The 54,921-nt window shown below is 59.2% G+C and overlaps 1 protein-coding gene across 3 annotated transcripts; it reads right to left on the bottom strand.

Moving 5' to 3' along the window:
• Positions 1-17,733: 17,733 nt before the first annotated feature.
• On the bottom strand, positions 17,734-54,713 carry SH3TC1 (SH3 domain and tetratricopeptide repeats 1). Of its 3 annotated transcripts, XM_033419503.2 has the most exons (18): positions 54,434-54,713; positions 48,646-48,830; positions 45,090-45,161; positions 42,623-42,750; positions 41,206-41,311; positions 40,322-40,468; positions 39,529-39,709; positions 38,638-38,714; positions 37,650-37,845; positions 34,295-34,428; positions 32,594-32,632; positions 29,138-30,964; positions 26,391-26,571; positions 25,130-25,280; positions 23,761-23,883; positions 22,930-23,080; positions 21,864-22,060; positions 17,734-18,092 (listed from the first exon to the last, which is right to left on the bottom strand). In XM_033419503.2, the coding sequence occupies exons 2-18, from the start codon at positions 48,782-48,784 to the stop codon at positions 17,835-17,837; spliced, it is 4,107 nt and encodes a 1,368-aa protein (XP_033275394.1). In that variant the 5' UTR covers positions 48,785-48,830; positions 54,434-54,713; the 3' UTR covers positions 17,734-17,834. The 3 variants fall into 3 exon arrangements, with proteins under 3 accessions (XP_033275394.1, XP_033275396.1, XP_033275398.1); XM_033419505.2 differs by lacking the exon at positions 48,646-48,830; XM_033419507.2 differs by lacking the exons at positions 40,322-40,468; positions 41,206-41,311; positions 42,623-42,750; ... (1 more) ...; positions 48,646-48,830; positions 54,434-54,713 and having other exon boundaries at positions 39,525-39,651.
• Between the last annotated feature and the right edge of the window lie 208 nt (positions 54,714-54,921).

Below are 54,921 nucleotides of genomic sequence, written 5' to 3'. Positions count from 1 at the left end.
GGAACCCGTGTCCCCTGCATGGGCAGGCGGATTCTTAACCACTGTGCCACCAGGGCAGACAGTTTTTAAGGCTACCCCATCATAGTAGGTTGGATGGTGGCCCTGCAAAATGTATAGCCAAGTCTTAACCCCCAGACCGGTAGGAATAATTGAGTTTGGGATTGACATACACACACTACTATATATAAAGTAGATAACCAGCGAGGCCCTACTGTAGAGCACAGGGAACTCTGCTCAATATTCTGTAATAACCTAAATGGGAAAAGCATTTGAAAAAGAGTAGATACGTGTGTACGTATAACTGAATCACTTTGCTGTACACCTGAAACGAACACAACATTGTTAATCAACTCTACTCCAATATAAAATAAAAATTAAAAAGAAAAAAAACAACAGACCCTGTGACTGTGAACTTCCTTATTTGGAGATAGGCTCGGGACTTCCCTGGTGGTCCAGTGGTTAAGACTCTGCACTTCCAATGCAGGGGGCGCAGGTTTGACCCCTGGTCGGGGAACTAAGATCCCGCATGCCATTTGATACGGCCAAAAAATAAGTCAAAAAAAAAAAGGAAATAGTGTCTTCACAGATGTAATTGAGCTAAGGGTCTTGAGATGAGCTCACCCTGGGTTATCTGGGAGTGCCCTAAATCCAGTGACGAGTGTCTTTGTAAGAAACACACACACAGAGAAGGAGGAGGAGATGTCCACACAGAGGGAGGCAGAGATTGGAGTGATGGGGCCACAAGCCAGGAACACCTGGAACCCACAGAAGATGGAGGGAGCGGACTCCTTCCGAGAGCCTCTGGACGGAGCCCGGCCCTGTAGACTCCTTTATTTGGACTTCTGGCCTCTGGGGCAGTAAGAGAATCAATTTCTATCTTTTTAAGTCACCACATTTATGGTACTTTGTTATGACAGGTCCAGGAAATGAATACTGACTCCAACCCCAGCAGTCAGGGTGGACCCTGGCTGACAGGTGGGGTGTTGTCCTCTGGCCTTGAGTCTTGGGGCGTGTATGTGTGTGTGAGTTTGCTATGTAGTTTAGATCTTACTGACAGACTTTGTAGTATCTTCATTTTAAAAAACAGGGTTTCATGAAAAATTTCTCATTTTATCCAGTAATTTTCACAGAATGTACTTTTTTCTGATAACCAAATGTATATTACACAAGACGTGTGTATTTCATAAAATTTGGAAGATACAGAAATATACACATAAGGAGTAAACATTATACTTGACGATGGCAACCAGAGATAGCAATCGTTTGTGCTTTTCTCCGACGCGTGCACCTCGCTCAAAATCTTGTCAGGACATGTAAAGTGGTGCGGCCGCTCTGGAAAATAATCCGACAGTTTCTTAAAAATAAAAAAGAAACCTAAACTAAACCTATACATAGGACTCAGCTATCGCATTCCTGGGTGTTCATCCCAGAGAAACGAAGACTCGCGTTCACACAAAACCTGCACCTAATCCTTCAGAGCCGCTTTCTGGGTAGTGGCCCAAAGCGATGACTTACGTGAACGGTTAAGTCAACCGTGTGTGTCCGTCCATCCCATCCGCACCGTGGACGCCACTCCCAACGCAAAGGAGGAACCCACTGATGAACACAACAACTTGGGTGGCCTCCAGGACATCATGTGGAGGGGAAAAGTCAGTGTCACACTTCACATACTGTGTGATCCATTTATGTAAACTTCTTGGAAGGACAAAATCACAGAGACGAAGAACAGATTCGTGGATGCAGGGGTTTAGGGACGGTGGTGTGACGTAGGGAGATGGCCGTGGGGGAGGATTAGCTCTGTGTCTCACCTGCAGGGTGGTTGCGTGAATCTATATATGTGATAAAGTGGCACAGACACACACATACACACACCTTCTAACGTCAATTTCTGTGCCGTTGTTACATAAGATGCAATCAGCTGGTTGAAGGGTACATGGGACCTCTCTGTACTATCTTTGCAACTTCTTGCAAATCAATAATTATTTCAAAATAAAATGTTAAAAAAAATCCTCCTGGGAAAACAGACACCAGTCTCGGCATTTCAAACAGGTGATGAATAACAGGCACTGGGGCTTCCCTGGTGGCGCGGTGGTTGAGAGTCCGCCTGCTGATGCAGGGGACACGGGTTCGTGCCCCGGTCTGGGAAGATCCCACATGCCGCGGAGCGGCTGGGCCCGTGAGCCATGGCCGCTGAGCCTGCGCGTCCGGAGCCTGCGCTCTGCAACGGGAGAGGCCACAGCAGTGAGAAGACCACGTACCACACACACACAAAAAAAAACAAAAACAGGCACTGGTCACGGGACAGCAATGGAGGCACAGAAAAGCTGCAACAGTGCACGAAGCCACCTCCACCCCTGGGGGCAGAGGAAGGGGGGGGTTCCCAAGCTCTGGGGTCCCCTGGCCAGAGCTGGGGGAGATCTGGGGATCCCTGTCCCTCCCCCACTCTCCCGGGAGCTGAGTCCAGCTGGAAGCCAGCTGGCAGCCCTGAAGGGGTCTTCTCCCCCAGACACAGGGTGGATACAGGGAAGACGAAGGGGCGCTGGGGAAGCCGGGTCAGTGAAGAGCAGGGTGTGCGTAGTGGACACTCCCATCATGGCTGTGTGTCACGTTTATCGACTCACGTCACAGAGCGACCACGTCCCCCTTCATTAAACCTTCTCAAAAGCATGCTTTACGTGGGCACGTGTCACCGGGTGGGTGCTGTCATCTGTTCAGTCAACCCCGCCTCCTCGCACGGTGCGCTGCCACTGATGACGCCAGGGTGAATGTCCCGGGCGCGAATGTTTGCGGGCATCGTGATGGTGTCTTTGGGGGGAAGTCCTGTAGGAGTAGTCACGGGGTCACGGATATAAACTCCTTTAAGACTTGGCACTGAGGGCCAACTTGCTTTCTAGAAAGGTTCTACTGGTTCATCCCTCCTCCAGCAGGAGGGCCCATCTTGGTGCACCTTTGCCATCCTGGAGTCTTATCTCTGAAAGAATATTTGCTGCGCGCGGTACCCCTGCAGCCCAGCTCCTGCTGCCTGAGGAGTGTCCTCGGAAGGTGATGGGGAGGGTGTCCAGCACGGAAGGCCAGAGAGCCGCCTGTGCTCGGGGACGACGCCTGGGGTCTGGCCAGCAGCTGCTCACCTCCAAACCCTCCCACCTGGCGGCTGCTTGCTGGGCCCTCCCTGCAGCCCTGCCCTCGGCCACACCCTGCACCTGCTGGTCCCAGGGCCCCGCCCTGGCCCTGGCGTGGCTCTTCCTGGAATTGCCCTGGACGCCCCTCTACGTGCTGCTGCCTCCCGCGCACTCACCCATCCACACGTGGCATCCTGGGGACGCGCAGACAACACAGAGCTGGAGACGTTGGCTGTCGCACAGAGTCAGGGCCCTGAATGCTTCCCCTCTGTGGAACCCTCCCCAGTCCCCAGGCGGGGTGTCCAGCTCCTTCTCTGCACGCACTTCCTGCTTTCTGTCTGCCTCATCTGATGGCAAGAGGAAGGAGCATCTGCCTCTACCCGCAGCGTGTGCTGCATCATTCCTCCCAGCGGCCCCAAGGGGACCCCAGACACAGCACCCACCCGGCAGGGGCTCCGTGAACCCCTCACCTCACTGATGGGACCCAGGTCTCTCAGGTACACTGTGTGGAGTCCGCCCGCTTCCTGTCGCTCTGAAACATGTTCACCCCTTCTCCCATCACCATGTTATAGATGAGAACCCGGGGCCCAAGAGGGGAGTGGCTGGTCCCCCGGCCCACAGCTGGCCGGCGTCTCTCCAACCTGAGGTTAGACCAGAGCGCCCTCCCCAGGTGCCGCCAGCTGCAGGAGGTTGTGATTCTCTGCAGGGGACACTGGGCTGGATGTCCCTGGACTGAAAGAGCCCCCATGGGAGTAGGGGATGCTGGGCTTTGAGTCAGAGGCTGTCGGAGCTTGGGGGCGCCCACAAGAGGCAGTCGACAAACACCCCCCCAAGTTCCAATCACCACTCGCTGAACTTGGAGTTCAGACTTCTGGTCTCCCACACCCCAGGGCGGGGGGCCGTTGTTTCTCTTCCCGTGTGGCTGGTGTTCAAACCGAGGCTCAGAAGAGGGAAGGGCCCGTGTGTGACAAGGAGGAACGTGTGGGTTGCAGGGAAGTGAGAAGCAATTTTATGTCTTCTCACTGAAGTGCAGCATCGCGCCGCGGCCAAGGGCACAGGGCCTAGGTGGACAGCTGCAAGGATTTTCACAGACAACACTCCCGTATCACCCCACCAGGTCAAGCAGCAGGTGGCGACCAGCCCTAGTTGTCCGCTACTGAAGCCAGGGCGGGGCTTACCGGCCCCGAGAGTCCAGGTAGACTGGACACAGCTCTCGCCCTCACTGTTTGCCAAGACAAACTCTCACGAACTGGGGGCTTAGAACTTGTTTGCTTTTGCAGTCCTGGAGGCCAGGAGTCTGAATCGAGGTCCTGGCAGGGCCGCTCCCTCCTAAGCCTCCAGGGAGGATCCTTCCTGCCTCTTCCAGCTCCTGGAGGCCCCAGAAGTTCCTGGGCTGTGGCCACGTCACCCCAGCCTCCACATCTGTCACCACCTCTTCTCTCTCTTGTAAGGACTGGTCTTTGGCTGTAGGGCCCATCTGCATCATGAGCTCATCTCCAGGTCCTTAACTAATTACACCTGCAAAAACCCGTGCTGCAAACACGGTCACGTTCTGAGGTTCCGTGTGGACCTGAGTTTGGGGGATGCTATTCAACCCACTACCTGTCCTCAGTGCCTTCCCAGCCTCCTTGAGATTATAGCTACATTTTAAGCCTGACCAATAGGGAAATAATACTTGGCATGATTTTTTTACCCTGAATCGCGGTGCCATTTTATTGCCCCAGCTGTAGGCCAAGGGCCCTCATGCAACAGTTAAATAAATAAACCATTAAGGGGACAAGGAAAGCGTTGAAACTGACACAGGTGATGAGGGCAGATCTGTGACATTCACAGCCCCTACTGGACGCCATCCAGGCTCCAGCTCCAGCCCACTTCCCGTAAGGGTAAGCCCACCCCCACGTGCTGACCACCCCAAGGTTACCAGGACACGCCACCCAGGGTGCAGGTCGGGGGGAGGTGGGAACCACAGGCTGGGTCTGGGTTCTGTCCTTGCCAGCTCACGTCGCCTCCTTGGGCCTCAGCTTCCAGAAGGGGCTGGGGTCATACGGTCCCTGCAGGTGCTTCATCCTGAAAAAGCCACGGCTCCAATCATCCAGCCAGGACACGTGCATTTGTCGTGCAGGACACAGGACACGTGTAGTTCAGAACAGAAACTCCCACACGTGCATTTGTCAAACACGCAATTCACAGAAGTAGCCTGGCAAAGTCTCTGCAGCAGGAGATCCAACAACGATCTGCCTGGCCCGTCCTTCGGTGGAAAATATATACGACAATAACTCATGGTGAAAAACACGGCCTGGGAAAGAGGCGCTTAAGGGATTTCTGAGAAGAGAAAAGAACATTCTGTTCTGTGCAGAAATTCTCCGAGTCTCCCTCCACGTGGGTTCAAAGCCCTTTCTCAGCCACGCAAGGCAAACCTGCCGCCATGTCCAGGGAGGCTGAGAGGCTCCCTCAAACCCCAACCCCTGGGGACACTTCTGTCCGCTTCCTGACCATCTTCACGGGAGGCTTACTCCTCCCAGACCCGCCTTCAGTCAGGAGGCCTCAGGCCCGTGCCTTCCTGTGCTAAGCCTCCTGGGGACCAGCCCAGTGCTGGGAGTGGCACAGACGGTGGATGGACCCACCCCAGGCCCCATGGTGAGCAGGACCCCGGCGGGCAAGCCGGTGGTGACAGTCTAGTGTGAAGACTGCTGCATAGTGAGGTGTAGAGAACAAAGTGGTGTCCTGGCGAGGAAGCCCTGCAGCTGGGAAAGGCTTTACGGAAGGGGCCATTCATAGTGGGTCCTGAAGGGCGAGTAGGAGCCCACTGGGTGGAGGACGGAGCACGCATGTGCAAAGGAGGTGTGATGGGTGGATTACGGCCCAGTGCATGTGGGTCATCCCTGACATGCTTCTCCCAGAAAAAGATAAGAACAGGGCCATTTATTGAGAGTTTGTACTTTACAAACACACCCTCACATGATCCTTGCAGTAACCCCTGACATCGACATCATTACCCCCATTTTACAGATGCGGAAACCAAGACTCCAAGGGGGTTAAGTTGATCACAGGTGTAGGGAGCTCTGAGCGCTGGGCTATGCCTTGGACAGGTCCCACATGGTCCCTCATATGCCCGGTGCGATTGTCAGGAGTGCCAGTGCCCCTGACAGCTCCGTTCCGAGGTCTGTCTGTCCACGTGGGCAGGCATTTCTGGGGGTTGCCGCTTCCTGAATTAGAGACAAGGTCAGTGCCCTCAAGCAAGGCGATGGAGCCGGGCAGACCCGGGTGGGAGCACCGTTCGGCTGCATTCTCTCCCTCCCCCTGATTCCTCTCCTTCCTCCTTCCCCCCACCACTCTCTCTCTCTCTCGCTCTCTCTCTCTCTCTCTCTCTCTCTCTCTCTCTCTCTCTCTCTCACACACACACACACACACACACACACACACACACATCTCTCAAAGGAAAAGAAACCCAGATCTCAGGATCCAGACCCCAGCCCCAGCACACAGCAGCCCTCAAGGGCACAAGGGACTCACACACAGCAGCCGGAGGGCTTCCACTTTCCTGGAGGAACGTGCCAGCCCCCGCCTGTGTTCCTGCAGAGCCAGTGGTGCCCACACAGGATCTGCGTTCCCAGGCTCCAGGCCACCCCCTTTCCCTCCCTCTGGGGCACTCAGCCTGCCTGTCCCAGGCTGCTGGTGTGGAGGGGACCACCGCCCCTGCCCACTTCTCTCTGGCGCTTGGCAGGGGGCTGCACACAGACAAGGGTCTGTTGAAAACTGCGCCCGCATCCCCATCTCCCTCACCTGGCTCTGTAAGTCCACCTACAGGGTTTGAGTTGCCTTAGGTGGCTGTGGGCAGCAGGATGGCGCTCTCTAAAATGCTCACTCCCTAACCTTGGGCTCTGGGACCTTACATGGCACATGTGGTTACCTTGAGGACCCTGAGATGGGGCGTTCTCTCGGCTTATCTGGGTGACCCTGCATGCACTCACAAGTGTCCTTATGGGAGGGAGGTAGACCAATGGTGATGTGAAGATGGAGCAGGGTCACGTGAGGATGCTGCCCTTGAAGGGGCTGTGGCGTGACGCAGCTGCAGACAAGGAAGGCCGGCAAGCAGCAGTGCTGGAAAAGGCGAGGAGCCATCCTGCCCTGCAGCCTTTGGAGGGGGGCCCTGCGGACCCTGGATTTCAAACTTCTGGTCCCCAGAACTGAGAGCATACAATTCTGTTGTTCTAACCCAGCCAGTTTGTGGGCATTGGTTACAGCTGCCACAGGAAACAAATAGGTTCTTATACCTGAATAAACGAGTGAAAAGTTAAAAGGAAGGACTGGCTACCAGCCCAGATCCCTGTGTGCACCTGGTGTGTTTCCCTTGAGCCCCTGCCCCGCCACCTGCATTTTTCCAGAAGGGCCCACCCTGCACTGGAAGCCTGCAGAGGAGAAGGGCTTGCTTTGAACCAACACTTGGAGCACTCCCAAGTCACCTATGGGCCCTGGCAAAGCTGGCAGGTGTGGGTACGGGGAGGGCAGACCCCACCATGTGAGAGTCATGGCCCTGAGCACTGAAAAGATCAAGGTTCTCTCTCAGGCTGCTCTCAGAGTCATCAGGGAGCTTTAACCAATTTTTTTTTTTTTTTTGGGCTGCACAGCGCGTGACATGCGGGATCTTAGTTCCCCAACCAGGGATTGAACCTGGGCCCCCTGCAGTGGAAGCGCAGAGTCTGAACCAGGATCGCCAGGGAAGTCCCAGCTTTAACCAATTCTGTTGCCAGGTCCCCACCTTGAACCAATGAACGAGAAACTCAGGGCAGTGACCATGCTCGCTCCATTCCCGTGACCGTGTTACTCTCGGCTTTAAACGTGGCAGCCTTAGGATCTGAACCTGGCCACCTGGAGAGGCATTGCCCCCTTCCCCTCAGTTCTCGGGGGCTATTAGACGACTCTGCCGTCAGGGAGGACCCCAGCTGCCGAGGAGACCCACACCCCAGTCCTGGATGTCACACTGCTGGCGGCCACGGTCCTGCCCAGGTCACCTGACATGAGCCCCCCACTCCATTCACACCCCTCAGGGGGCCTCTTAGCTCTTCCTGGTCCCCAAACTGGGTTCCAGGTCCCTCTGACTGCCTATCACCCCAGACACGGCCGCTGCACCGTGGGGAGCCACATTGGACCACCTTCCTCTCGCCCCCCTGCTCCAGTTCGCCTAAGAGAGTTTGATGGGTTTCAGTTTCCAGAGGGCAGGGCGTGGGGCGTTCATCGGAACCGTCACCCTCTTCTGATTCACAGCACCTCCGCCGCACCGTCTGTCTTCAGTGGACCCTTGACCGATTTTTTTAAAAAAGACTTTATTTTTAAGGGCAGTTTTAGGTTCACGGAAAAATTGAGGGGAAGGCACAGAGAATTCCCATATACCTCCTCCCCCAGAATGTTCAGCCTCTCCACCGTCAGCATCCCCGCCAGGGTGGTCCCTTTGTCACAGTCACTGAGCTACAGTGATACATCGTCATCGTCCAAAGGCCACAGTTTACGTCGGAGTTCACTCTTGGTGCTGTGCTCTCTATAGGTTTGGACAAATGTACAATGACATGTGTCCATCCTTACAGAATCACACAGAGTGGTTTCATTGCCCTAAAAACTTCCTATGCACCACCTCTTCATCCCTCCACCCACCACCCTGGACTTTTTCCTGTTTCTACAGTTTTTGCCTTTTCCAGATGTCCCATAGTTGGAATCATACAGTCCGTAGCCTTTTCAGATGGGCTTCTGTCACTTAGACATATGCATTTAAGGTCCCCCCCACCACCACCATGTTTTTTAGTGGCTTTTTAGCCCTGGATGGTAGCTAGTTATCTATCCATCACCTACTGAAGGACATCTTGGTGGCTTCCAAGTGTTGCCAATTACGAATAAAGCTACTATAAACACGTGTCTGCAGGTTTTTGTGGGGATATAAGATTTCAGCTCCTTTGAGTAAATACTATTTGATTGCTGGAGCAAATAGTAAGAGTACGTTTCGGTTTTTTTTTTGTTTTTTTTTTTTTGCGGTACGCGGGCCTCTCACTGTCGTGGCCTCTCCCGTTGCGGAACACAGGCTCCAGATGCGCAGGCTCAGTGGCCATGGCTCACGGGCGCAGCCGCTCCGCAGCACGTGGGATCTTCCCGGACCGGGGCACGAACCCGCGTCCCCTGCATCGGCAGGCGGACTCCCAACCACTGCGCCACCAGGGAAGCCCTGTTCCGTTTTATTTTTTAAAACTGGGCTTGTGAATAGTCCAATCAAGTCTAACATTTACTTCTTTTTTTTTACATTTTAGTTATTATGAATTGTAACATTCATACATAAAAGTGTACACATTGTAAGCAAGGCAGTTTGATGAATTTTCACCAACGCATTCGTATAAGCAGCCTTATCAAATCCCCTAACAATACCAGCACCCCAGAAGTTTCCTTGAGCCCCTTTCAGTCACTAAGGATAATCGCTATGAACTGATTATGCCTGTTTTTAAGAGTACGTTTAGTTTTGGAAGGGACTGCCGCGCTGCCTTCCGACGTGGCTGCACCATCCTGCGTTCCCACCAGCGGCGAGCGAGAGCTCCTGCTGCTCCGCGTTCTCGCCAGCGTTTGCTGTTGTCAGTGTTCTGGCTTTCGGTGGCTCTGATCGGTCTGTGGGGCCCTAATCCAAAGTTAGTAGGGACCTGCTTTCTGTGGTACCTTTTCCCATCTGTTAATCTAGGCTCATAATTGTAAAACTGTTTTCATCCCTTTAGCCTTTGCTCCGAACCGTCCGAGCCAAGCCCTTCTGGGATTAAAAACAAAGCCCGCTCCATGTCAAGTGCTTCTGAGTCAAGATGGGGCAGAGAGAGGGGGCGAGAGGGGTGCCGTCGGGGCAGGGACAGGCTCTGGACTGCAGGACATAACCCCGGAGACTGGCCGGGACGGGAGGATCTGTGCCACCTGAACCAGCGTTTCAAGATAACAAACGTCATACCGGTGGTGTCAGACCGTGTGCAGCGTGTGTAATCTGTGCTTCTCGTTTAATCAGTATTTATGAGATTCATCTAATAATGGCCCTAATTCCTTCACTTTCACTGCTGGATGGCATCTCACCGCACAGATCAGGATGCACTCAATTCTCCCATTGGATGTTGATGAAGTCTTCAGTTTTTCATTGTATCTGTCAACTTTTGCTGACAGATGCAAGGCAACAAGCCATCTCAACACTTAGTGGGTCTATACAATGACGCTTTTATGTAGCTCAGGCGTCCCTGAGCCACCGAGCAGCTCTGACTGGGCCGGCCTGGCTGGTGGCCGCTGAGCTCTCTCATGCCCCGGTGGCCAGCGGGCGGCTGCGTGATCGCATGATCTGGAACGGCCCTGCTCACGGGGATAGCGATCGATGAGGGTACCTGGGTCCTCCTCCTTGTGGCCTTTTGCTCTGCAGGAGGCTCAGCTCTCTCGCGTGAACGAGTCATTGCAGCCAAGCCCCCGTGCACAACGTTTTTCGAGCCTCTGCTCGCATCCCACGTGCTAATGCCCGCTGGCCGAAGCCACTCCCCTGACCAATCAGGATACAGTGTGCGGGAAGGAGACTCCACCTCCTGAGGGGAGGGAAGAACTGTGTCCGTTACCTTCTGCCACGTTCACCATCACCAAGCCGCTTCTGTGCAATCCTACGCGTCCCTGGGGCCCGTGTGAGGTTTGCTGAATATGAAGGTGTCGTACTGCTCTTGGAAATGGCTGTGCCTGTCCTAATCTCAGCAGCAGCGTATAGACACTCCCCTGTCCGCGAGCTCACCAGTGCTTCCGGTGCTCTGGGATGAGCGGGCATCTCACTGGCTGGAGCTCATGGACAGGACTGCTGGTTGAGGCTTTGCAAACGCTATTGGCCCATTTGCTTTCTGCTTCCATAATTTGTCTGCTTCTATGTTTGTCCCTTTATGCAAAATGACTCTGTGTGTGTGTGTGTGTGTGTGTGTTTGGTTATATATGATGTTTTGAGATTATCTATCTTTATATACAGTTATATGTGTATACAGTTATATTATTTATTATATACACGTGCATATACATATGTGTGCATTACACATAGCGCGCACGCACACACACACACACACACACACACACACCACACAGATTGTTACCACTGCTCTGGATACATGCATTGCAAACATCTTCTCCAAGCTTGTGGCTTTTTTTTTTTTTCCTGAGATGTCTTTTCATGCACAGTGGTTCACAACTTTAATGGTAAACAGACATCAATCTTTTCCTCTTGTGCTCTTTGTGTCTTGTTGGAGACATTCTTCCTTAGCCTGGCTCATGGAAATATTCTTTTTTTTTTTTTTTAAGAAGTTCACATCATTTCTTCTTTCCATATTTTGGTTTTTAATCTGACAGGAATGGGTATTTGAGGAGGCTGTGAGGTAGGGATAGCATTTCATAGGTGGGCAACTCAGTGCCCTTAGGTGGTAACTCAAATATCTAACTTCTCCCTGAAGATCTGCACACTTTATACCGTGTCCACATGCTGGGTAGTTCAATTCTAGGCTTTTGAGTTTTTCCATAGTTATTTCTTTATCCCTGTCCCAATACTACCCTGTATCCATGAAGTAACTTTGTAATAAACCATTGGATCTTATAGGGCAAGGATTCTGAACTGTATGATTTTCCAAATGGCATTTCCTAACTCATGTCTGTAAGAACGAAATTGACTTTCGTTCCCTCTTCTCCCAGGAAACTTGGCTTCGTAATAATCCTAAAAGCTGTCTGAGGCTCGCCTGGGGTTTTCTGTGTAAACAATTTCCGTTGGTGAATAATGGCCGTTTGTTTCTTCTTTAACAACCTTTAAGCCTATTTCTTTCTCCTTGGTTTGCTACGTTTTCTGGGACCTTCAAAGCGATATGGACTAGAAGTGGTGGCGGAGGCCACCTGGCCTCATCCTTGAACTTACGGGGAACACATCTTAGGCGCCACTAAATATGGTAGAAGACCGTTCTCAGGTCGAGGGGGTCTGCTTATTATTTGCTGAGAGGATTTATCGTGGGTCGGGTGAAAGTACACGCAATGCGTTTCCTGCACCCGCTGCGGTGGCTCTGGGGGTCTTCCTTCGCTCTGTCGGCTGGGGACTGGGGTGAGACATCAAGGCCTGTGAAAGGCCACAAGGTGAGCAGCTGAGCTCACGGAGGCCCTGGCCTCCTTCCAGCCAGGACCCATCCGCACACAGAGGGCTGTCCCCAGGGGCCTCTCCATCTCTGCCACCCCGTCCCAGGCGGGGCCCTCTGGCCGTGTCCAGGAAAGCAGACGTCTAGGCCCGCCCATCCCCCCACTCGGCTCCCGGATCCAGGCCATGTCGGGAACAGGCGTGTCTGCTCGTGCTGGACAGCAAAGCCTGCGGTGTGCAGCCGTGACCGCGCTCTGCGGGGTCCTGCCTGCTGGCCTCAAGGAGGCTGCCCGGCCGCCTGGGTAGCAGCCGGCTCACAGCGGGATGCGTGATGCAGGCAGGGGCTGCCCCACGGGGTGGAGGGGAGAAGGGGGCCTGATCCTGGGCCTGTCCCAGTCCTGGTGAGGGGACCTGCCACTCCCGCTGCCCTCCCCGAGGGGCGAGCCTGCCGGAGGAGCCTGAGATACCAGTGTTGCAAGAGCTGTTTCTCCCTCCCTCTGACTTCTCTGGAATCCCAGCCCCGCCCTCCCCTAGCCTCACGGCCTCCCCAGATTGAGAGGTCCCTGGAGAGGTCTCCTCACCCTGTGGATGGGGCACCCGGAGCCGTCAGAGACGTGGAGCCCGCCCTGTCTGTGTGCTCCCGGAGGGACGGCCCCCGTTTCCTGGAGACGCCCCTACCCTGCATTCCCCTTCCTGGGACACAGGGCAAACCCAGCCCGAAGCCACAGGGATTGTGAAATTTTGGTTCTGGCCGGCGGAGACGGCTGGCCTGTTGAGCACAGTCCTGGGCAAGCAAGGGTCATGCTTGCGCCACAAGCGACTGCGCCTGGGGGAGAGGGATGCCCCTCAGAGCCCCTCATGCCCATGGATCCAGGCCCACCCCAGAAGATTGCTCTCTGCTCCATGACGGAGGCCCTGAAGCCCAGGCTGCCCCGGGGGCTGCAGCTGTGCTGGAGGGTGGCTGAGAGCCTGGGGTCCTGACACGCGGGCCCTCCCGCCCCCACCTTTACTCCTGGTGCAGAAGCTGAACTTCAAGGCCTCACACATGGACGTGTAGAGGCTGGAGAGCATGGGCAGGTGGGTTGTGGGAGGGTGAGGATGGAGGTCTGCGGGGAGGCCAGAACGTGGGTCCTTCAAAGTGGGGCTCCAGGCTGCAGGGACACCTGGGGCGTGGCCTTGGTATTCGTTATCTGTGTCTCATAATAAACGTAGTGGCTAAAAGCACATCCGTTTATTATCTCACACCTTCTGCGGTCAGGAGTTGGCAGAGATCTCTGCACAGGGTCTCAGCAGACTGTACTCAAGGTGTCAGCTGGGCTGTGACCCCATCTGAGAATCAGGGGCCCCTTCAAAGCCACGTGGTTGTTGGCAAAATTCGGTCCCTGTGGTTGCAGGGCAGAGGTCCCCATACCCTTGAGGGCTACCAGCCGGGGACCACTCAGCTCCTTGCCATGTGGCCCCCTCTATAGGAATTTCACTCCATTTGTTTGCTTCTTCAAGCCTGTAGGAGAATTTCTGCAGCTTCAAATCTCTCCCCGCAGGGAAGGCTGGACCCTCTTCTAAAGGGCTCACCTGATGAGGTCAGGCTCACCCAGGGTAATTCCTGTTTGAGTGACTCAGAGTCAGCTGATTAGAGACCTTAATTACATCTGCAAAGTCTTCACCTTTGCACATACATTACCTAATTATGAGAGTGAAATCCCGTCACATTCCCGGTTTCACTCAGATTATACTGGCCCTTTTAGAATTCTGCCTTGGGACTTCCCTGGCGGTCCAGTGGTTAAGACTCTGCGCTCCCAATGCAGGGGGCACGGGTTCCACCCCTGGTCAGGGAACTAAGATCCCACGTGCCGTGCGGCACAGCCAAAAAAAAAAAAAAAAAAAAAAAGATGGAATTCTGCCTTCCCTCTGGGTGAAAACACATCATCATCTTCATTCACATCAACGCTGGTGACCTTAAACCTGGGAGAAAATGCTAGGTGTTTATGCTGTTGTTAATCTCGTTAACAGTCTGACGAGGAACGTACCCCCTTTACAGATGAGAAAAACGAGGCTCAAAGCACATTGGCATATGAAGGGCACATGAAGGGTGCCTTCTGCTGGGTGCTTCAGGTCACACCAGGTTGGAGGGAGGTAAAGCCTGGACTTGACCTTGCACAAACAGACCCCCACCTGGCTGCCGACAGGTCCCACCACCTACACAGCCTGTGACTGACAGCCCCTCCCCAGCCAGGCGCTGGGCACCCAAGGAAGCACAGCTGACTGCTCTCAACTCCCCCAAAATGCGGTGGGATCACGGATGGTGCGGACCCTAGTCCGAGGGGCATCTTCCATCCCCTGACGACTCTGACTCCGTTCAGGAGGAAGAGCTTCCGTGGCCTGCCTGAAGCCTCTGCTGATGGAGAGCTCCCTTCTCCCTGAGGTAAGCTCCCCCTTCTCTTGAGAACTCAGCCGGAGAATTCAGCTTCATGCCGAGACACACCCACCCCCTTGCAGCTCCCACCCGCCCGTTATTCGGAGGTGATGGGTTGCTGTGGCTCCCCCATGATGATGAAGATGACAGATATGCGCATGCTTGAGATGTCACTCTCCCTCTCTGAGCTTCAGTTTCCTCATGCAAAGAAAGCTAGGGGCCAACCTGAACTTGGTTCTCCAAAGGTGGAGACAGCGTGCTGGCAGGGAGCTTCAGGGCCTCGTAGTCAGGAAGGGTGCTGTGTGACCCTGGGCAGGTTGCTTTCCTTCTCTGTTTGGGAAAGTGAGTGGGAGAGTCTTCAGGGACCCCCCACAAGGAGCGCGATTTTTATCCCCAGCCCCGGGGACTCCTCCAGGAGGGACCACTTCTCCCTGCTTCCATGGCTCCGCCCTGTGCCTGGCCCACGGTCGTTACTGAGCATGTCCACAGTAAGTGCACAGTGAACCTGAGTGAGAAGGTGACTGGATGGACCCAGTGGAGACACTGTTTCTAAAACTGGGGCAGCAGGGCTTCTGGGCTGTGTGCCTACTGTGCGCCAGACGCATGCCCATCTCACGCCTACTCTGCTGAAAGGGGAGATTGGGGCCTTGCTGCCCGGGGCCCCGGCCACCAAAGGAACAGAAAAGGACCGGAGCCCAGTTGGACTGGAGCCCAGTTGGCCTGGGGCCCAAAGCAGCCGCGCGCTGGCCTCCAGCCGCCTGCTTCTCGCCTTGGCCACAAGCGGGGGGCTGGCCACCCTGTTCTGCGTGCCTACTGTGTGCGGGCACGGTTTCTCTTCATGCTCAGGACCTTGAGGTAGGGTTTGGTTTTGGTCACAGATGCAGAGGAGACTGAGGGTCTGAGAGGCCGAGCGACTCGATCAGAGTGACTCAAGCTTTGGTTCGGGGCTCTGCAGCCTGCGGTTGCTGGAGCTCTTCCCGTAGCAATAAGCACCGTTAATGGGAAACAGGCCACTACTGGCCCTGGCCCTGGCGCTGCGCTGAGCCCTCTGCCTCTCGAATACTCACTTCGACCCAGATGCAGAGATTATCATCCTCGCTTTAGCTGCGACCAAGCTGGGGCTCAGCGAAGTAAACTTTCTCACCCCAAAGCCCACAGCTTCTAAGTGGGGAGCTGGGATTTGAACCCAGATGTTGGACAACCGAGCCTCGCCTGGACCTCCAGGTCTGCCGCCCGAGGGCAAGGGGTCCCAGGAGGCTAGAGCCCCCAGGGGGGACCTGGGGTGGGGGACCGGGACCCCAGGTGGGAGGGGCAGGGGCACGACAGCTTGTGGAAGGTCAGGGAAGGCACGGGTTCCGAGGCACGTGGTGGGCCAGGAGTGAGCCGACCACCGGCCCCAGCCCGTGCGGCGAGGCTGCGGGCCCATGACCTCGGAGAGCTGCGTCCTGGGGGTTACTGTGATGGGGCTTCTGGCTGCATCCAGCGCAGGTCACCCCGCCTCCGTGTTTCCAATTACAGCTGGCCTCCTCCTACCTTCCACACCCGCCCAGCCCACAGAGAAGGTAGCCTGGGGTCAAGGTTAGATAGAAGGTTTGTTGGCAGTTCTGCTGGGACTGGCTCCTTCCCCCAGGAGGTGCCAGTTCTGGAAGCTCTCTGCTGCCCCCTGGTGGGGGAGGCCTGGGAGGGGCCTGCAGCGTGGCAGGGCCGCTCTGGGGCTCCGCGACCCACCCCAGGACCAGAGGAAGGATGATGGAGCCCCCCTGCCCTCCTTCCCCGGGCCTTCCAGGCACTGCATCCCGGGCGCAAAACCAAACCAGGGCTCTCCTGCCTCGGGAACCCCTCTCCAGGCTCCGTTTTTTTCTGTTAATGGGGAGGATGGGAAGTACAATGACTGCTTCAGGGTCCAGCAGATTTCTTTGGGGACACCAAAATGTTTTGGAGCTGGACAGAGTGGTGGCTGCACAGCACTGCGAACACCCTAAGTGCCACTGAACTGTTCACTTTAATGGTTAATTTTATGTTACGTGCATTTCATCTCATGAAAAAGAGAAGCTTCGGGACGTCCCTGGTTAGTCCAGTGGTTAAGAATCCAAGCTTCCACTGCAGGGGCATAAGTTCAATCCCTGGTCGGGGAACAAAGACCCCATAGGCCACACAGCCAAAAAAAAAAAAGAGAGAGAGAGAGAGAGAAGCTTGGAATAGTGCTGTGGGGTGGGTGAGAGCCACTGGGGATGCCCACGGCCTCTGAACCTGGCACCCTGTCTGGAAGTCGGGGAGCTGAGTTCAACCCTGCCTAGATTCCTGGTGCTTGGTGGGTTGCTGGGAGGGAAGGGGAGAGAGAGGGCGGGGAGGGCTGGGGTAGACGGCCCAGGTAAGCCTTTAAATACACTCAGCAGTGGACGCCACGTCAGGCTGGAGGCCCTGACACCACATGTCCTGAGGGCCGACTGGGGGCTGGAGGCGGGACTGGCCAGGCTGGGCCAGGAGGACAGTCAGGTGAGGGGCACTTGGACCCCCTTCTCCTGTCTCCATCACTTTCAGGACACAGAACTGGGGTAGAGAGGTATGGAACCATGTACCTGCCCTTGGGTCCTAATGGGACACATCGCATGGGGCAGGCTGGCAGAGTGGTGCAGTGGTTACTATGCTGGGCTCTGGAGCTCTGCCCCTACCTAACTGCTGTGTGACTTCAGGCAACAGACCTAACCTCTCTGTGCCTCTATTTCGTCAACTATAAACAGATATAACAGTCCCGACCTCACAGGGTGGTTTGAGGATTAAAGGCAGACAGAGCACAGTGCTGGACATTCAGTGAGGGTCCAGGGAAGGGAGAAGAGGCCCAGGGAATCCCACCACCTGAAACTGGGGTTTGAGGGAAGGACTTGCCCAAGGCCACACCGTGAGTGACTGGCTGGGGGGACCTGGCCTGGGTCGGCTAGACTCACAGTCCTGCCCGCTCATACCCGAGGACGGGATGCAGCAGCAGGGTGGCCCCCGGGGACAGGGCCCAGTCCCCAGACACTCCCGAGGAGGCAGCCCAGGGAGGGGAGCCTGAGGACTCCAGGTTTCGGCAAAAAACATTTATTGCTATTTGACCCCTGCCCTCGTGCCCGCATTTCCCAGGAAGTGAGCCCCCTGAGACACTGGGACAGACGGAGGCCACGGCTCAGGACGGGGGCCCGGGGACCAGCCAGGCCGCCCGCCCGCAGCACCGCCCAGGGGCCAGGTGTCCCCGGCGGATGTTAAGCTCGGTGGCAAAAGTCCGAGCCTTCTGGTAGAAGAACAGGGACTTCTCCCGGTCCAGGAGGAAGTTGTGGTAGATGGCAGCCAGGCGCGTGTAGATCTTCATCTGTGCCTTCTTGTTGCCCAGGTCCACGGCCGCTGCCAGTGCCAGCTGGTAGTACCCGGCCGCGTCGAGCGGGTCCTGCAGGGGAGACGGCATGTAATCAATAGGACAGCTCTGCACCAGGTGCTTTGGGGGAGCTGTCTCCCCCAAGGCTGTGCCCTGCCTGCCTCTCCAACCCCAGGGCTGGGCCCACGACAGAGCTCCAGGGGCACAGGACGCTTCATCGCCCCAGACGGGCCACACCCGGGGCTGCCTGAGAGCAGCTGGAGGTCTGCGGGGGCCTGGACTGGTGTCTCGGTGGCCCTGGTCCCTCCTGTGCTCTAGACCCACTGGTCCTCCCCCTTCCTGGAGCCAGAGTCTCGAACCTCGTAGCACCCAGCGTCTCCTCGTCCTGGAAGCCTCTTCCCTGCTCACCCCTGGGACCTGGGGGGACATCTGTGGCTTCCCCTTGAGCTGAGCTGGGGTCTGACCAGCTGCTCTGAGAGCCCCCAGCAGGGCTACCCCGGCCCAGGGTGGCCACGGCTTGACTCCCTCCAGCCCACGTCCACACTGATGCCAGCACAAACGGCCTTCCCCAGGCCAGGCCCAGCGCAAAGCCGCTCATGGGTGTCATCTCAGAATCCCCTGCAGCTCCAAGGGGGCGTGCCTCCCCCCAGGTCATGGGATCCCATTTCAGACACATCTTTGCCTCAAACCCAACGTTCCCAGGCTGGGATGTTCCCCACCCCCGCCAACTCCTGTCTCCCACCCCAGCATCCCCAGGTCCTCCACCCGAGGTCACCCAAGGGACTGCTCTAAACCCAAACCCAGCCCGGCCACCCCCTGCTCACAACGCCTGCCCAGGACAGAGGACAAAGTCCAAAGTCACCAGCCCTGGCCCCTCACTACCCCCCCGCCCCCCCGCCGAGCAAGGACCCAGAAGACAATTAAAGCAGGTGTGTGTAGCAGTTCAGTGACACTGTCCCAGCCCCGGCCCCGGCCAGGCACAGGACCCTGTGTGGATGGCAGGGACGGGGAGGCCAACACGGCTGATTCTGGAACTACAGGACCACAGGGGTCGACCAGCATTGAAACAGAGGGAAGCTGTGGGAGCCTGGGAAGCACCTGACTCAGCCTGGGGTGGGATGGGAGGGCTTCCTGGAGGAGGAGACATCTCAAATAATGGAAGGAATTGGCCAGAGTGGGCGGTTGGGGGTGGTGGTGTGCATTCCTGTGCATGTGTGCACATGTGTGTGTAGAGGCTAGCGGGTGGCAGACCCAGAATTCACACCCAAATCTTTCCTATCCAAGCCTCGCTCTTTTAGCTACGACCCACCACACACAGGCTAAAGATGGTCCTGCCTCTGTCCAGGTCCTCTTTCTCCTTCCCATCCCTGCCCCAAGCAGGTGAGCCCCTTGGTCACACACAGGGCACGAGGGGGCCGCTTTCCCTCCTGGGCACGTGGAGAAGGATGGGAGGTGAGGGAATTCTAAGGCCTCAGCGTGGTAAGGCAGGCGTGGCCTTGGCAGGGCGATCACGGTGAGGCTGTGGATGGTAGCACAGCCTGGGAAGCCCATTTGGAGGGAAGCGAAGGCGTTCTCTGCCCCTTGACCCCAGCTGCCCAGCCAAGGGAACCTGGCCTCAGCTGCAGCCCTGCCCTTTCCTTCCTGCCCGGAGTGACCGTGGAGGGATTAGCCCCCGTCCCCAGGGCTCCCTCCCAGCGTCAGGGGCCAGCGAGCGTTCCGCCTGGGCTTAGATCAGATACCTGGGGTCTGGAACTGACCCTGGCCTGGCTCACCCCCCCTTCCCCATCTTGGGTAAATCTGTTCACCTCCCCAGCCTCAGTTTCCCCTTCTTGTTTTGAGCTGAGGAACCTCACACGGCTCCCTGCTGAGGTACAGAAGTGATCATGCAGAACCTGGGGTGGTACGTGCTCGATGTGGCCCTATCCTCAGACCGTCCAGGTCCACAGGGCTCGGGGCGAACGGAGAGGTTGGCTCAGGAGAGGCTGGCCCCAGTCGCTCCACCACCAGGCCCCCCGCCCAGGAGGGGGGCCCTGATGTGGAGAGAACGAGCAGGGTCGCAGGGCCCCAGGGTGCCAGGGTGTGAGTCTCGGAGGCCCATGCCCGCAGGGCCACAGGGCTGCAGAGTCCCAGGCGCTGAAGGCGAAGTGCGCTATTCCTCATTCTACCGTAATTAGCTACCCACTCCTGGCCTCAGTCTCCGCCCTGTCCTGTGGACTCACCAGCTCCTCCTACAGCAAAGCATTTGAAGAGCCAACCACACAAATCCCGGACAGCACGGAGCCCGGACAGCATGGAGCCTGGACAGCATGGAGTCTGAACAGCAAGGAGCCTGGACAGCACGGAGCCCGGACAGCATGGAGCCCGGACAGCATGGAGCCCGGACAGCACGGAGCCCGGACAGAATATAGCCCGGACAGCACGGAGCCCGGACAGCATGGAGCCTGGACAGCACGGAGTCTGGACAGCATGGAGCCCAGACAGCATGGAGCCCGGACAGCACGGAGCCCAGACAGCATGGAGCCCGGACAGCACGGAGCCCGGAGAGCACAGAGTCTGCACAGCACGGAGTCTGGACAGCACGGAGCCCGGAGAGCACGGAGCCCGGACAGCACGGAGCCCGGAGAGCACAGAGTCTGCACAGCACGGAGCCCGGACAGCACGGAGCCCGGAGAGCACAGAGTCTGCACAGCACGGAGCCCGGAGAGCACGGAGCCCGGAGAGCACGGAGCCCGGACAGCACAGAGTCTGGACAGCACGGAGTCTGGACAGCACGGAGCCCGGACAGCACGGAGCCCGGACAGCACGGAGCCCGGACAGCATGGAGCCTGGAGAGCACGGAGCCCAGACAGCACGGAGCCTGGACCCCGGTGGGGCTCAGCCGCAGGGGTCATCACTGCCCTTGGGATCCCCCAGCACTGCCTGGCTCTGACAGAGCAGAGGCTGCAGTGACCACTTCTGACCACCATGTGTCACCAGTGCACAGGCTGGTCTGCCCTATAGGCAGGGGACTGGGGGTTGCCTGCAGGGAGTGGGGAATCTTCCAGGGCCAAGCCAGCTCCTAGATGCCATTAGTTGGGGAGGGGAAAGGGAAGTGCTCAGCCCCTGGGCTGGGGCACCCTCATCCCTCAACCAACACAGAGCAGGGACACTGTGCAGGTGCTGTGCTAGACGCAGAGTGGGGGTGATGGGGGGTGTCTGCCTGGACGGGGAGTGGCGGGGAACAGTAGAGGAGACATTTCCAGGCCCTCGTCTGCATCCACGGCGGGGCTCAGAGACAAATGGAAAAGCGGTCCCCTTCTCCTCCCAGTCCTGTGGCACCCCACCTCGAGCCCCAGGTTCCTTCTCTGTGAAGTGAGGTGATAACAGTGCCCCTACCCCCATCCAGGTGATGTGAGGATTCCAGGAAGGAAGCGCTCTGCACAGACTGGCGAGCTTCCTGGAGGAGATGCCAGGGTTTGGGTTGCACCTTGCAACGTGGGTCTCTGGGAATAACGGCGACCCTTCCCCTGCCCCAGGAATGTCTTTATCCCCCTCCCCCATTATTCTGTGGCTAATTCCTGCTTGACTCCCGAGACTCAGCTTTGCTCAGCTCCTCCAGGAGCCCCCCGCCGCCACTACGCACCATTTTGTCCTTTACCCAATGGCTGCATCATCTGTTCACACGTCAGCCTCCTGCCTGACCCTGAGCTCTAGAAGGCAGGGCCTGACCCGCAGGGGGACTCGGAGAGTGTCCGCTGGCCTTGCCTCTCCTCACAGGAAGCCCACTGGGACCCAGGCCTCCCCGGTGTGCGTGCACGATGGCTGCCTCACCCCAGCGTCCCAGCCCTGCCTGCAACCGCCCACCTTGAGGTCGTAGAAGATGATGTCACCGAGCACCAGATACACCTTCACGTAGTACAGGGTCTCCTCGTCAAATTCCAGTGGCGAGGTGCAGAGCGAGAGTGCCTTGAGGTAGAAGTGCTCGGCCAGCTCCCCGTGGCCCAGCTGCTGGTGCAGGGCGGCCAGCCGATGGTAGGCCACCCGCTCGTTCAGCCGGTCCCCTGGGGATGCAGGGAGGGGTCACGGGTGAGGACACGGCTGCTTAGGGTGGCGGGGCACAGGTCAGCCAGGAGCACCCGGCCGTCACCGTCTCCGAGCTCCAGCCGGCCCCTTCCTGGCCCCAGACTCACTTTCCCATCTGTGAAGGGGACCTGATAAGGCCCGCTCCCCTTCTTTCTCGGGGATGCGGCAGAGTCATGGGTCACGCTGCCCTGGCTGTGGGCCTGCACGGACCCTCCTGGACGGGGGGCTTTGGTGACTGTTTTGACTGGAGAACCCAAAGTCCTGCGGTCTGTGCACCTGCAGGTGCCAGGGCTCTGGTCAACCTGCAAACACGACCTTTGGCTTCCCGCTGTACAGTCAGCGGCCCCTACCCCGCCCTCGGGGAGTCACCACACGAGGCTGTCTCCAAGATCTCCCCCTTCCAGGGCTCCCTGCTGAGCACTTACTGTGTGCCCAGCCCTCCTGGGCTCCCTGTCTCGGGGAAGACATTAGGCACCGAGGGATGCGGGCACTGAGGGACCGGCCTCTGGAAAGGGGACTGGGATTTGGCCAGCCAGCAGGGGCTGCTGGCGGCGAGTGGGGAAGGGACAGCGGGAGGGGACAGCAGGCAGAAAGGCACGGGGTGGGCCCGCCTGGCGCCTTGGCCAGCCTTGTGGTCAGCAAGGTGGGGGGCGGCGGGGGAGCCGCAGAGCTGGCGTTGCTCGTCCAGCCTGCGGCGCTTTCTGAGACCCCGGGCGGGCGGGCGGGGCGGGTGCGCTGCTGCCCGTCTCAGCAGCCTGGCCCGCAGGAGAGGAGCCTGCAGCCCGGGAGACGCGCGGCCGCGCTCAGACCTCAGAGGTGGAGGCCCTGGGCCCGGGGTGCGGCTTACCGAGGGTGACGCTGAGGGCCAGGGCCGTGTGGGCGAACTCCAGGCCCTCCTGCGGCGCCTCCGTCTCGGCCAGCAGCGCTGCCAGCTTGTTGCAGAGACGCAGCTCGGCCTCCTGGCTCCCCGTGTTCACGGCCAGGGGCAGCGCCCGGTCCTGCGAGCACAGGCGGGCGGGTCAGGCCTCCGCCCGCAGCAGCCAGCCAGGCCCGGTACCCTCCTCAGAGCCCCCACTAACCCACTGGAGCTTTACACAGCTCTGCCCCCCCAGGAAAGGCCAGCTCAGAGTGGTGTGACACCCCCAGCGTCACTGGGCCACGAGTAAGCTGGGTGTGAGCCTTGCCCATCGAGCTACACCACACACACTCAGACCAGCCCTGACCCTCCTGGGTGGTGGGCGCCTGACCAGGAAGGTCCAACACCCCTCTAGGCTCTAAATACGCCGCGTTTATCTGTCCCCTGGGGCTGAGCCACACGCACGAGCTGGGCAGACGGACGGGGAGAAGCTGCCCTCCCTGGCAGGCACGTGCAGACCTGGCCCTGCTCCGGGTCCTCCCCCTGATGTGCTGTGTGTCCTTAGGCACACCCCTGTGCCTCTCTGAGCCTGTTTCTTCATCTGTAAAACGGGGACAGTCCTCGCCTCCCAGGGGTGTTTGGATCACGGAGATGCATGTCCTACGATGGTCCTTCTTTGCTCTGTCCCTCCCAGGCTGGGGCTGGGGGCCAAGGTCATCCCTGACCAAACCACCGGGAAACTAAACATGTGCGTGGGGGACGCCACCTCCAGGAGGGATGCCCCCTGAGGCCCACCCGCCTGGACCCACAGCCGCCGCTCACCCGGTAGAAGGACACGGCTTTCTCCCGCTCCCAGGTCCCGTTGAAGAAGATGTCTCCAGCCGCCTCAAAGAGCTGCAGCCCCAGCTTGGGGTCCCCTGTGTACAGGGCCGCGTTCTGTGCCACCTGTGGGGATGCAGAAACTCTCATGGGTCCCCCAGTGACCCGGCAGGGCGAGGCGGCAGGGCCTGCTGGGGGAAGCTCACAGCCACCTGCCGGCCGCCCGGGACCCTCTATCACACCGACACGGAGCGAGGGTTCTTTCCTCTCATACACCTCAGTCCCTGTGCATGCGGGGCCCTTGTCCCCTGCTGGCATGAGGACAAATCATCTAAGCTCTGTGTCCCAGGAGGAGGCCTTTCCAGCTGAGGCCCCAGGAGCCGGCACGTGTGGGCTGGGGAGGCGCTCGGGACGGAGCTCAGAGCCAGCCTCTGAATCCTGCCGGCCGTGCCCAGACCACAGCACCCTCTGCGCGGCTTCACCTGGGGCCCCCAAATCCTGGTTCCTTGGGCCCCCCTATCTTCCCTCCCGAGCACTTAGAGACACCCGACCGCATGTCCACTTGTCTCTCCCCCCAGAGGACTGAGGCTGTCGCTCCTCTGCCGCATCCAGGGCTTCGCACGTGCCTGGCGCGTAGTAGGTGCTCACAAAAAAACGCCGAGTGACTGAGGGGACCAGCCCTGGTCCGCAGTCCAGCCACACGCAGCGGCTCGCAGCCCTGACCTTGCTGCGCTCCCGGGCACCGCTGGGCCTTTGCACCTGTGAGTCCTGGTGCAGGAATACCCCATATGCCTACCACCGCCCTACAATTCAAACAGCCTCCGTGACCCCAGGCTGACCGAGCGCAGCCCCCGCTCCTTTCTGTGCCGCAGCCCTGGCCCCAGGCAGCATTCCCTGTAGAGGAGGCTGTACCCTCCACCAGCCGCCAGCTACTGATCTGGTTCGTCAACCCCGGCCTGGCCCAGGGGAGGGACACAGCAGGTGCCCCAAAAGGAAAAGACCCACAAGGCTCTTGAGTCTCTCAATTTGTCACAAATCACCTCATGTTTGAGAAACTGTCAAAACACGGAGCTTCTGTGATAAATGTGTTTTTTAAGGAGAAATGCCGTGCGCTGCTGAAGCAAGTTTTGTGTGTCAGCTGAGCGGGCACGACATTTGCACATTTATTGAGCACTTGCTGTGTACCAACACAGTCGGGGGCACTGCCCCCAGAGCCCCTGTCCCCAGAGCTCAGGTGGTTATGGAAGATGCTGGAGGTCTGGGGCGGCGGGAGATGGCGCGGGAGATGGCGCGGGCACCTGGCACGCGGCGGCTTAGGGGTGAGTGGGCGGGTGGGTGAGTGACCGCGCGCGCACGCCCGGAGCCCTCGCACCTGGATGTAGACATCCACCAGCTCGTTCTGCTGGAGGATGTAGTAGATCTTCCCCGCCTGCAGCCAGGCGTGCGCCTCCTTGTCCTTCTTCTGCAGGTCGATGAATATCCCCAGACTGCGCTTGGTGTAGTCCAGCGCGGATTTGTAGGCCCTGGAATTAGACGTGGGCGGTCAGAACGGGTCTCCCAGGCCAGCCGCCGGTGTGGATTGGACGGGGCTCTCCCCGGGGCCGTCTGGTGACCATGGACCTGAAACGTCAGGAGCAGGAAAAGAGCCTGCCCTTCCCAGGCTGTTGGGAGATCCGGGATGAACGTACAGCAACTCGTCCAGCAAAGATGAAGGAGGCCCTTGGGACGGAAGCAGGCACCACAAGGCAGGAGGAGCGTACCGTTCGTCTGCCTCACTTCCCCAAACACAGGCCCGTGTCACTTCCAGACGCAGCAGGGATTGTGGCCACTGGGCAGAAATTTAGAGATCGTCCAGGCTACCGGTTATCACACCAAGGGAAAATCGGAACCACCCAGGGGGGGCTGTTCAGACACAGATCGCCGGGCTCTGCTCCCAGAGCTGCTGACTCAGGAAGTCTGGAGTGAGGCCTGGGAATGTGCATTTCCAGCCAGCGCCCCGGCAAGGTGGAGGCTGCTGATGCGGGGTCCCCACTTTGTGGAGCATCGATCTAGGTCGCTGGCCCATTGGCCCTGCTGTGAAACTGAGGCCCGAGGATGAGAGGCGGAGGCCAGGACGGGCACACCTGAGTCCCGGGGAACCTGGCTCCTTCCCTGCCCTCGGGGAGGCCCCACGCTGCCGGGGGTGTTGGGAGACTCTGCAGGCTGTGTGGTCCAGCCATGTGTCACCCACCCCTGGCCAGGATGCTCTGGGTGGGCTTATTCTCATGTGGTTCTGAAATCCTGTCCCAGGGAAGCAGGTGGGACAGTCAGCTGTCTCCAGTGGATGAGAATCCTCTGGGCACACGTGGCTGCTGTCCTCACATCTGAGGGGACAGACGAGGACCAGACTACCTCGCCCAGAGCTGGGCCAGCGAGGAAAGACTCAGGGCAGAGCGGGGTCAGCTTCCAGAAGCCACCACGGCAGGAAGAAAGGTCCAGAAACACATGCTCTGCCTCCCTTGGGGATGAGACCAGGCCTGCTGGCCCAGAGCCCGTCTGACCCTAAGGGATGAAATGGCCCTTGAGGAGGGGCTGTCCTAGGATGGTGGTCCAGCATCCTCACCACCCTGCCCGCCCCCAGGGCCAGCCCTCACCTCTCGGTGCCCAGGGACAGGTAGAGCTGGCTGATGGCCTCCAGGAGCTGCCCCTCCAGCACCTTGTCGGCCACCCTGCGGGCCAGCGAAAGCTGGAACTCGTGGTAGACGACACACTGGGCCTCACTGGGCATGACTGTGCTGTAGAAGTGGCACAGCCGCTGGACGGCGTGCAGCTGGCCTGGGCGGGAGACAAAGGAAAAGGCTCCCATCATGCATCACAGCAACGTTTGCAGGGTCAAAGTCCCCTGCTGGGTGTCCGCCTCTGTGCGCTGGGGTCATTGCACATGCAGACAGGCTGAGCGTCCTGCTCAAGGTCACACAGCCGGCGAGCATCTCGAGACAGGGCCAGGCCAGGCACGTCACAGGGGCTCCAGGGACAGCACCGACCACTTTTATAACCCTCAGGCTGGGCCGTCCTGGCCGGGCTCTCCCACCGCGCCAGGGTGCTGTTTCTGCTTCACAGAGCTCCTCCCAGCCCAACAGGGGCTGCCCTCACACCGAGCGGACAAGGCAGGGATCACCGGCACCCCCTGTGGCAGAAGGGCAAGCTGAGTTCAAAGCCGGGGCACACGGCATGCGGGGGAGAAGGGATTCAAATCCAGCTCCGCTATTCCAGAGCCGATCCTCCTTCATGAAGCCGGGCTCCAAGCCCTCAGCCGTACTTGCCTCTCCTAAAACCAGAGGGTTGGGAACCATTGGGAGCTTCCACTCTTAAAAATAACCCGGGGATGAACAAGCCACGAGAAGACGTGAACGACACGGCGAACCAACCAGACCTAAGAGACCACAGAACGTGCCCCCAGCAACAGCAGAACACGTGTTCTTCACGTGCCCACGAACATTCTCCAGGACGGACCAGAGGCTGGATCACAGAACTATTCTCTGTAAACGTAAAAGGATTGAAATCATGCGAAGCGTGTTCTCCAGGTGCAACGGAATGAAATCAGGAATCAGTAACAGAAGGAAGTTTGGGAAATTCACAGACCTGTACACATGGGCAGCATGTTCCTCAATCACCAGTGGGTCAAGGAAGGAAACTAAAAGATATTGGAGATGAGTGAGCATAAAAGCACAACGTACCACAATTTAGGGGATGCGGAGAAAGCAGTGCTTAGAGGAACTTTATTACTGTAAATGCCTGTGTCAAACAAAGAATAAAAAATTCAAATCAAAACCCTAAACTCCCCCCTTAAGAAACTAGAAAAAGAAAAGTTAATTAGACCCAAAGCAAGCAAAAGGAAGGAAAAATAAAAGTTCAAGCGGAAATGATAAAATGATAGAGAATAGAAAGATGGAGAAAATCAATGAAACCCAGGGATGGTTCTTTGAAAAGATTAACAAAATTGACAAATCTTTAGCTGGACTGACCGAGAAAAAAAAGAAAGAAGATGAAAATCACTAAAACCAGGAGTGAAAAAGGGGACATTACTTCCGATCTCACGGAAATAAAGGGCATGCTATGAACAGCTGTATGCCAACAAATCAGGTAACCAAGATGGAACGGACAAATCCTAGGAAGACACAAACTACTGAAAGGGGCTAAAAAAGGAACCAGACCGCGCACGGAGTGACCCTGGGGTGTCACCCTAGCCCTTAGTCTCCTCGCTGTTCAATACGGGGGAGGAGCAAACAACATGACCCTCTGGGTCCCCCAGCTCTGCATTCCCAAGTCTGAATCCCCCAGGACCCGGGTCTGGGGAGGTGGGTCAAAGGAGGTTTCTGATAGGCACACGGGGGGGCCACGTTCCACTGCCGAGCACCACCAGGACCTGCCTGAGGGCACGGGGAGGGTCAGGGACCCAGCTCTTGGTTCCTTCTGGAGGTCCAGAGGGATCCCTTCCAGCCTCAGTGAGTGGTCTACATCCCTCATAGCTCCCCAGCGCTCTCAGGAAAAACACCAAACCACAGCCTGGGCTCCTGGGCTCCTGGGCCCCTGCCTAGCTTCCCACCTGAGGTTCTCACCACACCCCCACCTGACCCTCTCACTCCAAACTCTGCACCTCCCTGCGCGGCCCAGCTCACTCACCCCAGGGCCTTTGCACTGGCTGCTCCTTCTGCCAGACCCCCCTCCCGTGCTTGGCTAAAGCCTCCTCCTCCCTCAAGTCCCAGACTGATCAGACCTTCCCGACCTACGAGCTGAGGCCTGGGCCCCATGTTTAAGCTGAGCTCCTGCTTTTGTCCTCTTGTGACCCAGGCATCTGTTTCCCACACTTGGCCGCCAGCCCCCAGTGAGGACCGCTCGGGTCCCTTTGCAGGTGGAGCCCCGCACAGAGCCTGGAGTATTCACACAAGTAGCTGTTGGATGAAGCAACTGTCTTGCACCCTCTGTGCAGGGCAGACGCCAGGGCTGCTGGGAGACGCCAGCACCAGCTAAAGCACCCAGCATTCAAGGCCCAGGTGGCTCCTCTGCACGGCTGCCCCCCCCACCCCGGCCTGGGCTACGTCCAGGGTCACCACCGCCCATTTGCCGGAGATGGCCAGGATTCCCGGCCTCGGGACTTTCAATGTACAAAGCAGGACGGTCCCAGGCAAACCGGGACGAGGCGTTTGCCCTGGTGACATCTAACCCGGCGTGGGACACCCTCAAGGCGTCTGCAAACGTCTGCTGGTTTCCAGCACTCGGCACTGTCAGTGCAAAAACAACCGCTCGCCTCTGAATCGCAAACCCCAGGTGTGTTCTGAACAGAGGTGGAAAGAAAACGTGTTTTCTTTCTTTCCAGGAAGCCAGTGTGGCCCACACTTACTCTCCAAATGGTCCGTCTCCACGGCGACCAGAAAGGCCCACTCGTAGTAGCACTTGCCCTGCCGGGTGAGGGCCCTGCGGGTGCACAGGTGACCCAGCCGCAGGAGCACCTGGGTGAAGTCTGGGCCGCACTCTCCGCTGGGCAGCCGCGAGAAGAGCTTCACGGCCTCCAGGAAGTAGTGCTGGGCCAGCCTGCCGGCACCGGTCTGCAGACACAGGGTCCCGAAGTTGGCCAGGACCACCGCCTTGTTCCGCTGGCGACCCAGGCGCCTGGCGACCCGCAGGGCGCGGTAGTAGCCCTCGGCCGCCTGCTGGGTCCTGCCCATCCTCTTCAGGGCGATAGCCGCCATGTTGGCGATCACACCCTCCTGGTCCAGGGCGGCCACCGCCGCCTCCAGGACGGACTCCAAGATGTCCAGGGCTGCCGGGATCTGCCTGTGAAGCACGTGCAACCAGGCGAGGGCCACCAGGCGGTCCACGACTGTGCGGCCGCCAATCTGGGCGTCCGTCTCCGCAGCCCGCGTCATGAAGGCGATGGCCCTGCCCTGTCGCCCGTGCTGGCTGTGCAGCCGGGCCAGGCTGGCGTAGATGGGGCCGCGCAGCGCCCGCCCCGCGCCCGAGGCCGGGGAGGCCAGGGCCTGCAGGAGGTAGGGGGCGAGCTGGGCGGGGAGGCGGGGGAGCTGGGGGCTGCCCCGCAGGACCAGGGCCACGCTCCGGAGCGCGCTGTCCAGCGAGCCCCGCGCCCGCCGCGAGGCCACCTTGACACAGCTCAGCGCCAGGTGCGGGAGGCACTTGCGGCTGTAGACGTCCGCCAGCAGCAGGTAGCAGTCGACGGGCCACGAGGCACCCGGAGCCCCCGAGGCCCCGTGCAGCTGCAGCAGCCTCTCCAGGAAGGGCAGGGCCTCCTCGGGCCGCTTGCCGCGGGCGTGGTGCTCGGCCAGCAGGAAGCAGGCCCGGGCCTCGGCCTGCGGGCTGCGGGCGCCGATAGCCCTCCGCAGGCCCAGCTGCAGGAGCCCCGACTCGGCCTCGGAGCCGCCGACGTGGCCGGGCATCCCCAGGAGCAGGGCCAAGGCCTTGGGCACCACCTGCGCGCACTTCTCCCTGTTCTTCTGCCGCAGGTGGACGGCGGCCAGGCTGGTGTACACGGCCGCCACCAGGACGAGGTCCCCGAAGCGGCCCCCCAGCGCCCCCAGGGCTTCCTCGAAGTACACGCGGGCCTGGGACAGCTTCAGCCGCCGGACGCACAGCCGCCCCAGCAGGAAGCAGAGCCTGGCCAGGGCCATGGGCAGCCCGGCCTTCTTGGCCACCCCCCGGGCCTCAGCCAGAAGCCGGGCCAGCTCCTCATCGTCGGTGAAGCCGCCAAACACGCCGCTCAGCCCGGGCGGGGAGAGGTCGTACAGGCCCTGGAAGCCGGCCTCGAAGCCGGGCTTATCCAGTAACTGCAGCAGGGAGCCCAGGGCCTCCGGGTCAGCCCAGGCATCCCCGGCGTCCAGGCGGAAGGAGAGGTCCTTGGTGTCCGGCGAGCTCGCACCACCGGATGCCCCGTGGACGCCCGGGGACGTTGGCTCTTTGGGGCAGCCCCGGCAGGACTTGGCGTCTGGCGAGCTCGCACCACTGGACGCCCCGTGGATGCCCGGGGACGTTGGCTCCTTGGGGCAGCCCCGCCAGGACTTGGCGTCTGGTGAGCTCGCACCACTGGACGCCCCGTGGACGCCCGGGGACGTTGGCTCCTTGGGGCAGCCCCGGCAGGACTTGCATCGTTCTAGGACATTCTTCACCTTCTGCAGGGTCTCACGTGGCTCTGGGTGCAGGCAAGGCGGGGGCATCTCTGCAAGTGACCAGAATGCCCACGTGGGTTAGAGTGTGGCCTGAGTCCAGGCTGGGCCAGGGCGCGTCCCTCCCCGAGCCGCAGGGTCCCTGTCACCTCTCCCACGGGGCTGCCCTGAGCGTCTGAGATTTCTGCGGATTGTGGAGTGCAGAGCTGGGCGCAGTGCGGGGCCGCAGTAGGAGTGACTGCTGGGGGGACACAGAGCAGGTTGGCCAAGCTTTTATCGAGGGATGCTCCTCGCCTCTGCCCTTCCCTCTCAGCCAGGTGAGGAGCCCCCGTGAAATCAATCAGTAGCCAATCAGCCCTGCTGGCCAGCGTGAGCTCAAAAGCACCCACAGAACCGACAGTGGCCTGTGTGCCCATCTGCCCGGCTCTAGCGTGGGGGTCATTATGACAGGAAACACCGGGAATGGCTCCCAGAGCCCAGGGCTCCCCCTTCATCTTGGCTGGTTTGGGAATCTGAGGCTCACGGTCACTAAAGGGTTAAAGAGGAGTGCCAGAGAGCCTGGGGACAAGGAGGTGCCCACAGCTGCCCGCCAAGGGACTGTTGGCCTTGGATGGACTCAGCGCCCGGAGGCATGTCCAGCCTCGAGGAGCAAACAAGCTACATTTCCTGTTGCAAAAACATGGGCTTTGAAGGGGAATTTGTTTGGAAGGAAAGAACCAGGATCTAAAGACTCTTCTGTTTCGAGTTCACTTGTAGAAAAATATGTTCAGAACTGTCTGTTAGTCTGTAAAGCCTAAGAATTTAAAACATTAAGTACGGTTGAGCGGCAAATGTGCGACGTGACCGTGTACTCGATTAGCTAAGAAACGCCTGCACCCAGTGGCGGCAAGTGGGCTCCCCAGGGCATCTTCCCACGTTATCCCGGTTATCCTGTCCCCGACAGCTGAGATCCGCCCCGAAGAGAAGCCTGCAGAGGGTCTGGGGAGGAGGGAGGGCCCTGGCATCGCCCTGGGGCCCCGGGGGCTGGCTTCCGGGCCTCTTCAACCACATCCCACAGTGGTCCGTCCGTGTTTGTGCTTAGATGGGGCCCATCCCCAGGGAATCTCAGAGGGTCCTTGGCACCTGTGTCCCCAGGCTCTCCCTGCCTCCGACCCCCTACTGTGGGGAGGGGGAGTGTGGAGGGAGAAGGAGGGGGTCTCCCCGAACCAGCCCCCCACAGGAAAGAGCAGATCCTCAAGGGACTTTTCCAACGTAAGCCTCCAAATTCAGCAAGCTCCACACCCCCTTCACCCCTCCAAGCAGGGCGCGGGGCAAACTTCAGCTGCTCTAGGTTACCTGAAAGGAGCCCAGAACGAGGCATGAGCTCAGACAATGGCGGGGACGGTCCGTCTTTGCTGGGGACAGTGCAGGGGGACCCGGCATGGGCTTGGCCATGGAGAGGTCACCCTCCCTACACAGCCACAGTGCAGGGGGGCTGGCACGTTTGTTGGGGACCTGCTGCAGCAGTGGAGGGGAGCCTCGCCTCCACCTCACCCGACGTCCCCCCTCCAGCCCTCCCCCACGGAGGAGTAAGGTCCATGGCCAGCACCCATCCAAGCCCAGCTCTGCCCCCTCTGTCTGGCATCACCCCACGGCCCAGCCCCGTGACCGGAGGGACCCCAGGCCGTGTGGGAAGAACGTACCATGTTCTTCCTGTTGCTGCATCTCAGCTTCTTCTGTGTCTGAAAAGGGAGAGAAGGAAAGCATCACCGTCCGGCCAGCACCCTGTGTGTCCAGGGCCAAGTCGGGGCGGGGCAGGGGGGGCGCACCAGAATCGTAACGTCCCTGACACCAGCTCCCTGAGGGGAAACGGACTGGGCCGGGGGTGGGGTGGGGCACTGGCCGAGGAGCCATATCTTCCAGGACGTGTCCCCGCCCTAGGCCTCCCCTGCAGGACTCCATCCTCCCTGAGAGGCCGCTGACTTCTGTAGCTCCCGCTCTGGGAACAGGGGACGCGCTCCCCACTGATCCCGTCAGCCCTCCCAGGGGCAGGGCGGCAGATCTGGGATTGAACCCCCTCCTCTCCCACTGCCAGCGCTCCCCTGCGCCTCAGTTCCCGCCTCCTGAAAATGGGCTGGCGCTAATTGCCCACGGCGTTGCCATAGAAACCAAAGGAGAAAAAGAGCTGTAAAGACGCATGGGAAGTGTGACATGCTGCCAACTACAGAGCACCCGGCAGAGAGGATCCCACAACACCCCGCAAACGAGGGTCCCAGTGCGGCCTCCGCAGAAAGAGAAGAAATCGTGTGCCAGGCTGGCTTAAGCCTGATATGCCAAGGTCAAATTTAAGTATGCCTGTTTAGGAAGAAAAACCGACTTGTGGGATCTCGAAAGTTTAAATCTAATATTGGCAGGAAAAGCCTTATAACACGTGTCAGCAAGCAGGCAGAAAAGATGTGTGTGTACATGTGCACATATGTGTGGGTGTGCGTACATAGGTACACGTATGTGTACATATGTGTGTATGTATGTATTCACTTGAGTGTGTGCATATGTATGTGTACATGGTGGATATGTGGGTGTACGTGTATGGCTCTGAGTGTGTCTGTATGTATTCATCTGAGTGTGTGTGCATGTGTGTACATATATCTGTGTGGGTGTGTACACACGCGAGCATTTATCTCTATCCAGAGGGGTGAAGGGATGAGCTGTAACGTTACGTCCCCATGACCCGTGGGAGCTGGGGGTAAGATTGCTCCAGCACCGTCCCCTCTGCTGCATTTCCTTTCGCTGTGGCTGCTGACACGCTTCCTTCATCTACGATTTGCACTGCAGCCCGGGGCCCGCACGCTGGCCCTGCCCCAGTGCAGCAGGGGGCCTTAGGCGGGCACCTGGAGTTAGCGGAGGAAAGGCTTCACTGAGGCCCATCCTCGGGCAGCTGGGAGGCTCGGGCCCGCTTTCCTGCATCTCCCGGCCCCTCACCCTGGCTCCTCTGTGTCTGGCCCGGCATGTCCCCACCTACCAGGAAGGCAGTGACAGCAACTGGCTGGTCACCTTTAAGAGCCCAGGGGCTGGCATTCATTACTGTGGCGTGACGGAGGAAGCAGAACATTCCCGAAGGGAAGCGGGGTGGGTGCCGCTGTGAACAGTGGGTTAAGCAGGTCCATCCAAAGCTCTGCTGAATGGACAGTCCAAACTCAGAGCCCGGTGCCGACCAAATAGGGCTGATGGGGTCTCAGCCACGGGACAGCTCTGCACCCTTCGTGGTCTTTCCAGAAGTCTGCCCCGAGAAAACTGTCCTAAATCATGGGCTGTAGGGTGTAACTAGCGGCGGGTCCTGAGAGGGGCCCGCAGTCATCCCGAGGGGGGTGGGAAGAGCGCCCCCCAACACCCCACACACCTACCCAAGCTGTACACAGTGCAGACGTCCGTGCTGGACGTCCTCCTGAGTAGCTGCCTGGCATCCTCCTCAGAAAAGCGTCCTTCGCTGCTGAAGAAAGACCTTTCCTCTTCATTGAGAAAAATCACATTTTCCAAGCTGGAAAAAATAAAGTGCATTTAGATTGCACGTTTCCAAGATTTCACACAAAGACCCTTTTCCACTCCCTCACTTGACAGATGGTCCCTGCATACCTATCCTGTGCCCAGCGGTGAAGACACCAAGATAAAAACAAAATAGATCCTGCCCTTAAGGTTGCTTTGTCTGGCCAGAGGCAGACGCCCAGGAGTGGGAAATGCCATGACAGATGCAGCTGGTCACAGCATCCTGGGAAGGTGAGCTCCTGGGCAGCCTTCAAAGCCCCACCGTAAATGCCCCTTCCCCTGCAAGGCCGGCCATGACAGCTGCAGGCAGACTCAATTCCTCCACACTGTAAGCTCCACACAGAGCCTCACATAACACGAGCTCAGGGCACGTGTGTGCTCCGAAAACTCAGGGAGAGGAAAACAGGAAGGAGATAGGGAGGGGGAGGCAACTTCTGCTTACAGGGCTAAATTACCAGCAAAATATGAAACTTTCACACGTACTTTGGAACTTAGAGGGAGCTCTTTTGAGAAGTTAAAGAAAACCTTAGGGTAGATTGCAGGACATTCGATAAAATAGGCCTGTATTCCTCAAAAGTGTCGGTGTCCTAAAGGACAAAGAGAACAGGGAACTGTCTCAGATCAAGGAAATGAGACTAAAGAGACAGACAGGTGCTCACATGGGGTCTGGAATTTTCTTTGGCTATAGAGGGAATTACCGGAAAATTTGGTAAAATCTAAGGTCTGCAGAAACAGGATTCTATCAACGTTAACTTCCTGATTTTGACAGTTGTGCTGTGGTCACGCAAATGATGTCCTGATTTCTGGAAACACATATCGCATTATTTAGGGGTAAAGGGACATTGTGTTTGCAACTGACTCCCATAGAAAAAAAAAAAAAGAGGAGAAAGTAAACATCATAACATGTCAACATTTGGGCAACCTGGGTGAAGGACATCCAGGAATTTTATGCCCTTTTTGTATCTTTTCCCTAAGTCTGAAATTATGTCAAAATAAAGTTAAAAGAAATGAATAGCTACCAGAATGCTCATTAAAGAGAAGATAAAAGACTCAGATCTGGAATAGGAAAGATGTTCAGTAAACATCTGTTGAGTGAATGAGGGAAGCTGTTAGGGCTTCTCCAGCTGTAACAGGACCAATGGCACTGGGCCCTGTCACCCTTCTGGGTTAAGGGAGGGCAAAACAGACTGGCTCATTCCCAGAGCAATTGCAGCTCAGCCCGTTAGCAAGCTCAGGACAGGTTTAAGTCACATGGAGCCCAGACATCTGTTGAGCCGTTGTGGTCTCCCCAGAGATGATGACCAAGGGTGCCCAAAGAGTGATCCACAGAACAACAGCTAATAGTGTTGTCTGGGGCTTCCCTGGTGGCGCAGTGGTTGGGGGTCCGCCTGCCGATGCAGGGGACGCGGGTTCGTGCCCTGGTCTGGGAAGATCCCACGTGCCACGGAGCGGCTGGGTCCGTGAGCCATGGCCGCTGAGCCTGCGCGTCCGGAGCCTGTGCTCCACAACGGGAGAAGCCACAACAGTGAGAGAGGCCCGCGTACAGCAAAAAAAAAAAAAAAAGTAGTGTTGTCTGGAGGTCAAGTGTGAAGAACGCATTTCAACATGAAAAAGAAAAGTTTCAGACTCTGGGTGCCTTCCTTGTGCTGGGAATCCCCGTGGACCAGCAGCCAGGGCGTGTGGAAAGCACACCGTCACTGATGAAGTTTGAGATGGAGCCCTGGGGGGAACACACTTTGGGAAACTTGGGTCTAGCTGCTGCTCTGGGCATCCGAGCCCAGCCCAGCTTCAAACAGTTTCTGATGAACAGGAGACCATGGAGTAGACAGACACTTGAATTAGGAAACAGAGTGACTGGCGGGACATGTCATGAAGCCAGAGTGGCCTCTGAGACTTGGTTTGGGAGGCGTTGGTCTGTCCGAGGTGTCAGACAAGAATGAGACGGTGTGTACGTCAGGGCTAGCGGGGCGCTGAGGACGAGCATCTCACAGTGCGTCCGAGGGGCAGACGCTGACCCAGTGAAGGGTCCTTTCTCTACACTGACTCCTGGGCTGAGGTCTTAACAACAAAAGGTCAAGAGCACAGCTGTGCCGGCTGACCACTCTCTCAAGAGCCCCCTGCTGCTGCCCAGGGCCAGGCAGTGGGGACTTGGAGGTGACCAGACAGTCCTGGCTCAGAATTCCCTGGATGGGGGTGGGGAGGTCACACGGGGAGTAGAGCACAGCCAGGAAGGGTGCGCCCAGGGATGAGCCATTGGAGGTGAGACTGGGGGCCATGGAGAGCCCCCAGGAAAACGGGATGGTCGGGGTGGAGGGGGCATCTCACGTAGAGGGAGGCGCATAACCCAGAATCGTTCTAGAAGGGGTGAGCCAACCCGCACGCTGGCCTCAGGGTTACGCAATGGTGAGTGGTGGCCTTGAAACTGGGGGTGACCAGGGCCTGGGTTGCAAGAGGCCTTGAAAGACAGGCCCAAAGCTTCGAAGGGCTTTATGAAGGGGGATGGCAGGTGTACTGGCTTGAATAACGTCCCCCCCAAACCCACGCTCCCCTGGACCCTCAGAAGGTAACCTTATTTGGAAATAATAGGGTCTTTTCAAACGTGACCAAGTCAAGGCTCCTGGTACGAGGAGATGGTCCTGGTTATCCGGATGGTCCCTAAATGCAACGACTGGTGCCCTTACAAGAGGCAGACGAGAGGACACAGACGGAGGAAGCCACGCGAAGACAGAGGCAGGGGTTGGGGTGACGCGGCCACGAGCACCGCCTGAAGCCACAGGAGCTGGAAGAGGCGGGAAGTCCCCTCCCGTGGAGCCCCCAGAGGGAGCTCGGCCCTGGCCACACCGTGATTTGGACGTCCGGCCTCCAGTCTGTTGTTTTAAGCCCCCAGTCTGTGGTGCTGTCCCCGCAGCCCCAGGACACCCGTGCACGTGGACACCTTTGTATTTCAGGGACCAACCCTGGCAGCACTTGGAGGAAGGGCAGGAGGGGTCCAGACAGGAAGCTGAAGCCATGCCCTGGGGACAGTGGGGTGGCCCTGGGCTAGGCCCAGCCCTGGGGACGGAGGTGGGAGTGACGACCAGGAAGAGGGGCTGGGGAGGGGCAGGAGGTGCCGTCCAGGACACTGCGGGTCTGTCACCTGGGAAGCAGGTGGACGGGGTAGGCTTCCCACGGGGGCGGGGGGTGGAGTCAGAAGGGGGCGAGGCCTCAGCCACTCACTCAGACGCTTGGCCCTGCGCACTGATGAGGTTCGTCTGCACAAAGGCGACCTGGCCAGAGGCCGCGTGCCGGCCCAGGCACCAGGGCAGGCCGGGCACCTGGGCGCCCAGGATCTCGATATGGTCACCGCTTCGGAAGGTCATCTCTTCGGGCCCTGAGCCCTGGCAGTCCGCCACGGCCGAGGCCAGGCCCACAGCTGCAGGAAGGAGGCCACATGGTCAGTGCTGGGGGGGATAGGGACGGGCGGCCCTCGGCCACAGGGGTGGTGTCCCGGCCAGGGAACATGCCGTCCTGCTGAGGAACAGATTCAGTACCTGGCCAGGGTGCGGGGCTGTCGCACACGAGGGGCTGGACATCCATGTGGTACCTGAAGCGGGGGCCTCTTTATCCCCACGCTGAGCATAAGAAACTGAGGCCCAGGGCTGTCAGCCTCCGAGGCCAGGGCCCACCCAGGGCAAATCCAGCTGTAAGTATCCTCCCATGGGGCCTTATGTCCACTTAACAGGTCCACAGGCCACCCAGACACCAAGCAGCCTGGGGCAGAGCCAGTGCACTGGACCAGGGACCCAGGCCGTCTTTTCTAAACAAGACCCCTGCCTCTCGCTCCTCCATTTGCACACGTGGCGAATTCAGCCGGGGCCCTGCCCACCCCACCTCCACCGTCTGAGGGCCCTCCGAGGTGTCTGACCCAGTGCCAGAAAGAGAGCAGAAGTTGCAGAAGTGCTGGTCAAATAGGGTGTGGAAGTTACTCTCTAGAGGTGGGGTGCCCAGGGACCCCGGTCTGGCCTCCCCGCGTGCTGGGTGAGTTTGGACCAACCAGTGGACCTCTCTGAGCCTCTGTTATTGCCTCAGGAACTGGAGGGGATTCTAGCTACCTCTTCTGCCTTGGGGAGGATTCAGGGTGGGCGCAGAAGCTTCGGGAATTCTGGTGCCTGCCCTTCCTCACCCACCTCTTCCCCAGGGGAGGAGGGCCAGTGGAAATACTTACCCATCGGCTGGATGTCCGGCGTCACAGGTCCACCCATGGAGTCGTTGATGGGGTCCCAGGGGACCCTAAGAGCCCACCTGGAGTGGGATGAGAGAGGATTTTAGGTTTAGGGCAGATTGAAACTGTGTGTAGGCTGGACAGGTCAACAGTCCCCAGGGACCCGAGCGAAATCCACCACCTGCCCCCACTGCACGTGTGCGCGCACACACACACATACGCCCAGGTGTGCAGCCTTCAGCTCCAGCCATGCCCCACGGCCCCCAGTCCAGGTGTCTCCTGCCGTCCCTCACGCTGGCATCCTCAGGGACCTCCCTCCATCACCCCGGGAGAGAAACTCAGCCACAGACTGTCATTTCATAGACACTGAACACGAGGAGATGCAGTTTCTCTCTTTGCTTTGGCCGCCAGGAAGCTCAAGCCAAGTTTACGCCCCACGTTCAGCACACGAGCATGAACTTGCGTGTTACCTGTCCCTGCCTTCCCCAGGCCGTCCCTGCCTTGGTTCTTATCTGCACACATCCCTGCGTGCTCCCTTACTATGAGCACAGGCTACGTAGCTCCCTCAAAAGCTTTCCAGAACAAGCTACAGCAGGAAGCCAGAGCCCCATGTTGTACACTCCCAGGCCATCTCATCCCGGGACAGCCCTGCCTGGAGGTGTCGCTGTCCTGTTGTGCAGGTGGCAGCCCCGAGGCCCAGAGAGTTGGACTGGCTTAGCTGAAGCCACACACTGAAAATAGCAGAAGGGGTCGTGGCCAGGCCTGCCTCGGGCTCACACCGGTCCCCGTCTACCCGCCTTGGCCTACGGTTGGACCCGGGCCTGGGGGAGTCTCCGGGAGGCCGGACAACACGCTGGACCCACAGGAAGCAGAGAAACAAAGGTCGGTACCTACTGATGGAACGGAATCAAGGGCTCCGCGGCTGTCCGCTCCTCTGAGGATGTGTTGTGGCTGGGGGCCAAAGAGTCCACTGGCAGCGCCGCCTCTGCCCGGGGAAACCCCGAAGCCTGCCCGAGGGGCTGGAGGCCATTCATCACTTTCACGTGGTGGTCAGGACACAGCACAAAGAAAGGCCCTTCAAAGCGGCAGAGGGTGGTCATTCAGGCGGCTGGACACAGGTGCAGCTGTAGTTTGCAGGCGGGACTACCTGTTCTCCACCAGGGATACCTGCAGGGGTTCCCCCACCCCAGTTTCTGCATTCACAGAAAGACACTGGAGGCCCCAGGGGCCCAGACCTGGAGGCTGGACCTGGGCTGGAGTCCCCGCTCCGCCGGGACTTGCCCGGGAGCCTGGCTCAGCCTCAGGCTCTCTGGGCCTCAGTTTCCCTGTCTGGGCTCTGAGGGGCTCGACATGTGATCCCAAGGGCCCTTCCTGCTTGGACCACAGCGGCCTCCTCTTGTCCGCTCTGCGGCTGGGGAAGGGCAGGCAGCCAATGGCCTGTTTGCTGCGGCCTCGGGGCCCAACTGTGAGGCCACCGAGGTACTGGGAGCAATAGCTCGGTCAGGAACTCGGGCTTAGGGGGGCGCTGGCCAAACCCCTTTTCTGTTATTTCTTGGGGGGGCTTTTCCTTGCCCCAAGCGCCCTCAGTCTCCGGCACCTCCAGAGCCCTTAGGCTGCCTGCGGCCCCGGGGCGTCCCCAGCCCGGCGAGGAGCTACCCAAGGTCACCATCGCCTGCACAGCACTCACCTTCCTGGAAAAGGAGGCTCTCGTGCGTCAGCTTCAAGGCCTCCTCATCCACGTGGACTTGGATGGCCGTCTCCTGGTCTTCATCAGGCTCGAGCAGCCAGAAGGTCTGGTCCACAAGCAGGTTTTCCAGGCAGTGATGAGTGAAGCCTGGAGCAGACAGCCCTGGTTACCAGTGGGCTCCAGGCCGGCGGCAGGGAAGCCCTGATGGCTGGGTGTTGGCCGAGCCCTGCACCGACCAAGCCCAGGGAGATGGACCACCCGGTCCTTGGGGACTCGTGGTACCGTCCACTACCTGGGCAGGCCACAGGTCAGACCATCTGGGCTGCAAGAGGACCAGCCGTGATGGTGGACAGCTCATCTGCCTCCCTGTGCCCTGGGAAGTTCGGGCGGGGTCTAGTTACTTCTTCTAGGACCCTCGGTCTCCTCTTCTATGAGATGGGACGGGAGATCAAGGAGATCATGGGCACAGCCCTGCTCCAGGGGCACAAGAAATGGTCACTGTGAGTCTAATTTCTCACTTCCTCAGCCCTCAGGTTCCTGAGGGAGTGCGGGAGTGGGGCAGCAAGTTTCCCCAGGAGACGCACTTAGACGGCCAAAGTCTCCCTTAGAACAGGGAATGTTTCAGAAAGAAAGCACTTGGGTTGAGGTTGAAACAGGGTTTCCTGGTCTGTGCTCGGCCAATGAGAGCTCAGCTGCCCTGGGGGCGAGTTGCGCTCAGACCCGTGTGCATCTGCGACTCCGCCCATCACAACCTCACTGAGAACAGGTGACGTCCGCAGAGGCCATCATGAACTAACTTAGTCTAAAGCCCCGACTGGTAACATAAAACGCTTGGTGTGTGACACGCGTCCCCATGACGGGGTCTGCGAGGGTCACCGCCTTACCGAGAGCGTGGTAGGTGGAAAACTTCCAGATTTCTTCAAAAGTCTTAAACGTCACCACAATCCGATCCTGGTCACTGTGGATGGACAGCAGCCTGGCCGATAGCTCCTTACGGGGAAGAAACAGAAATGAGAAACAGTCCCAGTGGCTTTGGGGCGTCTGCCCATCAGGAGGACGGAGCCACGCAGTAGAAACATTTTGCAGAAGTGACCCTGGCGGGACTTCCCTGGTGGGGGCCAGTGGGTAAGACTCCACGTTCCCAATGCAGGGCGCACGGGTTCGATCCCTGGTCAGGGAACTAGATCCCACATGCCGCAGCTAAGAGTGCATGCTGTAACTAAGGATCCCGCAAGCTGCAATGAAGATCTCGCTCGCCGCAACTAAGACCCGGCACAGATTAATTAGTTAATTTTTTTTTAAGTGACCCTGATATGGACAGCAAGCACAGAGCTGATCCCTTTACAACCAAGCTGCTCCTCTCCTGCTTCTCAAGCCAGCTGTGGCTCCCCAGGGCTGTGCCAAGCCCCACTCCTTCCCGGAGCTCACAGCCTCCATGCCCTGGACCTGCACCCTCTGTGGCAGGTCCAGCATCCCCTCTCCTGACACCCATCCCATGAACACTCCTGGTGGTGCTGGGGCATTAAAAGTGACACCAGCTGACGCTGACCAAGGGGGAGAGGGTACTATTATCATCTCCATCTGGATTAAGAAATAAGGTCCCGGTTCCTTTCCGAGGTCTGACCCTGGGACAGCTGGGATTCAGCCCAGAGCCAGCAGGCACCCAGGACGGGCATCACAGGGGCAGCCCCCCTGCAGAGCACCTAGCTGGGTGCACCGTGCCCGCTGCTCGCAGGTCCTCACGGCAGCTCCGTGGCGTGATAAAGCTAAGCATCTCCCGTCTGTGGCTGAGGAAGCTGCGTTCACAGAGGCCGAGGGACCTCGGCCAAGGTCAGGCCAGGCTGAGCGCAAGGTCAGGTTGTGGTCTCTCAGCCCTCAGCCCTGGGGAGGTCGCCCAGCTCAGCCTCCTCCCCCCAACCTCCTTCCCCCCAACCTCCTGACACACCGCCCGTCACCAACAAATCAAGCAGAGAATAAAACCAACTCACAGCCGTCCTTTTTGCTCCCTATGAAGAGACTCAAACTCCTAGCAGGGTGGGGCGTCCATGGAGAAAGGGGCTGCGGCATCCAGAAAGTGGTGGCCCACGTGTGTCTGGGGCTGTGTGACCCTTGTTCCCGGAGCCAGACAGCCAGGAGAGCAGACGGGGGACAAGTCACCCCAGTGTGGCACCATCAGGTAAGGTCTGGACACCATGGACAGACCTCCTCCTCCGTCCACTGCCCTCTCCTCCTCGACCCCATTCACAAGCGTGGATCCCCTGCACCTCTGCCCGCCCAGGCCCGCTGAGGAGCCAGACTCACCCCGAGAGCACGGGCCACCTCCCAGCTGTCATTCTCCAGAAGACGGAGCCGGCCCCGCAGGACCTGCTGCAGGCTGGGGTCGGGCAATCCGCTTTTCCTCTGCACAGCCAGCAGCTGCAAAGTCAGGTCTGGAAGGGGAAGATGAAGGTGGGCAGTTTCCCTGGCCCAGGCCAGTTCTGTGGGGTGCTCTGCCCTCCCTGAGGGCCCTCGCCCACAATCACGGGGACCCGGATTCACAGCCCACGTGCACTGCCTGTGAGAACTCTGCACAGGTGCTTTTCTCCCCTGAGGCCCAGTTTCTTTGGTGGTAAATGAGTTACGTGCTACCCACATCTTACAGAGATGGGAGAAAGTGGACTGTGTCACAGCGCCAGGACAGGCCAGCACAGGGCAGGCATTCAGCAAATGGTCCCAAGTCACCGTGACCTCCAGCCCCGACTGCTTCCACGCCTGGGCTCCAACGGGACATCCAAACTCCAGCAGACACCCACGGGCATCCTAGAACTCTTCATCACCCCCCGCACCCAAAACTGGCTTGTCCTCCTTTCTTTACCATCTCCAGAAGGACCGCCTCCCCCACCCTGCTCAGACCAACGACACCTCCTTCCCTCACACACCCCTGGCTGGTCCATAAGCGAAGCCCACTGACCCACCTGCAAAACCAGGCTGAACGCACCGTGCTCACCCCTCACCGTGCCCGCCCCATAGGGCCTCCTGAGCAGTGTCTGAGCCCTGGCCCTCCCTCCAGATGGTTCTCTGGTCCACAGAGGGCCAGAGGGTCCCCTCCCAGCCAGCTCTGGCTTATGGAACGCCTTGGCTCTCAGCCCTCTGGGCATTGCTGTTCCCCAGAAATTTCTGCAGCAATGGACATGTTTGCTCTCTGCACTGTCCTGCAGAGGCCACCAGCCACATAGGGCCCTGAGCTCTTGAAATGTGGACAGTGTAATTGAGGAACTGGATTTTTAATTTTATTTAAGTTAAATTTAAACATAAACAGCCACATGTAGCTACTGTATTAGACAGCACAGCCCCGGTGGTTTTGCCTCTCAGGAAGAATAAAATGCGGATCCTTTCCACCTTTCCAGGCACAGCCTGGAGCAGCCTGCGCTTCACCCTGCCCCGCAGAGGTGCAGAGCCCGCCCCGCAGAGGCGCAGAGCCATCCCCCGCCCCGCAGAGCCCCACCTCTTCTCCCCCTCCCTTCCAGCCTGTGGCCGCCTCTCTGATGCCCTGAGACATCGAGGCATTCCCCCCCCCAACCCACCCCAGGGCCTTTGCACTCACCCTGTCCTCCACCTGAAGCACCCTCTCCCAGACCAATTCCTGGCCTGGCTGGTGCGCTATGATTGGATCCCAGCTCAAATGTCCCCTGCCCACCCACACCCGTCCCCCTGAGAGGCCTCCTGGCCGCAGGGATCCTCAGATCATGGGCTGTTCCAAAACTGGAGAGGGGAGATGAAGGGGAGAGGATGGGCAGGGGGAGGGCAGAAGAGAGAGGGAGAGAGGAAGAGGGACAGGACGCGGAGAGGGGGAGGGAGGTTCCTCACACCCTCTGAATAAGCCTTGCACCTGCCTTGGAATTTTCCAGCTAGGGGACCCTCGAGCAGACATCCCCATCCCCTCCTGGGGGGCAGGGCCGGAGCAAAGGAGCACATCTGGGATCTGGAATCAGGACCCTCCCCCAGCAGGAAGCCAGCCCAGCATTTCCCAACCGGTTCTAACAAGTGACCCCTCCTCCCGTAAGAGGGTGGGGTTGAATTGTCAATTCCATAATAATCTCCCTCGTTGCTCAACAGTCCTGGTCATCCCGAGTGACCACAGGCAGCGCTGCCCACCCGAAGGAAAAGCCGGAGGACGGGCGGCTGTCACGGCAAAGGTGGGCGGCCGACAACGCTGGGGTCTCCATGCCCCCCACAGCTGGGGCTCGGGAGTCGGGTCTCTGGCGTTAGGGGCTTCTTGCTGCCCCGCTCCGCCCATCAGCGCCCTGCGGAAGTCCCGCCATTCCGTCCTCGGAGCCCCTCCCCGGAAGCAGTTCCCCGATGCCTCTCCCGAGGGCCCTTGCCATCCCCCTGCCCCCCCAGGGTGTCCCTCCTGGGGTTTCACTTCCCCTGCAGTGCAGCCTCCAGGGCCGTGCCCCCCTCTTGTGTGGGCAGATGCAAACACAGACTCGAGGGAAGCCCTTTGCACGTGCAGGCGAACCCTGTCCCCAAGTGAAAAATGCAGAGTCCTGGGCCCTACCCCAGACCCCGGCAGGACCCAGGCATCTGTGTTTAACAAGCCTCTTCTCCACATTCAGGGTGACCTTAAAGCAGGGCGTCCACATTAGAGAAGCCTGGGTTAGACGCTCCTGAACCAGAAGCCCACGGGATGGGTGAGGCCGGAGGGAAGGGGGGACGCCCAGGGATCCCACATTCACATCCCCAGCCCAGACTTAACACCGACGCGTGGCGTAGCGCCCAGGACGTCTACCTGTGGGGTAGGAGCCCATCTGGCCAGGAGAGGGCCCAGCAGCCGGTGGAGAAATGCCAGGGGCGGCAGCGTCTGTAACAGAGCAGGATCCTGTGATTAAGGTGAGAACAGGCAACTCTCAGCTACAGGCGCCAGCCCCCAGGTATTTCCAGAAGAAAGGTATGTCCACACCCCTATAAACCACCGTTCACACCCTTCCTCCAGGGTCATAAAGCCCAACAAGGTCGGAGGCTATGAGTCTCCTACTGTGCCGTTACTAATTACCCTACCCTAGAGGCTTCTGGAAACAACACAGTGTTATCTTGCTGTTCTGGGGTTTGAGACGGGTCTTGCTGGGACAAAACAAGATGTGGGCAGGGCTGGTTCCTTTCTTCTGGAGGCTCCAGGAGAGAATCTGTGTCCTTGCTTCTCCAGCTTCCAGAGGGGCCCCGCATTCCTTGGCTCGAGGCCCCTCCTCCATCCCCAAAGCACAGCATCTCCAACCTCTCTGTGACTCTGACCCCAGGATAATCTTCCCGTCTCACGATCCTTAATCCCCTTTGCAAAGTCTCTTTGGCCGCGGAGGTAACGTGTGTGTGTGCACAGGTTCTGGGGACTAGAATGTGGACTTCTTTGGGGGCCTTTACTCTGTTGACCACAGAGGACAGGTGACAGCCCAGGGGGAACTCGGGGTCTGTGGCAGATGGGGCTGCATTCTGATTTTGACTGGCCTGTGAGGCCGGTCCTCTGCTGGTTGTCCCTGCCCCCAGCCCCCAGCCGGGAAGCCAGCTCCCAGTCTGCATCTCGGCCAGGCCCCTCCACGCACACACCCGTCTCTGCCCTGCTCGGTTCTCATCTGTACAATGGGATGAGCAATCAGGGCCTTCAGATCAAAGGGGATCTGATCTGGAAGCACCTGTGGTTCCGAGAGACGGTGCTGAACCTCACTGCAGCCTCTTCACCCCGGAGAAGTACCGCTCAGCCGTGGGCACGGTGCTGCCACGTTGGCCTTGGACCGTGCAAAACGATAGGCTCATTTCTGCTCTCTCCCCACCTACGTTATACCAGCCCTAAGCCTGTGTGGTCAGAGCCCATTTCCAGCCCTTCCTTGCTCTGCATCCCCAGAGCGGGGGCTCAGAAATGCCTGTCAAATCCGAACAAGGGCACGGCACCTAGATCTTGGCTTTAAGCTCCGTCCTCCCCCTGAGAAGCCAGGGTTCCTTGAGGAACGGCTGATTCCAGGGCTACGACAGGGAGAGCAGAGATGAGATGTGAGCCTCTTTTTGTTCCAGAAAGTAGGATGTGCTCACAGGATGCTGGAGGTGCATCACAAGACCAAATCGGGGGCAATATGAACAACAAAATAAATAATGACAGCAACTGATAGAGTCCAGAGAATGAAATAAAGACCTCTGAGCCCACCCACGCTAAGATAAATCAATGAATACCTGGGGAGAGGGGACAGCTCTTCTTTTCAGTGGAAGGTCCATTAACAAATGTCAAAATAACGCAGCATTAGAAAGTCACCACTTAGCAACCATCGTAATGTCATGATTTCAGTCAAGAACCTTGCACGGATGATAAAACTAGTCCTTGATTAGGACCAGAGGAACCGGCTAGTCACAAAGTCCCCAAGTATCTTCCCACGGGCTCCTTACTCATGACAAAGGGAAGAAGGGTGACGTTGACAGTGACATGTACGCTGTCAAACATCTCCTTAATCAAGTGATGGACGTGAGCCGTGAACGTCACCAGGGACCAGACAAATGGACATCGAGGTCTCCTGGTCGGCCGCACGGAGAGGAACCGAAGACTTCTGCGGTATTTCTGCCCAGAGTGCCTGCCTGCAATCCTGAAAAAACAGCCACGCTTGAACTGAGCTGTACCCAAACGTTCTACAGAATATACCTGGCCCAGAATCTTCAAAGTATCAACCTCCAGGTTAGAAAGCTCCACAGGCACGTGGCCACAGCACGCAGAGCCTGACCAGGGTTTTCTTTGGTGGAAAGGACATTACGGGGACAGATGGCAGGATGGGAGTGAGGTCCGTCTGCAGATTAGATAATGGTGTTGTTTAAACCAGGAGAGTTGGAAGTTTGAAAAAATTGCACAATGGTTCTGTACGAGCAGGTCCTGGTTTGAGGAAACACACACGCCAAAGCCCTGGGGGATAAAGGGGCATCGTGTCTGCAGTTTACTCTTAAACTGTCCTGAAATATAAATAGATCTGTAAATGCAGAAAGAGAGAAGGCAAGCGTAGTAAAATGTCAACATTTGAGGAACCTGGGTGGGGTACATGGGAATTATTTATATTATTTCTTGTGACTTTGGTTGTCAATTTGCAAAAGAAGCTGAAACGGGAAGGGGCTCTGGGTGGATGGGGTGAGAGTCCACTGGCCACTTGGCTACTCGGGGCCAGAGAGCCCAGGAAGACAGGAGGGGCTCCCAGACCCCGCTGCCTGGGCTCACAGGTCCACCCCAATGCCAGCCAATGCCAGCTGCGCTGTGGGGCAGGAAACACTTGGCAACACGGTCAGAATGCCTCTGGCTCGGCCGCAGCGCCGACGGCAGGAATCCCCGTGCTCTAGGACTCACGGCCCCTCCGGGGCTGGGCTGCCGTGCGGGAGGCTGGTCTGGCCCCCATGCATCCGGCGGAACCCAGCTCCTCTGTGGCGTGCTGGCGAGCTCTGGAGGGCGCCCGGCCCAGAGGGATCCCCAGGCCAGGCAGGTGTCAGCACCCATGAGGCCACCCCGACCTTTCCCATCTCCGCTAATCGCCCAGGTGTAAAAATACCTCTAATCGCCAAGCGTGCACGGCGTCAGGCTCTGGGCCAGGCACCGAGTATGAGGTTTTGTTTCCATTCTCCCAAAGCATCGATCCTTCGTCATTCCAACATGTGCTCAGCTGCTATGTGCTGAGCCCTGGAGGCAACTAAGCAGGTGACCAGACTGAAGGTGACGGTGTGACGAAGGGAAGCCCAGGGAGGGACAGGAGGACAGGCTGTCCCGGGCTCGGGGAGGGGCCTGGGCCCACCTCAGCCTTCCCCCCGCCCTTCCCTCCTCGCCTCCAGGACCCAAGAAGTTAGGGAGAGGGGTCCTGGAGATCTCCTAGGCCACCCCTTGGGTTTCCACGTCACATGGCCCAGCCCTGCTCCCGGCACAGCCCCTCTTGCGCGCACATGGGCAGGTCGGGTGGGAGACGGCTCTGCCCTGGTCACACCCCTCATCCTCCGCTGTTCAGGAAGTAATCCTGCCCAGGCCCTGGCCCAGGCCCTGCTTCCTTCCCCTCCCTGGGCCTTGGTTTGCCCTCCTGGAAGAATGAGGGACGCCCCGTCCTGAGGAATCCCCGGGACTCACCTCCAGGGACAAAGCAGAACTGTGGGCACCCAAAGCTGCATTTCTAGAGGTTCCAACCCCTGCCCCTCCCGCCGCGCCCTGGAGAAGCACCAGGTGGGCCCCCATCTGTCGTAAATGCTCACTGGGCATATCCTCCTTCAACACAAGCACTGACAGTGCAGGCGTCCAGCGGCACCCTGGGTGCAGTGGACGGCAGGGTGGACACACACGCCGCACTCACCGCTTCCCACGGTAGCCTTGGCCTCCTCAGGCCCTGCTCGCCCCCAGACGGCTGATGCACTCGCTCCTGCTCTCTGGACCTTGCGGCCACCGCTGCCTCCCGGGGGCCCCACGGGCCCCCTCCCCGTCAGGCCCTCCATGACGCAGTGGACTCAGCGCCAAGGGCCCGGCATGCCGGGCTGGCCTCTGTGGAGAGAAGAGAGTGCAGGGGTCAGCAGTGGGGACCTCTCTAAGAAGACAGGCGGCCAGCACCAGCACAGATCTGCCGCCAGAGTTGGGGGAAGAGGAGAGAACGCCTCCTCTTTGCCTGGTGGACCCTTGAGCATCCTTCCAGAGCTCTGCTCACCGGCCACTTCCCCTCCAGTCAGCACAGTCTGGGTGGGTAGGGGCCATTCTCACTCATCAACAGACCCTGAGGAGGTAGCTCAGATCCTGGCACCTGGAGGCTGCTCAAAACCTTCCCACCGGGGCTCCCCTAGTGGCGCAGTGGTTAAGAAGCCGCCTGCCAATACAGGGGACACAGGTTCGAACCCTGGTCCGGGAAGACCCCACATGCCGCGGAGCAACTAAGCCCGTGCGCCATAACTACTGAGCCTGCGCTCTAGAGCCCGCGAGCCACAGCTACTGAGCCTGTGCACTGCAACTACTGAAGCCCGTGTGCCACAACTACTGAAGCCCATGTGCCACAACTACTGAAGCCCGTGTGCCACAACTACTGAAGCCTGTGTGCCACAACTACTGAGCCCACATGCCACAACTAGTGTAAGCCTGTGCGCCTAGAGCCCGGGCTCCGCAACAAGAGAAGCCACAGCAACGAGAAGCCCACGCACCGCAACGAGCGCGATACGGAAGCAATAAAGGCCGTGTGGGAACAGGGAACAGAGCAGGTGTCCTCTTGGGACATCCCGGGACCGTGGTTTAGAGATAAGCCCACTGCACCTCCCACCCACCGAGGGCTGGGAGGGACAGACTCCCCCAAAGACAGCGCATCTCCTGAGAGAAGAGTACGCAGCTCCATTGCATACGGGGCTCAGCTGGGCTGTGACTCCAGCCTCGGATTCCCAGGGGGTCCTGCTGCTCCTTATAACTAAGTCCGCGTCCTGGGGGCCTCAGTGGGCCCCGTTTCTCTCACCGGAAGAGGACTTCACCCTGTCCAGTTTTGCAGGAAATGGGCCAGGTCCCACGCTGCCCCGTGAGGGGAAGAAGCAGGTGGCAGAGGGAGGGAAAGGAGGAAGTGGCCGGGGAGGAACCAGAGACCGCTCCCCACTCCCGGGGTGCCCTTGGGCCTCCCCCCGAGAGCCGGTCATTATGCACCACTCTTTCCTGGGGCCAGAGAGGAGTGAGGCCCTTTCCAACCCGACAGACGGTGCTGCCAGGGTCTGGGGTTTGGTCACCAATTAGAGGACACAGCAGGACACAGAGCCCCTTCCAGGCACAGGTGACAGGGAGGGCGGGTGTGCAGCCTGGGCTGGGGGCTGAGGCACAGAGGCAGAGCCCCTGCCCCCATCCACAAGGACGGGAGTCAACTACGCCCCCCTCAGTTTCCACCTCGGGGACAGAGGGGACAGGAATGGCCCCGCTCACTCACACGGAGGTGGGCAACAGCAAGGCCGGGAAGCAAGTGCAAGAGAAGGTCCTCTTGTCAGGTCTCTGTTCTCTGATGAAGAGCTGGGAGGGTTCAACCCCAAACCTCGACCAGGCCGGCAAGAATTCCCTCTGCACAGGGCGGGACGCACAGGGAGACAGGAGAGCGCACCTCTGAGCCCCTTTCCTGGGGACAAAACTGCAAACTGGAGAGCAGGTGTGGCCTCCTCCAGACCCACACCCCGTCCTGCGGTGGGTGCTGGGGAACAGGGGGCCCAGCAGAGACCAGAGGACGCTATGAGGAGCATGGGGCTCAGAACCCACTGGGCCTGCACAACCCCGAGAGCCCCTGGCCGGCCTCCCGGCTCCACCCGCTTCCTGCAGCAGAGAATGGGCAGCAGATGCGGGGGCGGATGGCGGCAGCTGTCGCGTCACCTCGGGGCTGGGGGCTCGGGGCTGGGGGCTGGGGCAGAGGACACGGGGCACGCAGGGTTGCGGGGGGCACAGCACTGAGCGCCCCGTGAACGCACAGAGGAGCCACCAGAGCGTCTTAAACCCTGAGAAGGGCTGCGTTCTATCCCTTGGAAGTTTCGTTCCTGTATTTGTGCAGAAAGGACAGAGGAGAGAGTGGAGGTGGGACCTGCGAGGGGTGGAGCCTTGGGTTCACTTCCCTGCCTGGAATTTTCACCAGGGTCAGGGAAGCTGGACCTCCGTCAGACCCAGCAAGGAGTATTTTCTTCAGAACTACGGACCCAAGGCTGTCCCAGGGCGGTGGCGAGTCTCCACAGGCTCCCAGAGGGCCTCAGACGCAAGTATTTGTCAACACCTGCATGCGCCAGGTGCCTCAGCCAGGTGCACTGCAGCCGGCGGGGAAAGGACATCACCCCGTTCTACAGACGGAGAAACCGGGCTGGGCTCCGAGGCGGGGGGCAACTCAACCCCCTACACACACACACACACACACACACACACACACACACACACATATATATACTCTCACATTAACACTCTCTCACACACTCACATCCCCCCCCACACAGACACCCCTGTCCATGCCCACCCTGCTACCCTTCTAGGCAGCCCCTCGCCCCCAGGGAGGAGGGAGGAGGCCGGAGGGTGCTCCCTTGCCAGAGGAAGAAGCAGCGTGGACCGGCAGGTTCCAGGAACGCAGCACTGCTGCAGAATTCTCCAGCAACCTTTGTTAAATGTCCAATGTCATTTCAAGCCCTGGTGCCTTGCACTCCCTGTGCCCTGGTCCCCGGGGGCCATCCCCGCCCTTGTCACGCACGAAGACCTCCTGGCATCTTTCAGGGTGCCGCTCCATCTGCCTGGCCCTCCTCAGCCCCCAGCCAAGCCATCGTCTGTTTCCTTCCTCTCTTTACTCTGAAAACGGCGAGCCCCACACCTGTCATCGAGGGCACCGTGGCCTGGTCACAGGTGGGTGTCGGGACCGGGAAGCACGCAGCTACGCGGCTTGGAGGCCAGGCTGCTATCCCCGCTGTTCTGCTCTTCTGAAGCATCTCAGTAGGGCACTTGGACCCGTTGTCCTGCACAGGTCCTGTTTGTGGGGTCTCTATAACCCCCAGCCGGGGTCCTCGTCCCCCCCTCTCTACAGCCAGGCATCTTGCACAACCCACACCCAGGGCGTCTGACTCTTGTCCCCGCCTCCGCCCAGGAGTCAGGACCAGCCCATCAGCGCCTGTGTCCCTGCCCCACAGGCCTGCCCCCAGCAGCTCAGGGCTGGTTTCCTGAGAAAACAGAAGGCTTCGGGGCTCAGGGGACTTCCCACTCTTGATGAGGGGCCTGCCCATCAGGCAGGGCTGCCGGGGACAGTCGTAAGCGTGGGGTTCCTGGTCACAGCCCGCGTGAGGAAGTGGGCTCTGTCTCCCTGGGAGGGTCCCTCCCTGCTGGGTCCTAAAATAGCCTTGCTCAGCCCAACAGGCTGCCGGCTCCCGACTGCAGGAGGGGCCGCCCAGCCCGCAGCCTGGTGGGTGTCCAGAGCCCCCATGGGCGGCCCTGCGGAGACTCAGGGACTGTCCTTCCCTGTGGCCTCTGGCCCCTTTGCTCTGTTCACTGTTGGGCCACCCGATGCGTCAGCAATAGGCCCCAGGTCCCAGCCAGCACCCAAACCCAGGGGACGGGAGTTTGGCACCAGAACACCACCCCATGCCTCAGTTTACCCACCAGAGAATGAGAATGAAAACACCACCTACAAGGAGGTCAATGGATTAAAGGCTGGTGCTCCCGGGTTACAGCTGCGTTTAATAAATGCGGGCTGGACAAAGGGAAGAGATGGTTTGGGGAGGTCTGGCCAGAGCTTTCTCTGGACCCGTACTGAGCAAATGCCTCGAGGGCCATGCAGACCTCGTCCACCTCACCAAGAAGCACCTCTTGAGGGTTGTCTGGTCACCCCCTGTACTGGGGTGACCAGTGCAACCCCAAAGTCGTGTCCACCGCTAATCTCAGAAGGTGACCTTATTTGTGGTACGTGGACCTCTCACTGTTGCGGCCTCTCCCGTTGCGGAGCACAGGCTCCGGATGCGCAGGCTCAGCGGCCATGGCTCACGGGCGCAGCCGCTCCGTGGCATGTGGGATCCTCCTGGACCAGGGCACGAACCCGTGTCCCCTGCATCGGCAGGCGGACTCTTAACCACTGCGCCACCAGGGAAGCCCAGGTGACCTTATTTGGAAACAGGGTCTTTGCAGGTGAGGTTAGGATGAGGTCACACAGGACCGAGGTGTCCCTGCATGCCTGGGGTCCTTATAAGAAGAGGAGGGACACAGACACACCTGGGATGCTGTGTGAAGATGGAGCCGGAGGCCAGGGCGATGCGCCCCACGAGCCCAGGGTCGCCTGCAGCGGCCAAGAGCTGAAGGACCCTCCCTCAGAGCCCACCCCCCCGGGAGGGGGGCACCCTCCCCACACCTGGGCTTCAGACTTCCAGCCTCCAGAACTGGCGGAGAATTAACTTCTGTGGTCAGAAGCCCCCAGTTTGTGGCCCTCTGTTACGGCAGCCCCAGGACAGTAGTCGCCCTGGGTGCCCCGCGCCTTGAATTTCTCTGCCGTAAAGTTGGCGTTTTGGGAGGAGGATTAAGTGACCTCAGGCCTCAGACGCCGGCTCAACACCGGATACAGGAAGCCTTGTCATGGTCGGGAGCCGCCGCCCCACAGCGCTGAGTGTCCCCGCTTAGTCCTCATGACGGCCTGCGGGAGCAAGCGCTGCGCCCATTGCACAGAGGAGCCATGACGGCTCCGTGAGCAGCTGTGCTGACAGCCCGGCCAGGGCGGCTCTGATGGCATCTAAACCCAGGAGGGTCTGAGTCCCGCCCTCCACACCCACCCTGAACCCGAGCACACCCTCCACGGCTGCGCCTCTATCCACAAGCTCAGCCACGGCACGGCCCCCCGTACCCAGCCCCCCGCCCCGTGGGAGGCTGTGCCCCAAGGGACCCGCAACACTAACTCCCGCCAGTGTGGCTTTGCCATCCGTCATCTCTAGGAAACTCCCACAGACAGGGCTTGGGGCTCCCGGCGGAGGGGGCCGGGGGTCACCGCAGGCCGGGGGAGGGTCTCAGTGATGTGCTGGGACCACACACCCAGGGCAGGACCTGGTGCTCTGAAGCCTTGGGTCTGGGTTTCCCCTAGAACCTTCCGGTTGGGGCCCCTGGTCAAGTCACTCGTCCCATTTGTTGATGGAGAAGAGGCCCAGGGGCGGTGACCTCAGAGTGGCCAGGTCACAGCTACAGCGCCACTCGGGCCGGGACACACGTGGTGTCTACCAGAGGTGGCGTCAACCCAGGGTGGAGGCCCACTTGAGGCCCCCTAGACCTGGAACCCTGCTTGCTGGCGATGTTCCTGCGTCCTGGCCAGACCTTCGGGACGCGCTGGCTGGCTGCCTGCGTGAAGTGGGGGACAAGCAAGATCACGGGAGCGACTGTGCTTTGTCAAACCTGACATCATCACTGGGGCCATGGCTGCCGGCCAGCACGGGGTGCTCCCAGAGCTCTGCCCAGGAGTCCGCTAACCAGTGCCCACAGCCTTCGGGCCTCCCCAGACTCCACTCCTTCTCCCTCCCGATCCTAAAAGGTCAGAAAAGTCTCCAAGAAAGTGAAAGGCAAGACGGCTCAGATCCGACTGTGGCAAGACCCAGCTCTGTGGACGACGCCTGCTCGGCCATCCTCGCCCGCCCGTCAGCGCCCCGTACCTGCGCCTTGCTCTGCAGGACCGCGGCACCAGGCGGCCGCTCCCAGCTCCTCACTGGCTCGCCCCGCAGGCCATCTCCGCCGCCCGAAGCCCAGCTGACTGCACAGTGGCCGCCACCGGCCCCTCTTCCTGCCCTACTTCCTCCCTGCACCCGTGCCTCCGGAGAGAGGCAGGCCCCACGCTGCTGCACCGCCCCCAAGGGCTGGTTGATCATTAGCTCCGTCCTGGACCAGCTCCAGGCCCTGCCCCGCCTGCCCAGGGCCCGGCACCCAGGCTCAGATGTGGAGGCCACACCGCCTCAGCTGCCAGGATTGGGGAAGTCTGACAGCTGCCCCGCCAACCTCAGCTCTGCTCTCTCTTCCTCTTCCACTTACCGCACACACGTGTGCACATGTGCACACACGCGACATACATGTGCACACGTGTGTGCGTGCATGCGCATACGTACAGCTCCTTCCCTCTGCCCCGGTGCTGCCCCGGCCCGTTGGC

This window comes from Orcinus orca, chromosome 4 (genome assembly GCF_937001465.1).
Source record: "Orcinus orca chromosome 4, mOrcOrc1.1, whole genome shotgun sequence".
NCBI lineage: Eukaryota > Metazoa > Chordata > Mammalia > Artiodactyla > Delphinidae > Orcinus > Orcinus orca.
The sequence above is the reverse complement of the archived record's forward strand: the minus strand, read 5'-3'. Positions and strand labels throughout refer to the sequence as shown.

Coding starts and splice junctions, on each gene's coding strand:
- SH3TC1 (XM_033419503.2), bottom strand. CDS start 48,784: ATGGAGGGCCTGACGGGGAGGGGGCCCGTGGGGCCCCCGGGAGGCAGC. Junction 45,162..48,645: donor CAAGGCTACCGTGGGAAGCG/GTGAGTGCGGCG, acceptor GCTCTGTTACAG/ACGCTGCCGCCCCTGGCATT. Junction 39,710..40,321: donor GAGCCTCCTTTTCCAGGAAG/GTGAGTGCTGTG, acceptor GCCGCTTTGAAG/GGCCTTTCTTTGTGCTGTGT.